This window comes from Aplidium turbinatum, chromosome 1 (assembly GCF_918807975.1).
Source record: "Aplidium turbinatum chromosome 1, kaAplTurb1.1, whole genome shotgun sequence".
Taxonomy (NCBI): Eukaryota; Metazoa; Chordata; class Ascidiacea; order Aplousobranchia; family Polyclinidae; genus Aplidium; species Aplidium turbinatum.
The window spans coordinates 43,654,523-43,726,611 of record NC_137472.1 but is presented as its reverse complement, the minus strand read 5'-3'; the positions used below and the strand labels follow the sequence as shown (position 1 = coordinate 43,726,611).

Here is a 72,089-nt window from a genome sequence, read left to right as displayed (position 1 = left end):
TTAAAATAAAGTTCAACCAACCTCATGTTTAAAAAGAATATATATTTCGCTACAAGTAATGAGCATCTTCAGTTCTGCAAACAAACATACAAATTACTGCAATGAATGCGGCATAAAGGGAAACTATGCTGTAAGCCTCTATAATCAAAATTAAAATGATGAGCAAAATTACTTCAACATTTACACATTAAGAAAATTTTTTTTAAGTCATAATTATTTCCAAGTCATAATTATTTCAGGGGTGTAAAACGTTTTGAAACTTGCTTCAAATTGATTCCAATACAAAAAATTTCCACCAAAACAAACTTTTATCACTTCGGTTAGCGCGTCACTTCTGGAACGAAGAAGCTTCAAGATCAAGCGGCGCTGGTGTGACTCTCGGGGTGTGCGCTGCCAGGGTTAGGTCTCGGTGTCTCAGATGACATTCACTTTAGTTGTATGCTTTTTGTTTTCCTAACACCTTTCACAATCTTACAATATTTTTGACGTTGTCTAGTTCAATCAAAAAACTTTTCCTCGAACTAAACAATTTCCAGGTTTCTAAAACTAATTTAGAAAATTTTGACAGTGGTTGAGTAGGTTACTGAGTGGAAATTATATCAAATCACTAAATTTGAACCTGCAAAAAATGAACCTTGAACATGTGAACAAATGCTCGAACTTGAACCGTGACTTGCAATCACTTTCGAAATTTAAACATAATTTATTTAGCGTGCAGCAGTTCTCAACACTGATATTGATAATCCCACTGCTGCAGTGGTAGCTTTTTTTCATAAGGTATGCAAAGTATTGGTGGAAAACTATCCTTTATTTTAGGCAGTAACCCAAAAGATGCTTCTTATACTGAAGTTTTTACTATCTTTAATAGGAAAATTTCAAGATCTGTCGATTAGCTTCAAAATCTTGATGTCACTAATTATCTAGGGTGGTTTTAAGCCAGTGTTAGGCTATATTTGTACGTAATGTTGCTTGAAGAAGTCAAAGTTTCGGACATTTTTGTAAAAAAGCTGCATCAGTTTCGAGCGTTTCGTTTTTTCACACAAGTTGTTTTAAGGTTTGATAAAAATGTTTACTTATAACTTGTTTCTAGTGGCTTTTTATCAAAATCACAGACTACTTGGCTCTGGGTCGTGAAATTTGATCTCAAATCTACTTTAACACAATTAAGCATGAGCACTTGAGCAGCCAAAACTAATTGCTGTGTGACAGTTGAGCTTTTAACGACAAGCTAATTTGCTTCATATGAAATTAAATATTTTCTTCTCTAGTTGTCTTGGCAGAATTGTTTTGGGGAAATTAAGAAAAAGAAAATTTTGAAATAGAGTTGCTTCGATCGAACACGTTATCTCTTCTTGTAGCTTGCTTTAATTCAATGGTTTCCATACACTCACGTCTTTAAAGGTTTCATGCAGTGCCAAAGGATCCTGGCACCCCTATTTGTAATCAGATTCTTCTAGGTTAGGTGTTTTCTGATAATATGCATGGAAAAATATTGTGATTTTTAGCTTTAAAACCGACGTGCTCTAGTGATATGCAAATGTAGAAAAAAATTGGACGCATCATAATTCCGGACTTCACTAGCAAAGTTTCGGACCATTGTTTACATGAAGCAAATTTCCAACAAAAAAACACATAATTGAGCCGGCGAATAAACGAAATTTTGTTTTTGCAAAACCGAGGAAGATTAATTATTTTTACGTTTGTTAATTTTTTTGGGGGGTACATGACCAAGAGCGTTGAGAGGATAATCTAGGCCCGGCACCAATGACTTCCACGTGCCTGACATCAAGGCACTTCTAAGAAAAAACGCACTAGGCCTATACCCAAAGACTAAATGATAGTTTCTTTCAGTTCTTGGGCCACTTGGAAAGGTTACGGGGCCCTAAAGTCATCTCTGGCCCGAGTCTAAAGTACCTCTTAGACCTCCCTGTCAACGCCACCGTACATGACTAAGTGCCGATGCTGTATTGTCCACTGCTGTAAGCCAAAACAGATGTCCGCTGGTGTTATCAAGGTCAACTGTCCATTTACGCAGCAGATCAAAGTTAACGTCAGAAAATTAAAGTTTTGTTTGCACGCACGTCTGAACACTTTCAATTGTGAAACAAAGTGAAGGCGTTAGACGTGATGATATAAATTTAGCAAATCGCTATGTGTTCAAACAAGGTGCTAATTTCCTGTGACAACTGGATTTCGTCGTGACCACACGGGTGGGCTTGTTACAACAATGAAGAATATTACAATAATAGTTCATTCAACATTACAAGACCACATGGAAAGAAACACAATTACAAGAACGTTTTTAATATTGAAATATCTTTTACGGTGCGTGGTGCGTTTGATACTTTAAAATTATTTATTTTTAACTTGCGTGATTGATCACTGCATCTGCAAAACCAGACAAAACCAACCACCAGGCTGTCAAGACATGACAAGGCAAATTACGACGCTTAAGAAATTACTTCACGAAAGATTGACCTTGACTTGTAACATTCTGCAAAATAAAAAGTTTCCGATTGTTGAAGTGTTGTCTGCGAATTCCTCCATCCACTAGATACCACTAGATGCGCTCAACGGAGAGCGCTCCACTATGTGCGCTGAACGGAAAGCAGTCCTTGAAATGTGTTGTCAAGCGCACATCCCAAGAGTCAAACCTGCACACAATATCAATACCAGTGGCGCTTTCCTTCAATTCCAAAAACCGGGTTGGTTGGTTTTGAATCTTTATCCTCGGTCTAACAAAGCCTTGATTGGTTATTCCTGGTAGTTTCGCATACTTGGAGATGCTCTTGACGCACGGCCGGTTACCGAGATTGGCAGAGTAAAGTTTTCCGATTGTTGAACTGTTGTTGCCGTGGAATTATTCCATTCACTAGGTGCCGCTGAAAGGAGAGCAGTCCTAAAATGCGTTGTTCAAGCGCACATCCCGAGAGTCGAACTTGAGCCGCGTGATCTTGAGCCGGGCGCGTAACCACTGAGCTAACGGGGCGGAAAAATATTTGGATGTGCTTAATGATGGGACAAAGAAGTAGCTGCATTTGCCTTTTCATTTACTAGAAGTAGCCCAGTCTGAGTTTAAAAGTGGTGGTAAACGGCAAGTCTTTGGACCAAAGTAGGCTACTTTAGTAGCAGACAACAGAGAACACTGCGCGTTGTACTTCGGCAGTATGACATAAGTTTCTTCTACTAGCTATCAAAATAAGCTTATTGCTAATTTAAAAAGTGTTTTCATTATGAAAAAAATGTGACTGAATTTAATTAGCTTTGCTTCTTCTTTTCCTTTTTCTTCTTCTTAGTATGTGCCCAGAGCATATCGCAAGCTCTTGCTCTATCGTTGAACTCAGCCAAATTGTGTGCAGAGCATTTTGCTTTAAGACCAGGGCATTTGAATAGTTGTTGTATCGTTTGCTCCTGTCCGCATTTTCACCTTGTGCTACCTTAGAAATGCTCCCAGTGTTGCATCAACGCTTCATATCTGACAACAGGAGTGTAGTCAGTGGGGGCAAAAGGGGCAATGCTCCTCCCTCCCGCAAACATTTCAAATCAAATTTCACGCTTTGTTTCAGCATCATTTGACAAAGTTTTAGCATTGATTTAGGCTGAACGTATTCTCAGATAGTACTCTCACTACTCTTCTTAGGTGGTTAAAACATCGCCGATACTTCCATAGCTCATCAGCGGGAGGAAGGTTTTCAACGAGTGAGAGCTCGATACTGGTTGATGTCGGTTCGTCTACCAGGTTTTCTTGAAGACTACTTTGCTTTGCTGAAGACTACTTGATGAATTTTTGTCTTCACCCAACAAAATGAACTTTCGAAAGCAATGCTATGCTACGTAGCCTACATCGAAATGAATTTAACTTCTGGTGAAGTTATTCTCATTACATCAAGTCTTCTATTTTGAAAGGAAAAGTATTTTAATAATGTGCCTTTGAGCAATTTTTTTCTTTGACCGCTTTTTTCACAATTAACAGTCTTTTCAGGGCCAAGGCTCGAGAGGCATCGCATTTTAACCGTGTGAGTGCGCTGAAGCGCTATTTTTGTTGCACTGTAGCCTATATGAAATTGAAACGGATGAAACGTTTGTTTGCAAATTTTCTTACTAAAATATTCATGTTTGTGAAGTTATAATTTTGAAAACCAAAAATACTATTATAACAAACAATTGTATAAAACCTTAAACTTTCGATGCTCATACAACTTGTGACATGGGAACTCACTCTGTTGAGTGTTGATGCATTTATACAACGATACATTCGAAGCATCCGAGTTGTCATGTTGCTTCACTGATGTTTCGCGTGCCATATTTTTTTATGATAAAATAATGATAAATAAATAAAATTTATGATAAATAAAATTTTCTTATGATATAGCCACTGATATAATGTCGGAACTATATTTTTTGATTTCAAAATTATACAATTTTGAACAAATTGAATTTTTCGAAATTGCTTTGAACAATTTCAAGATTTTATTTCACAACGACTGTACGCGCATGTTGTTGACTTGTAGGCTAATGAAGTTGATTCCTGGTGAACATCGAACTGCACTGCCGTGTATATAACACTTCACTGTACCTCCAGAAAGTGACAGCACGCTTGGTTAAGAAATGCTCCGTTAAAGGTTAAAGCATAAGTCTACGCAGAAATTTCAATAAGAAATCTCGATTTAAACTTATTTAGAGTTTTTGAAAGTTATGTTCAATTTCGGTTATGAGCAACCGATTTGTAAGATTCTTCCCGATTAGTTAGGCTATAGTTGATTGCTATAAACGTTGAGAAAATAATTATCGGCAACTTAACCAATATGTCATTTTTTCAAAGCAGATAGTTTTTTGTTGATACGATATTCGCTTAAGAAGCTTCACGATTCAGTCCCTCTCCCCCCACTATATCTCGAATGCAACATTTCTGCGTTTGGCTTCGACCAGTTCATGTAGATTACGAACATAAGTTGAGACCGGATCTTTTCTAAGATTTATTTTAACTCTATGGTTAAAAGGTTCCACCTTCCATCAGAGATCCCTGCCTTCCATTCATAGAGTGATTTAGTAATTGATCTACAGTGACGTGTCCACTAAAAAGATCCACGATCCACTCCTCAGATTGTTGTTAGTCCTGTATTAACAAGATCTTGCGAAACGTTTCTAGAGCAAATAGGATGCAACTTCGAAAAGTCTTGTGTGTGCGCTTCTTCAAAAAGTTTGACCTATTTTCAATTCTTTGAAGTTGACCGCGACTTTGAAATAATTCGCCCTCAACCGGCATGTTGAAATAACAGTAAACTGTGTTTTTATCGAGGTCGTGTTATCGAAGTACAAAACTGGAGGGTCTGTCTTGTTAACTTGTCTTTTTTGTTTTGAACAACACATCCCATCTTAGTTGTCTTGATTCTTAACTCACGCACAAGAGAAGTCAAGTAGCTGTCCTGACCAGAGACAGACATTTTTGAAGAATTTTTGTTTTCTGAGATATTTTGGTTCGCATTTTGAATCAGATGCCTGGTGAGCAGTCACATTCAATTTTAAAATTATGCTTTTGTCAGTGAGGAAGCAGCAAATTTACGTTAAGTTTAGCTATTCGACGCAATGCAGTAAATCAAAACTCACATCAGGGGCTCTATCCACTTTCAGAATTCGGGGGGGGGGGGGTGATTTTTAGACAGTGAGCTAAAATCGTCTTAGTTATTCCAAACCACTCTAATAAGTGGGGGAGGTGATCACCCCCTCACCCCCCCCCCCCCCCTTGGATACAGCCCATGCCTCACATACAGCAATGAATGTTATATCTATTACGCGATTGTCCAAAGCTCAATATCAAATTCAAACTGGTTTCGACTAATTATGCTTCTATACCCTTTCTTTCTTTGGGATATATTCTGGCGCAGCGACCTTTGCTGCTAGTGATTAACCCCCTTTCCGAAAAACAACGACATGTGACAGGCGCGGATTTATTGGGGGGCCAGGGGGCTTGGGCTTGGGAAATTATTTATAGATCAGACTCCATTATTTTCTTTCATACAGCTTCAAATACATTTTAGTAGCATCATTTGGTGGAGTTGACTCAGCTGAAACCAACGCTGAACCAAATGACGTCAGTTGAAACAAGAAACCTTGAATGGCTGTTTTATAGTTTTTAGTCTTTGTTATAATTTCAATCAATTACCGTATATGCCTGCAAACATACAAATATCCAATTGGTCATGGACACTGCATACAGGGTTTTAAACCAGATTTTAAGTTTACTTTGCATGCTTAGCAATTTTTATTCAAGCAAAATTAATTTTTTAAACATTCACAATTGATGAAAATAGCTGTTTTTGATGTTTGTTTTAGTGGTTCTACACCGGGGGTCCGCGAAGCGATTTTAGGGGGTGCGTGAAAGTTTCCGAGTTTGCAGCATGATTGATAAATTACAAAATTTAAAAATTGGTTGGTTGTGCTTTATTTGTGTATTAGGCTACCGTGATTTTCAAACTGTAGCCTACTTCCCAACGAACTTGTGCGATGTCCTTTGAAAGTTCAAAGGTTTGGTTTCTTAATTAAAAAAATATCATATAAATGAATTAATTTTTTAATAAGGCTTTGTTCAACTTAATTCTTTTGAGACAGCAGTCTATATTGATCAATGCTTAACTTAGAAACGCAAACGTTGGTCAGCAGTCTATCACCACTCACAGTTTTGCAATGACAAAGATTATAACAAATTAATATTGATTAGAAATGAAAAAAGGGAGAAAATGTTTGTAGGGCTAACGGTCGCAAAATTCTGTTGATTTTTGATAAAAATTTATTGAAAAACAACAAATCAACATATTGATTACTGATTTTTGGTGCTGCAAGCCAACATAAAGCTCATAAATAAATAATATAACTTCGTCAATGTCATCAGTCGTCATAAATGCGTTGCAAGTTCAGCAAATTTTTCTAAGTGTCGCTTCGAAACTTATGAAACATTTGATTCCATTATAGAAGAAGCGATATACGGTACCAAAATTTCAGATAAAAACTTTTTAAGGGTCCGCGACTGCTTCGAAGGTACCAAACGGGTCCGCCAAAACAAAAAGGTTGAGAGCCACTGGACTCTAGTTTATAGCATATCGTATATGTCGTAGTATCTTTGTTCATATCTGTTTTATCTTTTTCTTTCTTTTTAATTGATTTTTAATTAAATTTATTTAATTGATTTTTAATTTTTTTTAATTGAGAACATTATGAGAATGACCTGCTTCGCACGCGCTGCGCGTTAATGTCAAATCGGGTCATTCTCATAATGTTCTCACCCAGCAAGTTAGTTTTGTCACCCATTTTTAAGATCACAGTCTACGTCCAACACTTTCTGGTGATAATCTCATAGTTTTAGACCCATATTGCTTCAGCTTTTTAGAAGAGTGACTGCATTAGACGAAGGTTTGCTTGAAAGAATGTACAGCACAACGATATCAAGGCTACCCTTAGAAATCCCATCGAACACTGAACGAGCGGAATACATGCTTGAGTGAAAACATAATTTTTAAAACTTTATTCAACACTGTATCTTTCGACTTAGCAATGTAATCAATTGCGTTTCTGTAAATTGAATGCAAATTAAATAACTCCGATGAAGACTAAGAAAATCTTAGAAAGCTTAATCCTGGAAATTTTGCTCCCTACTAATAGAAGCGTTGAATCTCTTGTCACTTAGTTAGATTGGAAAAGTGAAGTTTCAACTCGTCTGTGACATATCTCATCCACAGAGTGTCGCTGAATGGGAGAGCTATCCTTGACGTGTATTGCTCAGAGGCACATCTCGAGAGTTAAACCATGGACTTCTAAATAGTAGCATCTGGACTGGACACTCAGTGGGCAACATGAGGCCAAACAGTTGGTACAACAGTTGGCCAACAGGGGGCCAACAGCCAAGTAACTAACCCTGTTGGCCCACTGTTGGCCAACTGTTGTACCAACTGTTTGGCCTCATGTTGACCACTGAGTGTCCAGTCCAGATGCTACTATTTAGAAGTCCATGGTTAAACCAACGCCGGTTCTTCCTTCAAAAAGTCGGAATTTTGTTCAACTGAGCTATCGGACCGAATAAAACCTTTGGAAATTGCACCCCCTTACCTTCTACGTTGGTTGCCGCCCGAACGCTTTGACATGAAGTAGCTTTTGCTGTAAACTTGATAATTTTTTTGTCGAGTCCAAATTTAACTTTTGTTATTTTCATTATTTTTTTCTAATTCGAGTTTGGATTTTTTTTATCAAATTTCAATTTCATTTTCAAGGTCAAGTTTTCAGTGCCGAAAGTCCTAGACTAGAGTAGTTTCATTTGTTAAAAACAAAGCCCTTTACACTCAGAAACGTTTTTTCTTTGTTCCTTTAACCTCCATTAGTTACTGTATTTCAAATGGGAACTTTTGTGGCAAATATATGTGTGCAAAGCGTTATTTTTTTAATACAAAATCGTTGATTAAAAACTTGTCATGCTTGAAGTGCATAAAACATACCAGGGCACAAAACTTCACTCCAGATAAGTCATGCACTTGGAAACTACGGCGTAGCTAGTTGAAACAACATAGGCTACTATCTTAAACAAATACACGAGATTAGTAAAATGAAATTTAAAAAAAATCAAAGCCGCGTAATGTCTTCCATTCACAAGCAGAACAGCAATGTCTCACAACGATTAGCCTGGTAAATCATTACCTCTATTCGTATGAGAATAGACAACGGCGTACGCGATTTCGCGTGTATTCAGGTAGCCTACAATCAAGCAATTCGCCATATAATTGAGGTTCGAAAACTCGTACTAAAAGTTCATGTCGAATTGCGAATCGGTTTCTTTGCACAATGGCACAACGTTCAATGTATTTTTAAACGCGAATAATTTCGTCATCGATTTCGCTTTAACAAGATTGTAAGTTCCAAAACCTACACGGAAAACGGAAATGTTCTGTCTGCTGTTCACTGTAGTGTCCATGCCTTTGGTTGAGATGTCTGTTGGAAAGCGAGACTGACCAAGCGAAAAAAGGCGCCGATTGAGCAGCGAAGTGACACACTCAGCGAAGATGAGAGAATTAAAACACTGGACTCGACTAACGTTCATGTGAGGCAGCACACATGTTCCACATATATATGTGTTTGCGTTGTGGCTTGTTCTAGTTCTGTGTTGTAACTTTTGTATTCTCGACTTCTAATCTTCGCAGTTTATAAAGTTTTTAATGCTGGAGGTAGGGCCAGGTGAGTTGATTACTGGAGTCAAGTCTCGGTTTATCTTTTACTTAACCTACAGTGGTTTCTGTTTCAAGTTTGTAGTATTGCCTGAATGAGACTGAGAGCGTGAGAATAAAATAGCTGCGGCCAGTGCATTCTGGGCACACATCACATAAGCAATAAGCATCAACAACGTTTGTTTTAGACTAGTGCAGTAGTTTCTCTTTATGTAATTTTGCTATAATACCTAAAATACACATCGTGTACTTTTGTGAATGAAATACTAAAATAAAATGTAATTTAAACGCTTTTGTTGAGCCAACTTTGGGCTTGTGACCTAGTGGTCTCATTTTTTTTTATAAACCTCTGGGAGACTTACGACAAATTGTGCGTAGCACACTGTCGTACTTATGTGTTTACAGTTGAAGATATTCTATTCCTACTTGCCAAAATCCAAAACTGTTGTAGTATAATCTCGTATGTATTGGCCATGAGAGTCAGAATCTCACAATTAGAAATACAAATCAATGTCTTGACGAAAAATCATTTATAGCTTTTTTATTCATCACTCAGTCACAGTTGAAAGTTAAACGATCAATTATTACTTTACTTTAAATGTGGCGCTATGATTACTGAGCATTTCACCATTTAGAAAGGAGTACTTAGCTTATTAAGTTTGGTGTTCAAGTCAATCATATGTTGAAATTATCTGAAGTGTAATCTTGAGACTTGTTAAGACAAGGACTGCACTTGATAAGCAGCTGAAGACTTCGAGGCCACAAAGCTTTATATTCACCAACAAGAATAAGAATGGAGTGGAAACCAAGTATCTTCTTCGTTATTCTATTGCTACACCATAGTGAAGCATTGGTAAGTTATCGTTTTCTAGTTGGCGCGTGCATATATTTGCAATATTTGATGTTTTATTATTCTACCATACTGTAGATTAGTTCATTTGTTGACGTCTTCGCATCGTAACTTTTTTATATTTGTTTCGGTGCTGGTTTAGGATCGGCCGCCTTGGTTAGTGACGTCACAAAAATCTGTGACGTCATGCAAAAAAACGCAACTACTTTTAGGAAGGGTGTAAAAACGCGGAATAGAAGTAAAAGCGGAATGCCTATTGATTTTTAAATATTTGTAGGCATTATTATTGATCTAGCGCTAACTTAAACTGTTACTATTTTGTACCAATTCTCAGCAATTCATTTTTACAATAAAAATACTTGCTTTATTAACGTAACAACTTTCACGTTTATATGTTATCTACAAAACGAGCAATCGTGGTTCAGTATAAGCCGCCCACAGTTTGCTGTGATCGATGAATACTGCCTCCACCAAATATGCTGTAGCTTTCTCATTTCTGCTCGGATTTTAACAATTTTACTATCGTTGGATGGCATTATGCTTCATCTACCCGAATGGATTAATTGCCAATCTAAAGTAGGCATTATATTTATGTAGCGGGTAACTTAAACTTTACTATATTGTAACAATTCTCAGCAATTCAATTTTTACAATAAAAATACCAAACCAACACAAATTAAAAGAGTATGTCTTGTTTTATTAACCTAACAACTTTCACGTTTATATGTTATCTACAAAACGAGAAATCGTTGTTCAAACGTAACCGCTTGACGAAGCTTTTTTCCAATGCATTTTTCAAGGCGATTCGATCGTGGTTCAGTATAAGCCGCCCACAGTTTGCTGTGATCGATGAATACTGCCTCCACCAAATATGCTGTAGCTTTCTCATTTCTGCTCGGATTCTAACAATTTTACTATCGTTGGATGGCATTATGCTTCATCTACTCGAATGGATTAATTGTTAATCTAAAGTAGGCATTACATTTATGTAGCGCTAACTTAAACTTTACTATTTTGTACCAATTCTCAGCAATTCATTTTTTACAATAAAAATACCAAATCAACAACACAAGTTAAAAGAGTATGTCTTGGATTATTCATATGTTAACTTTCACATTTATATCTAATCCACAAAACGAGAAATCGTTGTTGAAACGTAGCCGCTCGATGAAGCTTTTTTGACAATTTTACTGACGTTGGAAAGCACGATACTGCATCTACCCGAATCAATTGGTTGCATGTCCATTGTCCAAGGCAGTAGCGTATTTAGGGGGGAGAATAAAGGGCGATGGCCTCCCCCTAATGATCAGGTAAAAAAATAAAATACAAATTTTGCAAAAAAAAAAGTTGTAGCGCAATAATTGCTTGGATGATTCATCCTAGCGCCGGGGGCGGGGTATACTTTTTGCAATGTAATTTATCAACAGTTTTTCTTCCTTTTCTTGACAATTGCATGGCACAAATTCACGATAGATTCAATGAGCACTGCTCAGCTTTTAAAGTCAGCACATTTCTGCCTTCATTGATTCTTGAAGATGAGGACTGCACGATCGACGAGATTTTCGACTTCTACCATGGAATGCTGGATGTTGAACCAAGCAATTGCTTTGCAGCTACTATTGAATTGCGAAGATGGAGAGCGAATTGGCTTGCAGTTTCTGTGGATAAACGACCTGCGACTCTTGTGGATGCGTATCAAGCGGCTGAACAACTCGGCACTTATCCGATTATCCATAAATTATTACTTCGAATCTTTGCTACGCTTCCAGTTACAACTGCCTCCAATGAGCGATGTTTCAGTTCAATAAAGTACCTGAAAAATTATTACCGCACGACCATGACCGAGCCACGTTTGGATGGTCTAGCTCAGATGTATTTAAATAAGGATATTGTACTCGACTATGATGCAGTCATTGATATATTTGCCAAGCACAGCCATCGCATTAAAATGTAAATTGTCATTGCGAATCGCAGAGAATGTTCAAAAGGTATTCGAGGTCGGGAGGACTAACTTATTGTTGATGTTCTGAAGTGTTTCATATCTTTTGTTGGTTCATTGATCGGAACAGTAACTTACTTCTGCGGATTCGCTCTTGATTTTGGACCCTCTCTCCCCATATCTGACAGTTTCAGCTAACCCCCTCCCCCCGTTCTGACCCATCATATGACATTTTGATATACCCCACCCCTATTTAAAGGCTCAAACAAGTCTAATTTCAACCCAAGTAGAAAAAATTTAAACCAATTAACTGCCATTTTCATCAAGTTTGAGCTTTCTGTGTAGTACCGTTGACTACCCCGTGTGTACTACCCCCAGACCCCCTTTGGACTCCAGCCGCCGATTCAGCCGCTGCGCGGCTGACTGACTGTAGATGAAGCCTAATGCCATCCAACGATAGTAAAATTGTTAGAATCCGAGCAGAAATGAGAAAGCTACAGCATATTTGGTGGAGGCAGTATTCATCGATCACAGCAAACTGTGGGCGGCTTATACTGAACCACGATCGAATCGCCTTGAAAAATGCATTGGAAAAACGCTTCGTCGAGCGGTTACGTTTGAACAACGATTTCTCGTTTTGTGGATAACATATAAACGTGAAAGTTGTTACGTTAATAAAACAAGACATACTCTTTTAATTTGTGTTGGTTTGGTATTTTTATTGTAAAAATTGAATTGCTGAGAATTGGTACAAAATAGTAAAGTTTAAGTTAGCGCTAGATCAATATAATGCCTACTTAAAACTTGCAACTAATGAATTCGGATAGATGCAGTATCGTGCATTTCAACGATGGTAAAATTTCTCAAATCCGAGCAGAAATGAGAAAGCTACAGCACATTTGGTGGAGGCAGTATTCATCGATCACAGCAAACTGTGGGCGGCTTGTAATGAACACTGGAAACTGATCGCTTTGTGTTTGCAATGTTTTGGTAAAAAGCTTCGTCGAGCGGTTACGTTTGAACAACGATTGCTCGTTTTGTGGATTAGATATAAATGTGAAAGTTAACATTTGAATAAACCAAGACATACTCTTTTTAATTTGTGTTAGTTTGGTATTTTTATTGTAATAAATGAATTGCTGAGAATTTGGTACAAAATAGTAAAGTTTAAGTTAGCGCTACATAAATGTAATGCCTACTTTAGATTGGTAATTAATCCATTCAAGTAGATGAAGCATAATGCCATCCAACGATAGTAAAATTGTTAAAATCCGAGCAGAAATGAGAAAGCTACAGCATATTTGGTGGAGGCAGTATTCATCGATCACAGCAAACTGTGGGCGGCTTATACTGAACCACGATCGAATCGCCTTGAAAAATGCATTGGAAAAAAGCTTCGTCGAGCGGTTACGTTTGAACAACGATTTCTCGTTTTGTAGATAACATATAAACGTGAAAGTTGTTAGGTTAATAAACCAAGACATACTCTTTTAATTTGTGTTGGTTTGGTATTTTTATTGTAAAAATTGAATTGCTGAGAATTGGTACAAAATAGTAAAGTTTAAGTTAGCGCTACATAAATATAATGCCTACTTTAGATTGGCAATTAATCTATTCGGGTAGATGAAGCATAATGCCATCCAACGATAGTAAAATTGTTAAAATCCGAGCAGAAATGAGAAAGCTACAGCACATTTGGTGAAGGCAGTATTCACCGATCGCATCAAACTGTGGGCGGCTTGTAATGAACACTCGAAACTGATCGCTTTGTGTTTGCATTGTTTTGGTAAAAAGCTTCGTCGAGCGGTTACGTTTGAACAACGATTGCTCGTTTTGTGGATTAGATATAAATGTGAAAGTTAACATATGAATAAAGCAAGACATACTCTTTTAATTTGTGTTAGTTTGGTATTTTTATTGTAAAAAATGAATTGCTGAGAATTGGTACAAAATAGTAAAGTTTAAACCATCAGTTATTGGCTCCAGTGTTTATTTGTGAATTAGGATTAACTGATTCGTATAGATGAAGCATAATGCCATCCAACGATAGTAAAATTGTTAAAATCCGAGCAGAAATGAGAAAGCTACAGCATATTTGGTGGAGGCACTATTCACCGATCACATCAAACTGTGGGCGGCTTATACTGGACCACGATCGAATCGCCTTGAAAAATGCATTGGAAAAAAGCTTCTTCGAGTGGTTACGTTTGAACAACGATTGCTCGTTTTGTGGATTAGATATAAATGTGAAAGTTAACATATGAATAAACCAAGACATACTCTTTTAATTTGTGTTGGTTTGGTGTTTTTATTGTAAAAAATGAATTGCTGAGAATTGGTACAAAATAGTAAAGTTTAAGTTAGCGCTAGATCAATATAATGCCTACTTTCAACTTGCAACTGATGAATTCGGATAGATGCAGTATCGTGCTTTCCAACGATGGTAAAATTTCTCAAATCCGAGCAGAAATGAGAAAGCTACAGCACATTTGGTGAAGGCAGTATTCATCGATCACAGCAAACTGTGGGCGGCTTGTAATGAATACTGGAAACTGATCGCTTTGTGTTTGCATTGTTTTGGTAAAAAGCTTCGTCGAGCGGTTACGTTTGAACAACGATTGCTCGTTTTGTGGATTAGATATAAATGTGAAAGTTAACATTTGACTAAAGCAAGACATACTCTTTTAATTTGTGTTGGTTTGGTATTTTTATTGTAAAAAATGAATTGCTGAGAATTGGTACAAAATAGTAAAGTTTAAGTTAGCGCTACATAAATGTAATGCCTACTTTAGATTGGCAATTAATCCATTCGAGTAGATGAAGCATAATGCCATCCAACAACAGTCAAATTGTTAGAATCCGAGCAGAAATGAGAAAGCTACAGCATATTTGGTGGAGGCAGTATTCATCGATCACAGCAAACTGTGGGCGGCTTATACTGAACCATGATCGAATCGCCTTGAAAAATGCATTGGAAAAACGCTTCGTTGAGCGGTTACGTTTGAACAACGATTTCTCGTTTTGTAGATAACATATAAACGTGAAAGTTGTTAGGTTAATAAAACAAGACATACTCTTTTAATTTGTGTTGGTTTGGTATTTTTATTGTAAAAATTGAATTGCTGAGAATTGTTACAATATAGTAAAGTTTAAGTTAGCGCTACATAAATATAGTGCCTACTTTAGATTGGCAATTAATCCATTTGGGTAGATGAAGCATAATGCCATCCAACGATAGTAAAATTGTTAAAATCCGAGCAGAAATGAGAAAGCTACAGCATATTTGGTGGAGGCAGTATTCATCGATCACAACAAACTGTGGGCGGCTTATACTGAACCACGATTGCTCGTTTTGTAGATAACATATAAACGTGAAAGTTGTTACGTTAATAAAGCAAGTATTTTTATTGTAAAAATGAATTGCTGAGAATTGGTACAAAATAGTAACAGTTTAAGTTAGCGCTAGATCAATAATAATGCCTACAAATATTTAAAAATCAATAGGCATTCCGCTTTTACTTCTATTCCGCGTTTTTGCACCCTTCCTAAAAGTAGTTGCGTTTTTTTGCATGACGTCACAGATTTTTGTGACGTCACTAACCAAGGCGGCCGATCCTAAACCAGCACCTTTGTTTCTTGTTACAACATTGCTTCTTATCTTTCAATCTTCGAACACTTCGGAAAATTATTATGTGAAACTCAAAATATAATGACATCAGTCAAGTTAGGCAGATGCCTAGCGCAGAAGTCACTTGAATGTACGCACGTGTTCTGTAACATATCGTGGCATGATGAGTTAGTCTCGGTACATCACTTGTATCTAGTCTAGGTCCCATGGGGAAACTTTTGCCCTTTTTGATACCTCATTCTGCCATCTTCGTCATTTCGGCTTAATCGGTGGTTGTTTTTGGTTTCTGCGGAATTGGTCGTCGATAAAACATCATATGATATTGGTCAGATGCAACTTCATTTAGGATAAAATTGTTTTTTCAACGTGAATGTAACAAGAGCTTTATAATTGCTGATAGCCACTTTGGCTGTTATCAAATCAGCCAACATTTCAAACCACAAAGATGTCACAATTCTCCATTTATTCCTATCTATGCCTATTCCATATGCAAAGATAACTCTTACGATATGGCAGCCAACAATCCGTTTTTCCAGGCAACCAAACTTTGACATTTTTTATCGCTTGCGCTCAGGCGACGTTGAAATAATGTGGAGAGATCAACTGTTGTTTTCTGTGAATGCATGTGCCTCTTCTGTTCTTTTGGCAGTTAGACCTCAGAATGACTTGTCATGAACATTAAAGAATTTGATTTGTGATTTTAAAATCAAAGCTATCAAAATGACTTACTTTTTGTTGTCGCTCAACAAATCTCTGTTCCAATCTCGGCGTTTGCAGGATGTGAGCTCCTTGCAGGCTAGGTGCAGCTAGTTTTGAAATTATACATGCAACAAGTCTGCAATCAAAGGAACTGAAATTCCAAGTAAACTCTGACAACCCAAGACACAGACGTGACAGGCAGCCTTTTCACACAATGATACAAAGATACTGAAAGACCTGTCTGAACTTACAACTTTCATTTCAACAAACCTCTGTCTCATGCAGATAGTCTGTGAACGTGGTATTGGGAGTTGGGTGTTGGCAAGACGCATTGAAAGCTATTTGAAAAGCTTGGGATTTGAAAGCAAGACGTGATGAAACACCTATGTTAAGTGTTAACATGTAACGATTGTCGATGTTTTCGTTTTTTTCTCCCAGTGTAATACTTCTTGCAAAACACTATTGTCATTGTGTTTTAGAGTTAATACTTCTCTCAGTACCCAGGTGTGTAGTGGGTCGTAGTTTGTAAAATAACCTTTGCTGACCAAAATGTCAAGACTTGGTGCCCTTTACCAGAAACAATTAAACTAGAAAAACAATGTGTTTGATGTGTGATGCGAATAAATGATGATAATAATATCTGAAGGTTTCTACCGTGTGACCATCAAATTATTGTAAGCGTGATCATGCACGGTATTGGAGTATTAGCGATAGGCTATCTATAGTATTGTAGATTATTGCTAAGTTTAACGCGCTATGTTTAGAGCTTTATGCAGATATTTGAAATATTGTTTAATGTTTATATCCAACGTTTTAACTGTGATGTTAATTTTAGAATTAGACAATGCAGTAAAGTTGCCATTTCTACCCTGCGACCCTTCCAAAGACAACTTTAAGGTTCGCTGGATTTGTTTTGAAATGAGTGTCGTATCGAAACTTTACAGCTGCAACTGAGGCTTTTCGCATTGTCAACATGACTGCACCATTCAAATCTAGCAAGTGCATGTTCTGTAATTTTGCATTACTTGGACGTTTTCTAACTTTCATTAGGCAACTTCTGGCTTCGCAGAACTTCTAAAAATCAAGAAGTCAGCAAGTTTCTCAGTGATCAACACATCTGTCCAATATGAAATTCTTTCAAAAGGTGCTGAAATTTTATGCAGATGGAAGTGTAAAGCAGATGAATTGCATACACTTCAATAGACACCAGACTATGCAGGTTGATAAAATTGCAGCCATTGAATATAGAGTGCTTCAATCCAAATTTTGTGACCCGGAAAAAAATGGTTTATTCCTTTTCAGGTCTGCAGGATTTGACTCGAATGTCTAGTTGGTTTTAGAATTCATTTTCTTGTGAAAAAAATTCCAGTCAAAAGTTTCTGCATCTGCTTCATACTTTTATGTCCAACCATGCACACGTGACCTCTAACGCACTTCCATTTATCTCATCGTGTCTACACTAACAGGTGAAACCAATCATCTGATCGTAAACGCTAAATTGCAGCAGAAACCGTCGATTAGAGTTGATTTGTTTTGTCAAGTGGCGGATAAATGCCGTGTCCTTGCCAAGGATGGGTTCACAATTTTAACTACTTTTTAAAAAGTCGGAAATCAAAGCAGTTTCCGCCTTTATTCCTCTCCGTATTTTATTTAATTTATTATTTCCGCCTCGATTAACTTTTGACACTGCAACGAAATGGGATAAATTTTATAATTTATGTTACTGAATAGCATGCTTTCACGATCTTTTTCAAACCACGCTCACAAAGGGTGCGTTTCCGAAAGTGTCTTACACGAGTAAGATGCTGCACAACGTACCTTGCCTGAAAAATCAGTCCTTTTATTAATTTATTGTCTGAAGATGTCGAATCAATGTAACAGACTTTGTTGCCAAGGAATTGCCTTCCAGAGCAGCTACGTTAAATAGCTGTTGAATGAGAAGTAAGGTTTCTTTTCTTCAAGAAACGAATGAATTGGTTAAACCAATGATCAACAAACATATTAAATCAATCCATTTGTAAAAGTAGAATTCCGTCTTATCAGCCGTAGAATTCCAGATTGAACATTGGGTGAAGAAATGAACACGCGCCATCGTAACTGTGACTTAATCGAAGTGGAATAGCCAGGTGTTTTAATTTTTTCCATTTACCCTTGATATGAGGAACTGCAACTGAACCAGACTTTGACTGAAGCTTTGCGAAATATTGAACTAAACATCTGCATAATTGAAAGAGGCACCATTAGACATAACCGAATCGGGTTTTCATAAAATGCTGTGGTGTCGCATCACAATGCAGCAAAAGGTCTTATTCTCACCAGCAAAGGTAACTTCACTAGACGTTGAAGCAATGTAAAAAGGATAACTTTTGCTTGGTACATACGAATGTCGTTAATCATTCAACCTCCAAAAGAGAGAACAAAAGAGGGGAATGCTGACATGGAAGAACACTGCTTTATCTCTAAAACCAACTTGGTGTCTGACATTTCCAATTACTCATGTTGTGGTTCATTTTCTTTTACGTTGTTTCAACATACGCTGCTTGTGCGTCATGACCGAAATTACGTAATTAATCACAAAACGTCTGCGGAACAAGAGGAAAGATATCACAAGACAACAAGCTTGTCCATTCACAATTTTGCTACGCTTGGTCGAAAGACAATCTTTCTGGTGGTATTCGCTTTGGCGGAACACATTGAGTAACCGCAAAGCATCCTCGTAACACAAAAAGCCTTTAAGTAGTTTGTATACAAAAAAAATCGCGTTATCAAAGTTTAAACCGACTTGTGGTTAATAGACTTTTCAATCGATCAGTTCCATGATATTCTGAGGCAGTCATGGGAAAGAAAAATGAACAGAAAGCTGATTACTTTGTTCCAGTGTGGGCTCTAAATCTTTGTCACTGATTATAAAAGTATTTTGAGAAAACAACAAAGAGAAACGAAATCTAACAATGCGTACAAGAATATTTTGGCCTGATTAGAATTGAAGGCTTTAGCTTTTGCTTTCAAATCGCTTTCTAACGAGGAACGGAGTAACCAATCTTGACAATTTCCTGCTAGATATCTTCTTGTGCAGAAACTTATTGTATCCTTGCTTGTATTGAGATTACTTGTCTCGGATTTGCCGATTTCGTTCCATTCATATTTAAATTACTCAACCACTCTAGGACTTCTACGTCTGCAATACTGCTTTCAGGAATCTTCTTTATAGGTCCCTGCTTTCAACAGAAAGTTCAGAAAGTTAGCATTCACCATCAAAGGAAAAAGAACTTCTTTGGATGTTCAGCAATGATTTTTATCCATTTCTAAACCAAACAATCTTGACAAACATCTACAGTTTTTGCCACTGCTTAGCATTCCAATATATTCAACATAAAATGAAACACAAAAATTGAACCGTCTAGGCAACTCTAAGTCTAGTAATTAGAGTTTAGTAGTTGATTTTAATATCCGTCATCATTCGCGATTGCTTTGAAGTGAACACGATCAGTGACGACAACATGTTACTCCTTTTCCTGACCACCCAGATGAAACATTTTATTACAGTTTTCACTTCACATCAACTCATCATCATTAACATTTTATAATCGTGTACAATTGAATGATGTTTATATCTAAAACTATAAGCTTTTGTTCAACGCATTCACGGATGTGGTCTTTCATTACCGTGTTATTAAAATATAGTTGATAAGGAAATTGAATAGATTTTCAGACTCATGTTCAATTAAATTAATACTGAGGCGTATTATAAAGTATGATGTTTTGCTTTATGATCTTTCAAACAAGGATGTAATTACAAGTCAGTTCAAGTTTATCAGGTAGCTCACGTGGCAATTTCCTTGCTCGTTATTAGCCTTATCGCCATGAAGCTTTCCTGTTTTTCCGTTTCCTGTGGATTGTTATAAAGCAAATAAATACATTGAATATGTTTAACAAAACTTATCTTTAAACCCGAACGGATTTGCTATCGGTTTACAACCAAACACGCTTCTCAAGAGGCAGAAATATCAAAGCTCATAATCTTCGCAACTATAAATATTTTTATACATACCATCGTTTCCAAAAACTTTCTGATCCACCCAGTGCTTATTCACATTTTCAGATGACCTTTCAAATTAGGTATCAAGCTAAATTGGAAAGTTCGTTAAACAGCTTGCTACTGTCAAAACAAGCCTAACCAACTAAAGGATATTTTTTTAGTTTACTAGGTCTTGAGTATTCAAAGTGCTAGTTTATCGCGATAACTTCTCTGCAGAACTGATTTCACAGTAGCTCACAACGTGTTCCATATCTCTCATACAACGGCGGTCGAAGTAGCTCTTTATTTTTTACTTTATCAAACCTTCATCGATGTAATCTAACGGTGACATGAAGCACTTCTTTATTTTGATAACCTTGACGACAACATATAGTCATTGGGATATCCTGACTAAACTTCCATATCAACCAAGAAAACCTGCACGAGTTTTTGCTTAGCTTTAAAGATTATTCAAGTGTGTGCGGTGTAATCCTAGGGCTGTACACTGTACAGTCGGGCGAAAAATATACGACTACACCGACTCCTCGGTTTATAACTGGCTAACTCAGACTCCGGACACGCCAAAATCTCTGACTCCACAACTTTGACTTCACAGCCTTGACAGGGCTGTGGTCAGGCGAAAAATATACGACCCCAACTCCTGGGTTTATAACTGGCCGACTGACTCCGGACACGCCAAAATTCCACGACTCCATAGCCCTGAGCAATCCACGTTGTCCAAGCATTGCTGTTACGGACCATTGGATCCAAGCAATCGTTTTCCTACTGGTCAACTCAAGATATGATTTTGCTTCATGAACGCGTCCGATTTCCCTCTTGTTTATGTGGACTTCTAAATTTATAGTGATTGAAACGTCGGAAGTGGACTTTTGTATTTAACTGATAACATCGCTATTCGGGGCAATGCAATGCAGGGCATATGGAATAAAGCCGTCGCAAACTGACAGACTAATTTGAAGGATTCGACAGCTTGTGATTCGATAGTCAGAGTTGGATAACGAAAGTTGAATACTGTATATAAATTGCGTGTTGGGTGTCAAATGATATGAACGTTTAGGTTCTGCAATGAAAAGCAAGTTATTTAATTCGTAACTGACTACTTGCTGCATGAATAAAGACAATCGTTCCTTGATCTCTTTAGTTCAGGCATGGTTTAAGGATAGAAATTTTTTTGAAATTGCTTGAAGAGGTTAATGACGGCAAAAGGATCAATTTTCAAGAAAGAGCACTTCAACTTGTCTTGTTCGTCGTGTTCTTTTGTAGTTGCAGACTTTTAAAAGCAATCATGTTTGTCTATTTTGCTTTAAGTTGTATCAAGTTGCTGTTAGCACAATGTGTAGCACTATAGCACAACGTGCATTCCGCTCCAATTCAGGTTGTCTTGTTTGTACGTACACACTACAACACAGGCATCCTTTACGACACTGTAAAAACTTCCTCGGCGTCTGAAAATCGAGATCAAAAAGTCTGACTCAGTTTGTTTAAAGCTGTAATGACGCGCCAATTTGAAAACAAACTTTTTACAAGCTTGAAATGCAATCTTCTTTTTTGAGCAAAGTTCAAACAACCCGAACTCAAATGTTTCTGCAACAACATTCCAAAACGTCACCATAGAATTAAACACAATGTAAGCATCCGGCAATTGCAGTTGCATAGAGATCTCTGTGCAGTCAGATTTTTTTAATAAATCCCATCATAAGTTGTGATAATTACTTTGGTGGTTTGAGATAGATGACACAGCGTTCAACACGTCATTATTCTTCTGTTTAACTACATTGTTCAGATGGCTTTGAGTGGCGTGAAACGTTATTTCAAATCAATGCGTTCAATCCCAAGGTAGATTGACTCAGACCACGCCAATGACGTCTTTGCTATTCATTATGGACCATGCAGAAGACATAGACATGCGGAAAACTCATACAAGCAATTTTTTGATATTGAAAGTGCTGAAGTGAAGAAAACGTTTACCTAATTTGTCGATGGTTTCTCGTTGATTGAACTGTTGAACTGAGCCCTCGTGCTTTGATTTTGCACCTGACGCATATGGCACCATGATGTCATTCAATAATCAATTTGTTGGATACCAACTTCACACAGTATTTCAATTTCATGCTCAGTTGCCACATTTTAGATAGTCTTTCTGTTACATGATGAAATGTTAGTTGACAAATTGTTTTTGATAATTTTCTAGAGTTTCAGCATCAAAACATACATGTAAATACAACGTACCAAGCAAACGGTATCTTTTAATTATGTTATCAAAGTTGAGCTGTTCAACAAACACGACATCTTGATAAAAATGCAGAATTTGTTGATTACATCACTGTTTGGAAATGTATAAATCAACAAAAATAAGGTAAAAACGTAAGTTGAAATATTGCGTGGTACCTGGACTGGTTTAGTGGTCAAAATGATTTTGTAATTGTTCTTTCCAAATGCAGTTTGGAACATATTGTCTACGCAGGGACCCAGAAAGCAAACTAGTCCATCTGTACGTTGATTCAACATTTTAAAAAAGAACTGATTTGCTGGCCGGGGACTGGCCTGCGTCTACGGCTACACGAATTTTCCTTACGTAAATACGCCAATTCAAACGCGTAGTATGCAAACACTGCCCTTCCTCAATCGAGAGATTTTTTATTTAACTGTGAATTCTTTAAATAGCTTGCTATCATCTGTTCTATATCGCGTTTGTTGTCCAAGTTTTATTGCCTTGTTTAGTGGCGAGTATGTTGACCATTTCCTTCAACCGCGCTACTGTTCTTTTTTGAATGAGTAGAAAATACGTTCAAAAACCTTCAATTTGCGCGGAGGTTTGCTGCAGGATGCCAAGAGTCAGACGGGCTTTTCCACCGGCAAAGCAATTGGCGAGGAAATTCATCTTCTTCATCTCAACACTCAGTAATGTGAGAATGAATCTGTTTTCCCCAAAGCAATATTGAAGCAAACTACCCTCGCAGAATCGGCCACCCGGCGTAAACAAAATCAACTTTATCAGACGACCTTCACTACTCTTCGTTGTTGAAACTATTGCTAGATTGGCTTGAATTAATGTGCCTCACAATCAAACATTGGACAATCTTACGATGTAGGGTTTTTTAGGATGTACAGCGCGATATTATTTGTAGCAACAACAATTTAGTTGTTTTTTCGTAGCAGCATAAAATTGTAAACGTATTTGAAACAATGACCTACCCTCAAATTGACATTTTTAACAAGTGATTTTTTGGTTGCTTGCTTGCCTCTCGCAAGATAATTGTAACAAGTGACAGCTTCATCAAATGGGAGTGCCAGCGTCACTTCAAGTGGATAATTGTAGCAAGTGCTGTTGACAAGTCACTGCGTTTTTGTACTCAAATGAATGTAGCCAAAGTTTAGTAGTTTAGAATGTGCACATTTGAGAGTCACCTTCGAAGCTAAATGTCACGAAACATAAAAATTGCATCAGCGATACAGAAGAAGTAAGCTTAATGACCGTAACGACTTTCACTGGGCCTTTGTTTTACACTGTTCGTAAAGTGAAACCGTATAAAAAAATAATGGATTCTGTTATTAGCCTGCTGTACTTCGAAAGAGTGTATCAGTAAATACTACATACATAAATACATTTACATGGCGTTGTAATCGTTGCTTACATCTCGCTGTCAAATGTTTAGTTTCAAACTGCAACAAATTTTGTGTCATTTTGCACTCGAAACAGAAGCGATCTAGCTAGGCCTACATGTAACTCTTGAAATGCAGAAAGTAAGCTACAATGAAGGATAGGCCTTGAGTTCGTAGCGTTGCGCTAAGATTTGTGATATATTAAGTCTTCGAAGTGTTTAAGACAAAGATATTTAGAAAAGAAACTGAAAATTTGTTTTTCCGTGATTTCAAATTCAATTTTTAATGACAAAAGCCTATCAAGTCCAGTTATTTAAGCTACAAGTGTTGGGAATTCTGTGCATCAGTAATGTCTTGCAGCAGAAAGATCGTAAGCAAAATCGATGTTTCTGCCTCATGTTTTAATCTACTACTTTTTCGTCCATTATTACTGAAAGCAACATATGCTTAACGCAGCATATTCACACGTTGGAAAGCTGTCACTATTTAGGTCATGCGAGTTTGTGCAAAACGCATATTACTTAAATAAAAGAGTTGTTTTGGATACATACGATCAGTGACTTCAATGCTTTCCTATTTCAAACACACTTTTTGTGCAAAACTAGAATGCAGCCAAATGCTGTAGCTGCCTTTTATGAACAGATTAGTGGTAGTCATAATGCATTTCTACTCTGATTAACTGCCATCACTAGGTTTGAGTCCTTTCAAAATTTATGTGCCAATAGTTTATTTTACCCCATGTTTTATTTTTTAGGACAGAGCTGTCATCCGACAACGTCTAGTACTTCATCGCATATCTCAATCAGCAAGAAACATAGATCCTTTTTATTCTGAAGAAGCAGTTAAAAGAAGGTTTAGAAGACAAGTGCCTGATTTTCCGTCTGATGACGAAGATTTTGACGGAAGTGGAGAGTCTTTTCCAGATGCAAGAATTGATGTGGGAGTTACACAGAGTCCTCTTGTCCCTGAACCCCCATCTACTTCACCAACAGATTGGGGTATGTGTTCATTTTTAGACTACAAGTATTACGGGTCTGCTACTATTCGGTGAGTCCGATTCGGTGAGTTCCTAACCTCTAACCCCTAACCCTAACCCTAAACCCCTAACCCTAAAACGGCAATGATAATTAGGCTACGGTACCCGATAATTTAAAAAAAAAATTGAAAAAATCCCCCGTTAAGGGATCGGACTCACCGAATCGGACTCACCGAATCGAACTCACCGAAACGGGCCATTCCGAGTATTACAACCCCAATCGTAAAAGTTTCTTTTTCAAATCGTTTCAACGCTGGCAGACGTTAAAACGATATAAAAGTATTTTGCTAGCTGGATCATTCTAATGTTGCTTTGTTGCTTCTTGAGCATTGAATGACTGATAACATACTGCGCTGTTAAGCCAAACTGTGAAATATCCTGAGTATTTCACGAATGAGGAGTCAAATTTAACTCATGAACTTTAGTGTTGTGTGCTGTAACAACAACAGTGCTTACCCTGAGTCGCTGTGTGGGTGGCGATATTACAAATTTTTGGTCTGAAGTTGCACCTTGAAAATGTGGACTATCAGATCACATCGCCAATATACAGTGTGACTGTGTGATGTGAAATTTTCATGAGTACTTTACACTGTTATTTTAACGTGACGATAAGTTGCATTTAGTTGGAAAAGTGGACCTTACCGATCTATTCAATATCCTTTCATTGTTTGCGTTAGTGTTTAGTTCTCGAAAGAAAAGCCTTTCGTAAAGAATCACACAAATATGGCTTTGAAGTTTATATACGTATATAAATTGTTTCCAAAGACGCTGATGCGAAAAACTTCACAGCTAAACTACAATATGTTTTGATGTTTTTGCGCCCAGGTGTGTGAACTCAGAGATTTTTATTAAACCAAGCACCAACATATATCTTCCTGGCTGTGTTGAATGTTGCTACATAAAATGAACACATAAAACTGTCACGGACTATTAAACTAATTATGTTATTCGTGAATTTATCAACTGAACTTTATCACATTGTTTTACAAAGATACAATTTTGCTTCTGCATGCATTCTATATCTCTTCATAAGCAGCAAATAGGCAATGATTGCCAATCTGTTTCAAAGCAGACGACGCAGACACCAGCCGAGAAAAGCTGGCGTGTTTACATTTTTTCAACATCTAGCGACGTTGAAGCGATGTGAAGAAGGAATATTTTCTGTCGTAGTTGTGCGGTTTTGCAGCTGATGTGTTGATTGAAGTCCTTGAACCGTCTGCATAGTAGACAACGTTTATTGGTTCAGTATATTGGAGACAGAGGTCTAGAACCAAGTCATGGCTAGAACAAATTTAACCAAAAGTGGACGAGCTCTGTAAAATGTACCTTGACCCGAACGAAGACTGTGCATGCGCTTGCTGTTCTATTAATCCATCACTACCGTGCAAAACTGGTATGGTTGTACTGATAGCAGCTTAAACAAAAATTTTGAAATTTTTTCTAAATTCATCCCAATGACAAATGCTGTCGTTTCATGATCATAGAACATATGTATTGACTTATCATTTGTGTTTTGCTTTTTTTAATTACTCTGACACCTAATAATTAAATAATTACTTAAGCAAACATAAAATTTAATGCTTGAGAGTGTGATCATCAAAAAGAAGTACTGCTTTTCGGCAGTCGAGACATGTTTTCGGAAAAGTCTTGATGGCCAGTATGGAAGATTTCCTCTCTTCTTCTCAAAAAGAACTACTTTGTATTTTCGAATAACGTTTTGTAATGGCATGATTTAGTATGGAAATTTATCGCCAGACGTGGAAGCGATGTAATAGACATTTTGTCAAGCTAATCTTTTCACACCAGATAGACATAACAATAAACTAAGCCTACAGCTATGAAAACACTAAGCGTAAGTTCACGATTGGGTACCATTCTGTTATATTTTGACTTTCACTAAGCTAAGATTTGTGGAAGAAGTTATACTAGATATAGAAATCATAAGCTATGCTGCAACGGTAATCGGTAAAAATCCGCCTTGATAAATATTACCCTGGTCAATGTCTTGCTAAAAAAATTATTGGATGGATATTTACCGACATTCTGCTGCAACAAACTGCAGCACCTTTATATAGCAAAGTATTGAAAAACATCTAATGCGTTTGATTGGTAAGCAATGAAATACACCCCATTGCTTCAAACATATATATTTTTCATTGATGACATGGATGTAAAAAGTTCATGACATTTTGTTTTGCAGTGTTGTTTATCAAACCGAGGTCTAAGGTTATCTTGAGATTGATGTGAACAAAACACACCACTATTTCCCGTAGTGATGTTGAAGCTATTACTCGTGTGCCGTGGCTTTAACGCTATTGCTTGCACAGTGAGTTTTGTTCTGTATCACTCAAAGAGATATCCCGCCCACATTGTCTACTGACTAGTTTTTGTGTCCGTTTTTCGTCTCGATATGTCGAAAATGATGTGCTTTGTTGTTTGGGCACTTGGCAGCGAAATGGTACAGACAACTCAGACGAGACATACCGTAAACGTAGTAATACTTCATGAATGAGCAATTACTGCTTACAACAGCTCTTTTCAACTTTAGTTAAGACGTAACGTTTTATACGGGATTCGGATCTGTCAACAGCTGTGTTGCCAAATTTTTCTGTGAAAAGCTAATCTTCTAAGGACCATCTTTGCTGCCATGTGGTTTTGTCGTTTTTCTGCAAACGATTACGCTCTTAGATTACGTCGTCTACATGTGCACTGACGTTAGAGTGACGCACAAAAAATACCATGCTGCTGCCACCGTTTGAGGAATTATTTGGCTGTGAAAATTTGCCCGCAGTTTGCGGGCCTCAAACGCTAATCACATTATTTGTAGTTGAAATAGACTTTACTGTACCTGGTGTTTGCACTATGTGGTTTGGTGATGGCTCCACTAGCAAACGATATTCTACCACTTATAACCGAACGACTGCATGAAAGATGCCGCACAAATTAATTGAACAATAAAAGGTTTGATGAAAAAAAAAAAAAAGGTTTGATTTTATAGTACGTAAAGAAAAACAATCGCTTCAATCCAGAGCAACCAAATCAAAACAAGTATAATTTTTAAAGGCATGGGAACAGGACGCAAGACCAGTTTAATTTCCGCATCATCTCCCTCCGTACAATTTTACGGGAGGTTTTAGCGTCGGTTCACCAAAGAAATATATTATGTACAGATCGTTTCGTAAAGTGGTTGATCATCTACTGTTTACCGAGATGAAGAGTTTCATGTTCTTTTCAACAACTGGAGTGATTAATGCACAATTGTAGACTGCAAACTCTTCACCAGGCAGACCTGCGTATTTGCAATTAACTACGTCTTGCGTATGCGTGACCTTTGTGGTAGCTAAAGTTAGTTGATATGGAAGCTGCATCATGTGACGTGATAGACGTTCAGTCGGGTGATTAGTCATTTGTTGATTATCACTGTTACCTAATGCACTTCGGTTTCCTTCGCATATAATAAAAGTACATAGGCTAAACATATTGCTTTTCACTACAATGATGCTAATTGATCTACTGTATCTTGCAAGTATTTGCAGGATAGGTGAAAAGATCAAGATAGATGTTGTTGTCTAGTGCCGACAATTGTTGTCACCATTCTAGCTTCAAAATCAGTTATTGACAATGAAATTAAAGTCTCCCAATCCCCGAGACAGTTTCAATTTCATCACATCACACCTATGACATAGATTGGATGCTTTGGAAAGTGATAACGCTGGTTCGAACCTTATCGTGTCTATAGTTTTTCTATAATTCATAAAAGGGGTTGTAGCCGTTATGCTTACATGAAATCTGGTCATGTGACTCGGCTTCTATTCAGTAGTTGTCCTTGTTTGTCGAACAATTGGATACATAGTATCAGCCACCGCTTTTACATCTGCGCAGCTGCACGTCTAACTTGTAATTTTGTTACTTTGGCGAGTGATAACGAAGTAACAAGTGGATTTTGGCGTCCTTCGTGGTCGACTGACAATTATATCTGAAATGCTTCCATTTCTTCTTTTTCTAGTCCGTCCAAAACGACAATCGTTTTATGTTGCAAACCGCCTTTAGTTCCACAAAATAAATAATAATTTGTTGTAAAAACAGCACTATGAAAACCCCACCTCCCCAGCCCACTAAGCGAAAAAGAACAATCATGAAGGAAATGCAATTACTGGTGTATTGCCACTACTTCGAAAACTTTAAAAGATGCATTGCCGATCTTAAGAACAACTAATTTTATATCATTCAAGACCTACATGCTTGACTACGTTAGGTTGTAATCATCGTATTTTTTAATTTCAGTTTGGTACAGAACAAAGATAAACTTTTTGGATTCCATTGAGTATTACGAAGACTTAGCGGATTACAACACTGATGCCTTTGCAGACTTATCCAATGAAATAATGGTTGATGTGAGTTTAGATTTTTTTTTCGAGTAGGCTTTATTAATTGTTGTGTCCCAACTAGCAACGTTTTTACATTGATTAAACATCTGCAGATATTGAAGCAATGCAAAAACGGGATTTTTTTTCTGGCTGGTAAGTGAGATGTTGTAGTACACAAAGGTCTCAGTGGTGTTTTAATGCTGATTTACTCATAAAATATTGCTGGAGAAAAATGACCGCAATGCTCAAGCGCCCATCTTGTCCATTTAGAATTTAGATACTGACATCATTGCAATGCACACTGCACAGGTTTTTCATAGAAAAATTACGCTTCTAAGTTCGAGCCAGCCACAATCCTTTTTTAACAAAGTTCTTTTTTTCTTCGTGTAAAAATCTCAAATTTATTCAAAACATTATTTCTCAAAAGTGTTTCTCCCGTGGCGGCTTTTCCAGACAATGATTTTGTGAGTAGCGTTTCCGCAATTGGCACTTATTTATGACACTTGATATGTTACGCTTTGCAGGTTGAAGCGTACTTGCAAACACAGTTGGATGGTTATCACGAAGCTACTCCCCTAATGTTCAGGTAGCGTGTGCTAGAAATTAAATTTTATCAAAGTACCACAATTTAAAAAAAAAACTTTGCACATACGACGAGTTTAACTTCTGTAAAGTTGCTTATTTTGCAACAATTACAAATCTTGTGCATCGAAGCTTCGTCGCTAAAATTAGCGAACGTATATGCTCGCTGTGCTGACGAGTGCTCTGCCGATAACCAAGTACTGGACTCTTGTTCATGCCCCACTTTCAATCCGATTATTGAATTACAAAATCTGCTTACTGTAACATCTTTGCTTGATTGGTTTGCAAGCAATACGTGACGCTGACATTTGTGGTATTTAACTCAAGAGGAAACGTTTGCAATTTCTACGATAAGTGTTTGACCAATCTTATCTTGATTTATCTGTGTTGTGGTTACATATCTGTATGATTTACGTTTTCGTATTTATGTTGCAAGCGGTAGAAAGGAATGCATTTGTAGTTAATGCTCATAGATTTGAACAGCATTACATTAAGATTTAGAACCAATTGCAGAGTTTTGACAAGTGGCCTTTTTCTATGGAATCACTTTTCGTGTTGTCAAAATTTGATCCGTAATGCGATATTAAGTTTATTAAATCACTTGCTTCACGTTTTGTGTACTTCAAAGTGGAATATAAGTTTAATCTTTTATTTGATGAAAAACAGCCAAGACAAGTGATACTTCGTTGAAGGACATTGAATGTGTCTGGTAAGTTTGATAAGCCGATCAGCAATGTTGGCAGTTTTCCCATCAAAACTGCACCTGTGTGAGATGTTGCAATGATCGGAGTGCAACTGTAGCACATGCTTGAACAACAAACCAATTTTGTTATGTTTTTGCACCAATCAGCAAGCTGGAAGATGACGTGATGGTTTTGATTGACGTGGGATTGTGTATGTCGCATTCTGTCAACGACGTTACAGATGCGCTGACGTCATTGGTTACTGGAGGTCATATTGGTCGGTTTCGGGTCAGTGACGACGGATTTTCCATTCGCCAGATTGGCATCGACACGGAAAGACAGGAGTGCTGTAAGTTCGACTGTTTGAAACATTGTTTATGGAGATATATACTCCCATCTTTGTTTTGATATAACGACTGATTTCGCATTTCGTGCAGCATAGATTAGCTTCTCAGCAGACCACACCTGGCCAAACGACTAAAATTCAGGAAATGAAATGTAATTTTCTGTTTTTAGCACCTGGTCCTACGTTGCCGCCCATAGGCGTTCCACCACCCACTGAAAGTGAATCTCCTTCCTCAGACACTACAACAGTGCTTTCCCCACCTGGTCTCGATGATCTTGGGTTTGTTCTACCTGTACTCTTGTTGTGTCTCGCGTCTTGTTTCCTGCCTTAGCCATTTTTGCTGTATATCTGGCTGGCGTAATTCTTCGTAGTAGGTTACGATAATTTCGTCAAGTTTAACAATGCCTTCAGACAGCATAATCCGTCATTTTTTCACTGATTCAACGTCTGCAGACGTTCAATCAACGTAAAATGACGTATTTTTCTGTCTGGGCGGTTACCATTCTTATGACGTTCAGGTTTGGTTCAAGCACACCGACACCTCGATATCCACCACGCCCAACCCAGGTCCCAGCTTGTCGCTTTGATCAAGCCACGTGCAAGAACCGACAATGCATCGACAGAAGTTACGTGTGCGACGGCACTGTGGACTGCCTGGATGGTAGCGACGAGCCGGATTCTTGCGCAGGTACTCACATGGATATATTTACAAGATTGTTTTCTATGAAATACAAACCAAATCATTCAATCTGTAATAACACTTGGGATTGTTTTTGACAAAATCAAACTTGAGATTGCTTTACTTAAACGGTTTAGTTTAACTCGGAATGTTGCAAGCCCATTTTTACTATGTCAAGCCTAAGAAAATTTGTCATGGTTTTGCACATGTACTTGTAGTTGTATCAGATGGTGTTTAGTGTTTGCTATTCATTCACACGCAAGCGATAAATTATAATAGAGAACAGAACTTAGCTCGTGTCACATGAAAAACAGAAAGTTCTACCTTTGTCTACTGTATTTTGGTTTGTTTTTCTCGAATCTAACCGTTGCGAACTTTGATTTCGAAATGATGTAGTTTTTTTATGTTTCCAAATAACTTTATTGCTGTATAACAAACCCTTGAAGAATTGCAATGTACGAAGAAATTTGCATGGTACCACCTAACCAAGGGAAGTCATTAGTGTAGAAGTTCTCACACGCAGAACGCAATTTACTCATAACGTGCAATTCGCTTATTTCTGATTTGTTTGAAACAGTTTCTGCAAACCAGTGCGACCCCACAGAATTCTTGTGTGTTGGAACCGGAGTTTGCGCCCAGAAAATCTGGCGTTGTGATGGTGATGATGATTGTGGAAACGGATATGACGAGTCGAATTGCCGTGAGTTTTTCGATAACTTTCACCCTGACGAACAATCTTTTTTTTTAAAGTGTGTTCCTGTATAAGGGTTTCGTTACATCGCTGGCTACCTAAACCACATAAAGTAGCCTAAATGCCGACGAGCTCTGCCTACTGCAACAACCTTTACCTTCAACCACGAGTGCTTTTCTATTGTTTGATCTATATAGGCTTAACTACAGAAGCGACAAAAACAGTAACAGCTTCATTCCATTGCTGTTGTAGCCCGATTGGAGAAGGATAACATTATTCATCCGTTTTCAAGCCGGTTTCGAATTCACCGGCGATGTGTAAATAATAATTACTGGGCAAGTCATTAATCACAGTAAAACCAAGCCGACACCAATATGACTTATTGCTTTGCGAGCAGTCACTAAGAGCAATAAGCCTTTGATTAACAGCAAGCCTGTCAAGTTATTTGTGTAAATTTGTCTTTTGCTTTTATGTCTTGATTACAATCAGTTGAAATCTAATTGACTCTATTCTTTGGTTTGGTTTTATCATAAAACCGTTTCGCATTTCCAGAAAGATCTTTGTCAATAATCAAGCAGCCAATACGCAGATACTTTTTACGTTGATTCAACGACTGCAGTCGTTGCTGGCTTGGAATAATAGCTTATCAGTCACTAAACGCAGCTAAACTCGTTCGCTCTCAACTTTGCAACTGTCTATTGATATAATTTGCTTTCTGATCCGTGCAATAATGGCTTCCTGCAAAATGGGCCAAGTTTTCATTCGGTTTTCTCCTGCAGCAACGGCATCTCCGGAGTCAAGGTGTGAAGCTATACAGTTTGAATGTCGCAACCAGGTTTGCATACCGAGCAGCTACCAATGCGATGGTGAGAATGATTGCAACGACGGCAGTGACGAAGAAGATTGTAGTGAGTTGATCATTTTTTTTATCTGCTGTTTCAAAACGTGAGACAACATCTTTCAAATGCTTGGCATCTTCATTTAAGCTACTGGGGCAGAAGGTCATTATAGCTTCTTATGCGTTGTAGGTTTCTTATGAATACATGACATTACACGTGTCTGTTATGATTACTCTTAACTTGTAGCTCACTCTAAAATTGCGAAGTTCTCAAGTTTGTCTTCAAACTTAAAGCATCGTTTTTCCTGACTTTGACATGTCATTTGCTACTCCATATGAAAGTATTTTTACTTTTCCAGGTGCTCCGATTGTGATCACTCCCCCACAACACCTAGTGAATGCCGTGGAAGGAGAAACAGTCACCCTGGAATGTGAGGCCGTCGGTGTTCCAAGCCCCATCATATCATGGAGGGTAAACTGGGCAAATGTTCCACCACCTCCACGAGTTACCATGACAACAAAAGATGGGAAAGGGACATTAACGATACGGTAAGCAAACTAATGTTAGGTATGACAGCTGTGAGTCAAAACAAAGCAAATATTTTTGTAAACAAAACAAACTACCTCTTCTTTTAGTAAAATCAAACCATCTGACCAAGGAGCGTACACTTGTGAGGCCATGAATCCAAATGGGTCTATATTGGGCACTCCGGATGCTGTTGTCACTGTGGAGGAAAATCCCAAGCCTACTGTTGAGCCTACGTTTCCTGTAGAACCAGTAGCACCTACTGGGGGTGAGTCCTCACATTACTAGTGGAACAAGTGTTATCGTGTTTCATATATCTTACGTTTGGTTAGTTAGTATGTTATGTTAGTATATTTAGAAACGTTATGTTAGTATGTTTAGAAAAACATTTGTTGATTTCAAGTGATATACTGTATATATTTTTGCATAGATAGCATGGTAATTAACTGTTGTTTGTTCTAGGTGATGCTGGTTTTTGTCCCCCCGGGGAATTCAACACATCGCCAGACTACCCAGACGAATGCAAGCCATGCTACTGTTTTGGAGTCACTGACCAATGCTCATCCAGTAAACTTCAATTTTCTAAGGTACTGTAGTTAGTTTTGTTTGAGCAAGTTGTGCTTGTAAAGTTTGTACAGATTCTTGCAAGTTCATTCACATGTTTTTAAGATCTAGTTGAACATAAAAGAATTGTTTTACTACCATTGTCTCTTTGATTAGCTTCTTTTTCTAAGCTACTTGTAATAACATTTTAATGGCTCATACATTATGTGGTAATTTTACAGGTGGGAATAGAATTCACCGAACCTGATGACAAGCAAGGAGTAACATTGCAACCTGAAGATGTGGATGGGGATCCTGAAAGATCGAAACCGATCACCGAAAACCAAATTGATGTCAATCCACCTGCTCGGGAACTACAGCTTATTGATTTATCCAAAAGATTTTTAGCTGCGGCACATTACTGGAGCTTGCCAGCGCAGTTTTTGGGAGCGAAGGTTGGGACATTGTTAAAAAGTTGTGTTTTCAAAGCGTTACGTAGAAATTACGTGTAAAGTGCAGTTCAGCTCTTTTGACATGACAGCAACCTGTTGTTAGTAACTTGGCACCGGTTACGTGGAACGCACTGCTTGAGGTACCGAGACCCTTAAGACTTATTTGGTGAATTTTAATGGACAAGACATACATTGTTAAGTTCATAGGTTCAAATCTTCGAAACAAGATTTTCCTGTGTTTGTATAATTTGCTACGCAATCTCGTGGCAGCTACGATTGCTCACGTGTATTGTAGATAGATGCCACCAAATGCAGCGTATTTTTCTTTTTTTTTAACAGATAAACAGCTACGGTGGCACTTTGACGTTTTCCTTCAGTTACAACACTTCGTATCATATCCCGAGTACCCCGACAAATCACAGTGACGTCATTCTCGAGGGAAACGGAAAAAAGTTACATTACAAAAGTCAAGAACCTCACCCGGAGGCGGCGATCAAGCACAAGACTGAAGTTGTTCTTGAAGAAGTTGGTTTCCTTGTTAAATGTCTGAGTGTGCATTATTAATTTTTACATTTAATCAACGTAAATTATCTAGTCTACTCTTTTAGTAAAATTGATGCTTGCTGCATTGATTCAAAGTCTGCAGACGCTGATTCAATGTAAAAAGCACCAATTTAGCCAGCTGGGTTTGCCGAGGTAACAACATGTTGTCCCGAACATCCTTCAACATTTATCTTATTAGCATCGGTCTTGTGGACAACGAGTTCAAGTTATGTTTGTACAGTTGATAGAGATCTTGTTTGATTCTCAGCACTGCAGCGAAAAATCGAATTTCTTTCTTTGGCGCAGGAACAATTCAAAACTGCCGACGGCAAGCCCGTGTCTAGAGAGGAAATGTTGAACGTGTTAGGAAAGCTAGACCGAATCCTATTGAGAACTGTCTATGATAAATCTATGCTCAGCACAGGGTATGATATCATCATAGATTTTTTACTGTTGATTCATGATTGTTTGTGGTTGTCTTGTTGTGCTGAGTGTCCATGCAAATCTCGAGTCTGCCACTGTTTTAGAACGACCATGAGTCTACTTTGCCCTTTGAGGGTTCCCTCAAATAGATTTGATGCTGTTCTAATCTATATGTTTGTAAACGTTGCTCCAACCATGAATAGACTACCCAACTTAGCCTGACCTGCACGACAAATTAACATCGATAAAAGCTGAAAACAGAATTTGTTTTTGTTTGCAAAGTTTCAATTTTAGAAATAGAGTGCAGGCCTGAATGGTGGACTAGGTCGATTTTTTATGAAGTATCATCAACAGCTAGCAAAATTCGTTATTTTTACATGATTTTACAATGTAAAAATGACAATTTTTTTTGACTGGACATCAATGCTGTATGCAATGCGGAACACGTTCAAGTCAGAAAGAAATACGTCTGATTTAACGTCTGAAGACGTTGAATCAGTATAAAAAAAACGAATTTTTTACTGGGGTAAACACTGCTTTCTCAGAATTGGTGACGTGAAGCTGTTAGTTGCCGACCAAATTCCACCTCGTGAAGGCGAGAGCGACACCCAGGAAGCCGGCGTGATAGCGTATGCCGTTGAAGAATGCGTCTGCCCGGAAGGATATGAAGGACTTTCTTGCGAGGTGTGATGAGTTGTTCATAATTATCGTCTTATGTTTGCTCGAGAGTATCCTAATGGTTGTTTCGTCTTTGACCATTACTTTTTTCTATTACCCATCCGACACCAGTCTAAAATGTTGCAACCAGTTACATTTTTCAGTTGTCACTTGGCAGAACGCCAACTCAAAAGATTTCAGATGTACACATTTCAATTTTTTATTTAGTCTGTAGCGTAAAAGGATATTATTTCTACTGAAGTTTTGATTTCTGTTTTATGCAGCTTGAAACAAAACTTGTCCAACAACAATTTTTACACAACCATCTATTGCTCCGTTCCAGAATTGTTCACCTGGGTTTGATCGGGTTCTGTCTGGCCCCATGGTCGGTAGATGCCTATCAGGGCAGCAAGGGGGATCAACTGCAGGGATAGTATGTGAAGTCGGCTACACCGGAAAGGATTGCTTGGATTGCGCTGAAGGGTTCACACCGTACGAGGGAGGATGTACGCGCTATCCTGACACTGATTGCAACGTTGCAGGAAGCATAGGAATTAATTTGGGACACGTTTGTGATTGCAAGGTCGGTATTTACATAAAGCAATAGCAACTCTTTCACATATTATGAACCATTCAGTTTGTAGGTGAAGGCTGAGTTTAAATTAATTGATTTTACCCGCGGCCTATCAATTTCATTAAATTTCGTAAGTTAGGATAAAAATGGTTAGAACGCCTGGTCAAGCGAATTAAAACATAAAGAGCCCAAAATGTAGATACGATGCTCATGTTAACAAAAGTTTCAAAAACTAGACTGTTTTCATCTTCAGTGGTACTGGAGCCATCTTTAGTGCTTCAGAATTCAATAACTCAAGATAGTAACTGTATAATTTTCGAAACGTTTGCTGGACATGAGTTTAGTATCCACATGTTAGGCTCTTCATTTATTGATTAGATTCCTCAAATCCTCTTGTTTTCTGTCATATTCACTTCTACTGAAGCCATTACTAGATCAACACTTGGGTCTGCATTTCGTGTGTGCAAATTTGACAAGAATCTTAACTCAAGTAAACTTTGAAAACCTGATTTATATTGTTTGTATCAGCCCGGATGTCAAGGACCGCAGTGCGACGAGTGCAAGCCTGGATACTACTTCTTATCAGAGGAAAATCCAGATGGCTGTTTAGAATGCTTCTGCATGGGGGTGTCGGACACATGCAACAGCACTAAATGGAATATCACCAACGTGAGTGCACCTTAAATAAGTCTATTTTATGACGAATTGTATTTCAATAGGAAAACAAACACTTTAAAAGTTAAAGTTTTAACAATGAGGTAGGTGGTTACTCTTTACAATTTGTTCCATTTGTTATACTCTATTTCTGTTTTGCAGATTGAACCTAGATTTCAAAGCGTCACTGAGTTCGCGATTGTCGACGCTAACTCTCGCGAAACCTTCCGCGACGATCTGCGTTTCGAAGAATCCTTGGATGGAGGGAATCAACCGGAAGTGACGGCGTATTTAAGCGATCGACCTGACGACATTCGTTATTGGATGCTTCCTGAGACCTTCACTGGAAACAAGGTAGCTCCTGAAGCTTGTATCGACAACAGACAATAGGCAATGGACAAGTGTTTCAGACTTCTAGGCCAAGTTTGTGACTAATCCACCAGTCTGGTGATTTCAGTTCCAACAAAAACTAGATGTGTACTACAAAACGTGTTTTGTGCTGCATTTCTGTGGATGCGAGCTACCTACAGTCGACATTTTGGACATATAACAAAGCTATTTAGTGAAGTAGAAACAGTCATTTACTTCTCAATTTAAAAAAATTGCTTCAAGAACTACTGTATGTTTTTATCCAGCTTGCTTCGTACGGTGGGAAGCTTGATTATACAATCAGGTTCTCGGAGACTTCTGGAGGAAGAGCCGTTTCAACACCATCCAATGTCATCATTTCTGGCAATGATATTGTGTTGGAGCATGTCAGTGAAATCGTACCCGAACCTTTTGTTGATACACGATTTGTCATTGAGCTGATAGAAGTGAGTTAAAAAATGTGAAACGCTGATTTAGCAAAATGTGAAGTCGCGTATTCTTTGACACTTCCTGTTCTGTCAGTTTAAAGTATATTTTTGCAACCTTGGGAGAAGTTGTGCTGAGGTAGAAGGTAAAATTAATCTGTTGTGCCATTTGTTAAAGAAACTTTGTGGTGTGCTGGCTTTTAATCTGATGATTATCTATTATTTAAATACTCTTCAAGTAAATTGAGCTTTTACTATTTTTATTTACTACCAAACTGTGATAGCAAGACACAAAGACACACAGATTCGTATTTTTTGATTTTGCCATCTTTTCCTAACAGAATCACTGGCGCACGAGCAGAGGAACACCAGCATCTAGGGAAGAGCTGATGCTTGTACTGAGCAACATAGAACACCTTCTTATTAGATCTTCCTATTCTACCCTCATGGGATCTACAACGTAATGACCTTTCATTTTAGTTAATGTGGAGTTTGTTATTAAAGTTATGAACTGCCTTATAGTCAATAACTTCAAAGTCAAGTTCGTATAAAACAACAAAATCGTGTGTTTGTTGCAAATCGAGTTTATCAAACCTTTGAAAATAATAGGCTACGTACTATTTATTTGAATTTTAATAATTAAATGCTATTTAAGCGCCATTAAGATTGGGTTTTCTTATCGTGCAGCATCAAGAAATTGTACCTGGACAGTGCTGCACCTCGACGGACTGGAGGAACTGCAGCCTACAAAGTTGAAGAGTGTTCTTGCCCCCCAGGCTATGCCGGTCTCTCATGTGAAGTGTGTGACCTATAAAGTGATTTTGTCTAATGTCGATTGTATGTTTTTTCTTTTAATTTCAGGTATTCCATTATTGTGAAATATTTGTTCTCTAATTGCATAGCAAGAGCGTTTTGTAAAATTTTGCCTGGCAGTTGCGTTTGCTTGTCCTGTAATTGTTTGAACAACTGACACACGCCTGATCACAAAGGTTAACAGGGTGACAATTTCCCTTGCAAGAGGCGTGGCAAGAAACCGATTGCATCGACTAGTTTTTGCACTTGAGAGTTGCGTTTAGTGTTTTTCTGATTTGTAATTACGTAAAGTTAAAACATTGTTACTTGTTCTTGATAAATTTTGTAACAAAGGCTTGCAAAACCATGTGTTCATCTATAGAGCTGTCTGGGCTAACTTTCCATTCTTTCTTGGTTTGCCTCTTTCAAAACTGGAAACTTTTATAAAGGTTTAACGTTGAACTGCAATCAAACATGAACACATATCGTTTACAGACTTGTACTTCTGGTTACTACCGTGTGGAAAGCGGCGAATTTCTTGGTATCTGTAAGCCTTGCAATTGCAATGGACACAGCAGTGATTGTGACAGGAATGGAATATGCAGGGTAATTTTTAATAAATAAATGAAAAGTAAACTACTGGATTATCCTAATTGTAAAGATCAAGGGGGTTTTGTTGAATCAGTTTGAGCAATTTTTCAAGGAATATGGCGTCATGACGGAAAGATGTAGTGGCTCACTCTTACTTGCTTTGACTGCATAATCTGGGTGGTAGCAGGGTAAATGATCGGACAACTTACTGCTCACACGACGACGACTGTTTATTTCAAAGCAATTTATTTGGTATTTGTTCTTTGCAACAACTATCAAAGTTTCACTAATATCTAGTGAAGCATTTTTTATACATAACCGTATTACCAACATTACCTATTATTGCTATGATGTACATGCACATTTACGTTTGTTTTTAAACTAAATCAACGACTCAAACAGGTAGAAATGAAATGATTTGATTTTTTTAAAGGATTGTCGTCATGACACTGCGGGTGACCATTGCGAGGTGTGCGAAGATGGTTTCTATGGAAACGCCAGAGTGGGACAAGTCAATGACTGCCAACGTTGCCCGTGTCCGACCTTGGACGGTAGGTCGGACCAGGGGAGTGTGGCCACGTGTCGGGCTAATGCTATCGGCGACCCTGTATGCGATCGCTGTCCACAGGGTTACGGTGGAGACAGATGCGAAACGTACGTACATGGTCAATTAAAATCTCACTAAGTTGAAAATTTAACATATTCAAGTTTAAAGTAAATTGCGTTCTTCTGGTGAGTACTTACTAGGTGACCTCCTGATGTTAAAGATGATAACTAGCTTTTTGTATTTCTACCTTGATAAAGTCAGTCGTGCTGACTGACGAAACGTCGGAAATACAATAAGCTAGTTATCATCTTTAACATCAGGAGGTAACCTAGTAAATAGTCACCAGAAGAACGCAATTTACTTTAATTATCAAATGCCTGGTGAACATTCTCTCTCTGTTTTTATATTCAAGTTTATTCCTGAAGAGGACATCTTGTGATCTCGAAAACGTTCAATATTTAATTTGTTGCGTTGGTTTGTGTTTCTGTAAATGTGATAAGCTTGAATATGTTAAACTTGATCACGTTGCTCGGCTTCGTATGCCTATGGTTCAACAAGACAAACTCTCTACCGAAGCTCTAACTTGAAAATGTGACGTAAAACATATAATTATACAGTACAACATACGTCGTACGTTTATAGTCATTTTGTTCTTCTGTGTTTTGCAATTCGGCAAGTGGCAAGTAATTGGTATTGTCTTATCCATAATTGCTGAATATCGCTAAATGATAGTTGTTTGTTAATTTGTCATGTTGTTTTTACATAATATAATTATTTTTTTTCTTCTCATTCTAACCCGGTTTAGGTGCGCTCCCGGTTACACTGGTGACCCCCTTGTGCCAGATTCACCTTGTCGTAGCACAGACACAACTTGCCAGTGCGACCCCGTTGGCTCGTTGCCTGGGGGGTGCAATGATTTTGGAGAATGTACTTGCAAGGTAGAAAGAAGTTCGTGTTTCGAGCAAATAAAACACGTACACGCACTTTGTTTGTGAGAATATTTACCGTATTGTTAAGTAGCCTAGCCCTAGGCTACCTTGAACTAGCAATCTTAGCATTGCCAGTTTTTTAAATTTCTCTGTATCCACGTTGGTTGCTACATTTTTCTGACAATGTTCATCCTCGGTGCTAACAAAACTTCACAAATTTGCATTTTATATTTTGGAACTGCTATCTTCTTCTCTTGAAATGGCGATAAAATACATTTGAGTGGCCATAGTTTGAAGCAATAATCTTAAACAACTTTCACCCTTGTTTGTGAATCTGTACGAAAGTAAACAAATACAATGTTTGCTTCAACAGCCAAGCACGACGGGAAGGAGATGTGATCAGTGTAAGCCAGGATTCTTCTATCTCAGCATTGAAAATGAAGCCGGTGGATGCCTGCCTTGCTTTTGTATGGGCGTGGCAAGACAATGCACATCGTCGACTTACAAACGAAACGAGGTGATCGCTTTGTGGTTGTCTTGATACAGTTTATTTTTAAGAAAACCCCGTTTTTACAAGAATTGATTCGATGCAAGAAAGACTGTTTCATATTTTGAAGTTGCGTTTATCTTTACAAAATTTCTGCAGCGATTTATAGCCGGCTTGGTTAAAGCTAAACTATAGAGAAGAGATCTAATGATTTTATGTAAATACACATGGATTACAAAGTACATAATCGTGTATTAACACATTTGTCACGCTGAAGTTATAAATATCTTTATCAGTTTCTATTCTTTGTAACAATTTCTTGCGTTACGCATTTTAATATTTTCCTTGCGTCACCTCCAGCCTTTACTTTCTTCAGGTGACCTCTGACTTTGCCAGTGATTACGGCGGCTACGTTCTGACGCAACGAGAACGTCGCACTCAGATATCAAATGGATTTGATCTGCTCAACCAGGGACGGACGTTATCATATCCAAGAGCTGACACGCTTCCTAGAAGTGGAGGAGCTTATTATTGGCAAGCACCTGAAGAATACATAGGCAACAAGGTAACTGCGGTGTGCACATCTAAGGTTCATGCATTTTGAGAGGTGGTGTGAACCACAGTGGTCAGCCGACGACAGCCTATCCTTCGAAAAGTATATTCAGGATATTCACACCGTATTGTCGCAATTCACATTCAATTAGTAATGTCACACAATTTCAATTAATGTCGCATTCAATTAATACAACGTATAATGTGTGGATGACAGGTTGCTTCCCTTACCCAATACCCACCCACCTTGCAAAGTACCATTGTGCTACAGCACATGCAAAACAAAACAACACTCAATAGTTTCTGCTTTCAAAAAAGTTGGTAGGATTTCATTTGTATTTAGAAGTCCGCAGGATCACCTCTTACTAGAAGCACGTATTCATTGCGGCAACCTTCACGGTATTTATAACATGAGTGAAGAACTCACGACAGCAATAACAAATCGTATTCACTAATTTCTAATAATGCGTTTATAGACGGACATTTTTATTGTTTTCACTCAATAAGGACGTCGTAGAAAGTGTATTGCTTGATCAAGCAAGAAAATTTAACATTAATATTTAACTGCTTCTCTTATTTCTATCTGCTCTCTTTAACTGCCTCCTCTTATTTCTCTTTTGGGTTTCTTGCAGATCGTATCTTACGGAGGAAAGCTTCGATACAAAACGTCATACACAAATTACGTAACTTCCGTTCCTACCAGCGATCCTGACGTTATTCTGACAGGGAATGACATTACCATCATGACGGTTGTTTCCGGCAGAAACTCTCTTGTCCGTCCCAACGTTGTCATGGACAGATCGATAGTTTTCAGAGAGGTAACTTACATCTTCTCATCGCAGGATTTTGCTTTGTTGATGAAACGGTTAGAAATTCTTTTGTGCTTAAAGTATGCTGACAGCTTGGGCTTGCGAGTAGAATTTTGAAATCGCCATTGGTAATTTTGTTGTTGATGGAACTGTTACGCCTGTATATGATCGAAATGGTGTGAAAAAAGATTTTATCGCTTATCTGTTGCATGAAGCGCAGTACCGTATTAACTTTAAGTTTTTAATTAATCGACCTACGTCATGCCCTTCGGCTGTCTCATTTCTTCCAATAAAACCGCTACTTTAATGATACCTGTTTGACCTTAAATGATCTCGTACCCATACGTCTGCCGATGTTGTTTCAATGTGACAAATAGTTCATTTTCTATCTGGGTACGAACCACTTTAGTGCTCAATGCTCTTGAAGATGACAAGAATCGGTTATTTGTGTAACCTTGCTGAACTTGAACTGTTGTTACAGAATCGCTGGCACCGAGCGGACGGACAGCCTGCCACCCGTCAAGACTTGCTTATGGTTCTTGCCGATGTCGAAGCCATTTTGATACGAGCCACCTACTCACCCACCATGCTGCGCACCAGCATATCGGATGTTGCCATGGAAACGGCCAGCGAAAGTGTCTTGATGTCAGAACCGGCATACGAAGTTGAACAATGCGAATGTCCAAACGGATACGAGGGCTTGTCATGTGAGGTAGGTCAATTTACAAACACATTTTAAGCAACATTACTTTTTTGCACCACGTAGCCTTCTTGGTTGCCAGTGCTGAGCCGATTGCGTACCATACCAGGGGAACAACTATGCCCTTTCGTTGGGTTTCAGTTTACTGTCAGTACGCGTACAAAGCACCATTTGTCGTGGTTAGTTTGTTATTTGTTGGTCACATCTTTGGACTGTAGGCCTGATCATTGAACCAAACAAGGTAACTGAAATGCTGCTTATTTCCTATCTTGTTTTGAAAAGTTTATACTTTTTTCGTCCACGCAGGATTGTGCCGCAGGGTTTACGAGGTCTGGAAGTGGAATCTACCTTGGAGTTTGTCATCTTTGCCAATGCAATGGACACGCTGATCTCTGTGACTCGGAGTCTGGAATTTGCATTGTATGTATTGTGTCAGTTGACTGAACCAACCTTTGACATTGCGATGATTTTTCACAGAGAACTCTCTGTTTTGCGAAGATATCGTGAACATCTTAGTCCAAAAAAATTCAACGTCTAATTTGAATCCAACAGAACTGTCGTGACAACACTATGGGAGATCGCTGTGAAGTGTGTGCGCCTGGCTACTTCGGGGACGCAACCCGAGGTAATCCGAATGACTGTCGTCCATGTACTTGCCCGGGCACAGGAGCCAACAGGTGAAGGACGATATTTTTTTTCTTATCTAACCACCACCTTTGCAACTTGACATAAGCGACAATGATTCATATATGCGCTGTTGAGGCTTGCACTGAGGTTATTTGTGTCATAAGCTCCCAGCAGATGCTGCCACGTCCTTTTCTCAAAAACCAATTCGCTGTTGGAGTTGCCATGAAACTGGAACAGACAACTTTGATGTTTCTGAAGTTTTAGCCAGCTTAAACGGCTAAGGTCTTTTAGCGACAGACTCCTTTTCAATTTTTGTGTTATATTTACGATGTCACCACATAATTACCCGACTTATTCACGCTGCGTTATGCAAGGAAGAATCCAATCAGTACCGTTTTTAAAGTCATCGGTATAATTCCACTTGGTATAGAACTCAGATCTACCACTGAGCTGGTTCTACTGAACAAAGAACGATTCTATAATGAAGGTGCGTTGCTCACAAGAAGAAGTAACAAATAACAGCTGAAGGGTAAAGCACAGAAAAGGCGTACAAGGGAATAATTATCTAATTAAGTCAACATCACAAAACGCTAGAACAAAGTAAAAACAAAGCAAAATATGATTACTGGACTGATGTTTTAGTTTTTCGGATTCTTGCCGTTTGGATCCGTCCACCGACTCTCTCATGTGTACTTCATGCAAAGAGGGCTACACCGGGCAGCGATGTGAAACTTGTGCTCCTGGTTATGAGGGGTATCCTTCAGCTGGAGGTTTATGCAAAAGAAGAGGTGCGTAATGTCGTTTCTTTACCAGTCTTTCAAGACTACCCCAGCTCACAAAATCTGTGTTGACTTCAGACGTTAAATCAATCTGAGGATAACATATTTTGCCAGCTGGGACCAGCCTGCATGTAAGATAATCAGCTTGCGTGTCTTAGTAAATATCATGAAATATTCTTCGTTTGCTCATGTTTACCTATCCAACAGACACAAGGCCAGAACCAGGTCGTTCGCCAGAAGTGGACGTATCTCCAAAGAGCGTAAACGCAAAAGAAGGCGCCAGCATAGTAATTCGGTGAGTTGTCGAAATGCTGACTATTGTTCAATGTTCATTGCAGTCACCGCACTTTTCAGCAAAAAAGGCAGACTAAAGATGAAGCAAATGTTTGCGTGTAGTATCGAGTATAAATGCAGTATGTGAAGTCAACACAATCTTTTGTCGTATCAAAATAAATGCACAAAGTTAATGCTTCTGATTTGCCTACTTCGTTCTCAGAGGTTTTGCAAACTTTGTGATATTACAGTAGTTTGGCTGCGGTAACACATTGCCGCGACAAAGTAAAAACACAATTTATTATATTCGCGGTACCTTCTAACTAAAGATAAGGACATTCGTACCTCGAAGGTCTAGGCCCTAGGGGAATTGGGTCACAAGGAAATGCGACACCATGCATGAGAAAAAATCACGCCGAACAATAGCTTTTTTGTCGCCTGGTGGATTCGTTTTTTTTAACGCATCTTTTTAGCTTACGACTGGCATCTACTTCTACACTGTCTTGCTTCGTCAGATTTCTTATTTTTGAATTTTATGCGTTTCTTTGTCAATAGCTGCCATGTCAATTCCCCAAGCCGTGTTGCTGTGATATGGCGTCTTGGTGGTTCCAATGCTGGTCCTTTGCCACGAGGGGTTGTGGTGAGCAGTTCAAAACGAACTTTACGATTCCCAGCCTTCACTGCCGCGCAAGCTGGAACCTATCAGTGCTCGGCAAGAAACCAGTTTGGCTTTGACAGTGACTCAGCAGTCATCACACTTGCAAGTAAGATTTTATTGACTAGTTTCTGACAAGTCATGATAATATGTGCAACGCATTATCTTTCTCTATGTCCAAAACGTAAAACTTAGACTTAAAATCCCACATAATACTCTTCCTATTTAAGTAAAATGTCTTTAACGCAGGAGAAAATCCGATGATCAAGGTGAGAGTTGAAGAGCCAAGTCAGGTTCGGGTCCGAGTTGGTTCTGAAGTTTCTTTTGTATGCACGGCCACTAGCAAGGTAGATGTTGTGGGTTTTCGTTGCACTGTACCTGTTTTGTTGTTGCCAAAGCCAAAAGCGATCGTAGTCAATGCTGACGAAGTATTTGGTTTGAGTAGGTTATGACCGGAGAAACTTTAACAAGAAATTGAACTAACAAAAACATTTCAAAACATAGAAAAAGTGTAGGCAAATCAAACAATGTATTGCCTATAGAGGTACACAGAAGTGCAATGCAACTAGTAGCTATAGGCTACGTGTTTGTTGCATCAAAGGTCTGCTTTTAAGAAATATATTTAATTTATTGGAAGAAATTTAACAACCACTGGAATCTAAACAGCAAGATCCATAAACAGCCACTGTGGTAATTTATTGTTATTAGCTCATCGAAAGTCTATATCGAAATAGCATTTGCTTGCATGCAATTGAGTCAATTTCATTTTTTCAACAGATGCCAGCTTTTATTGTTTCATGGACGAAACAGAATGACATGCTGCCATTGTCAAGGGTAACAGATTTCGACGGAATCCTACATATAACGAATGTACAACCAACAGACTCTGGAACGTACATATGTACAGGATCAAATATGTACAGTACGGATCAAGAAACCGCGACCTTGCTGGTCGTGGAAGGTTAGCGCTTACTGGTTTGTTCTGGTTTGCACTTACCTGTTCCACTTTTATTGTTTTTTGCCGTGCATAGACTTATCCGTCATCAGTCAGCATAGCTGACTCTCTGTAGTGAATAATATTGCATAATATTCAACAGAATACCGATTTCCGAATTTTTCCTCCATGTTTTTTAAGTAAGTTGACATCAAAGTTACAATTTACGCCAAGTCCTGTTTTAATGCTACCCACACAACGTCATAAATCATTTAATTTTGAATTAACGAAATATTAAGGACGCGAATTGTGTATTTCCACTTTGCAATTTGGTTCTTTATACGGTATGCCACTTTTAGTATGCTGCCTTGTGTACTCAATTGCATGCAGTACTAACTTCAATGCCAGCTATTTATGTGTATTGTTGCCTTGATTTTATCGTTCAGTTTAACTAATCCTTTCTGTTTTGCTCATGTAACTAAATGAATCCTTTTTTCATTATTTTAACGTCTACAAACGGTATATCAACTTAGGACTGATTTAGTTGGCTTGGATTTACTCTTGAGTCTTGTCTATGTTTTCATCGGTCAAGGAAAGCGGTCAAGAGGAGCTCAAAGATTCACATTTTTGCACAATTTTCAACCACAAATCAAAAACCTTTACTAAAATTTGGCAAGACGCACGAGATCGATCAAACTGGAACATCATTGTACATCGAGGGCTGTATCAGCCATGATACCTACAGAGAGAGATGTTTTCATCAATAACACTAAATGAGACGTTTGTGTAACGTTGCACAAATCTGACTGTTTAGTTGCAAACAACCAGACAAACATGTTTTAATAATGACTGCGCTTTGAATCTTTTAAGTTTTTTTTCACATTTTTTTGAGCATGAATCGTTAAACCAATTGAAACTAAAGTCTCTTACATAAACTTTTCCATTTTCAAACAATGCAATGGCAGAGATGATCAACAGTTATTGATTTTTGGTTGCAATGTCTTTGAGATTACTCTCTAGTCGGGTAGTTGTGCAATGTGCATGGTTTCCAAAGCATGTTCTTTCTTGATGTCACAATCATCACAACTACTTCTTTGGAATGCTGACTAATGGTTGAGTGAAGCTGCGAGAATGTGTCAGTGCTGCAGTACAGTGGTTGACATCTCAACAGTCTTCTAACAACTTGCATGCTGCATTGTGCACTCAAATGGTTAATCAACTAAGTTTGATAATAGCCGCCTTTGCTATGAGTTAAAGGTTAAAGGGAATGTAGATTTGTTCAATGTGCAGACTCAGCTTATTGTTAAGATCAGTGTAGAGCAGGGGTTCCCAACCTTTTTTACACCGTGGCTCCCTTTGAAAAATTTGAAAAATCAATGGCTCCCCTATTTTTTCAACCTTTTGAAAAAATTAAGAAACGTTATTTTAATTAAAAAACGTGTTTATACCTTGCAACTGTTTACAACTTTACATAGAAATCTTATAGTATTATTTTTGAAACAACCGGGAATTAAACACCATTTCATGAAAATTTGGGCAAAAATGTACTAGTATTTTTATTAAATTTTAATTTATTTCTTTTGTTATATAGTGTTGGAGATGATAAATTAAAAAAATTATTATTTTTCAAATTTTTCCATGGCCCCCCTTGAAAAAGGCTCATGGCCCACAGGTTGGGAACCCCTGGTGTAGAGCATTTTGAATCGATTTTTACAACAGATACTTTGAATAACAACCGCAGTGGAATGAAAAGTTTTGTTTATATGAAGTGATGCTTTAACAAAATAGTGAATGACTCTTTCCAAGTTGTTATGGTAGCATTCCATTCCATAACAGGAAGAGCACTGAGAAATAAGTTGTTAATTACGTTTTAACAAAGCAAAGAAGAACTTTTATGACAATGATGCAAACATCGGATTTATTTGTATTAGCTCGTGTTCATTGAGGTTGATTTGACATGAAGAAACTCTTGCAATAGCCTACTTCCTTACCAAATGCCAATGAGTTGGTGAGATTTGATCCAAGGACGTGATTGAGATCTGCCATCTTGATTGTTTATGAGCAACCTGAAAAGAGTCTTCTGTTGATCTTCGCTTGCAAGACAATAGCAAAATAACGAACACACAGTTGATCCATCTCGCATGATCTTGCTGAAACTTTGTACTGTAGTGACAGTCTGAGCAAGAAAATTGAATTGTTTTATAAGATGACTTTTAAGCTCATCTGGTGCCTGATGTACGGACATGACTTTTCGTCATAAAAGAGCAAGGCTTTGTATTCTGGTTTCTGCAAGTACAATTATCGTTTTTTAGCTTTCACAAATATGAGTTTTAAGCTGGACAAGAGTTTGGATGAAACAACCACACATTTCAAAAGTACTTGTTTTTATAAACTCAGTGTTCACTAATAACTGCGTTTAAAACTTAAAAAAAACAACAGCTATTATTGGATTCTTGGATTTAATTTTAGTCTGGTGTGTGCAGCTCTTGTGATGTTTAAACACGAGAAAGCATTAGCGGCTGTCAATGCACTAACCATGTAAGCAGCATATCGGCTTAAAAATCTTTGTGGCTTTAGTGATTTTAATATTATTTGGTTAGAATGAATAAATGCTTCGATTCATCAACGTTAGTGCTGCAAATATCGTTAAAAGATTTTTCCTGGCAAGACTTGTTAAGGTTATCTTGTAAAAAGAAATGTACTAATGAAAGCGCTACTGCAGGTGTAGCTTAACATATTGCATTAACAAAAGACATGGACTTCTAAATAGTAGCATCTGGACTGGAAACTCAGTGGGCAACATGAGGCCAAACAGTTGGTACAACAGTTGGCCAACAGTGGGCCAACAGCCAAGTAACTAACCCTGTTGGCCAACTGTTTGGCCTCATGTTGCCCACTGAGTTTCCAGTCCAGATGCTATTATTTAGAAGTCCATGACAAAAGGGCAACCATTTGTCTGTAATCGCAGTGGTAATCAATTCAAATCATATCGCTCTTGCAGCAAAAGCCAAGCCGTTGTACGCCGCATTACTTGCCTGTGGCAGCATTTAACACTTGTTGGAGTGTTATTTGAAGTAATGTATTTGCCTTTTGCTGATTCTATTCATCCTGACCAACGACTGGCAACTAACTTCAAAATATTGTCAAGTGACACGATTTTTACATGTTAACTTTCGCAATGAATGACTAGCAGGCTTTTGTGTACATTTGATTCTTCATGCAATTTCTTTTTGCTGCATCTTTGCTGTAATTGTGCTGCCATCACCCCTCATCCGGAGATGTAAAATTGTAAATTTTTTGTCGACAAACAGAATCTTCTCTGGAGAAAAAAAGCATTTTTGTTTTAGTTTTTATAAATCACTGCATTTAATTAAAGTAAGTTAGTTGATTAGAAAATTTGTGAAGCATCAAACATCGAACTTCCTTTTCGTGGCGTAGCCTAATATAGCCTACTTTCGGGCTAACAAATTTTTTTCTGTGACTATCGGATTAGCAAATCAGTCGTTTTTTACATGGATTTGCGTTGAATCTAGGTAAAAAACGATTGATTTGCTGTCTGGTAAGATGCTCTGTAGGCTACAGTTTAGCGGGTGATTAATTCGGTTCCAACGTTGGGTCCGATTTTTAATCGGTTTGTATCAAAGAGGATAGTATTGAATACGTTGCTAAAGGGCCTCTTTGTGCTTGTATTTTGCGCCAAAAATACGTCATTTGTTGAAAAAGTGTGACAATTGAACCTGCTTTTTCCCATTGACGAAAATTTGAAGTTAGGTCACTGAATAAAAAAATATTTTGTATAAGTCAAGTGACAAAAGTCGATTATTGCATTTGCATCATCGTGTTACATTGTGCATTACTGTTCACATTTCTGTGAAACGTTTGTTTGAACGTTGATTGTCATTTGTCTTTGCTGTGTCGATAACAAAATAAACCTTACCAGTGACTATAAAAGCTTGCCAGAGTTCAATTTTGAGGTTCGAATGTGTCATCCATTCAGGAAGTTAATGTGCAGAAAAAAGCAAACCTAATTTGAAATCGAAACTTGAAGAGTTGGTTTTACAATGAAATAGGACAGTTTTTTCTCTTAGCAGTTTGTGTTCTGGTGGGTAAGTGAATCATCTTATTGCATTTGTAGTGTAGCTCGTGTGATTGCATGCATGCACTGGTTTTTAACTTCTTGTAATCAGTCCATTAAAATCGTATTTGAAAACTTATCTTTGTATGAAAGGTAGTTCATCCTTCTGGTGTGTGTAATTACACACACACAAGTTTTATTTTAAAAGATAATAATCAACTTGTCTGACTCTTTCCAAATGCTGAATTAGAAAATATTCGTCCAAGTAAGTGCAGTGTAACAACAATCGAATAAAAACAAACAAAAATTGTTGCAGTTCACTATAAATCTGGCAACATAAAAATACTTTGTAACTCACTTCGCGAAGATCACAAGTGGATAAATTATGAAGAATATAATGTTTTCAAATTTCAAGAAATGTGAAAATTGCAAACCGATACGAATAACGTCGCCTTTGACATTCAGCTGGTGGTGCTCACACGCACCGGAATGACGACATGCACTCACATTTAATGTTCCACTCAGTCTTTTTAAATCCCTTAATCCTACAGCCTTGTTTCAATAAACGACTCGCTCTCTTACCTAGAGATAACCCCCTAAGATAGAGAAAGGATAACCCCCGGAAAAAAATTATTTGTTTTACTTGATCAGATGTTTAACATCCAGGTAATGAAGCTATGAGGCCGACAGCTGAAGTGAACCCAAAAAATCAAAGTGTGTCAACCGGGGAGGATGCCATGTTCTACTGCGTGACGCGCGGGGAGCCGACACCAAGGATTGAGTGGCGACGAGGTAAGGAAGCTTATTTTTTGCACGAAGCTGTATGTTTTAAAGGAAACAAGTGCAAAATGCGTTACTTTTTGTGTAAATTCTCAAGAAAATACAATAATAGTGAAATGAATGTGTCAAATGTTTAAAAACATTTTTAAGCTGTGGATACTTTATTGTATTGTGCATTGCCTGTGTACTTTCTAACATTGAAATAGCGTCGTATACTGTAAACGATCGGATTTTTATGAAAACGTTTTTTGTTTTTGTTTTTTCAGGTGACGGTCGGGCTATGTCCAATAATGTGCACACGGTAGGGAATATGCTGATGATCCCTTCTGCATCGATGGATGACAGATCTCTCTATTTCTGCCGAGCCACAAACTTACACGGGGTGGCTGAAGCTACTGGAGCTTTGGAGGTCGAAGGTAGAAATTGCTGTGAAAAAAATTGTCAATCTAAACCTGAAACCGAAACAGAGTTATTTGACGTTTCGATTCCTCACTGCACCCGCGAGGATGCTTTAAACTGGTAGTGGTGGAATGGATTGTCTTCTATGACTAACGTTGTCAGTGAACTGGATCCTTTTTGTATTTTCTGCCTAAAACATTACTCGACATGCTCGACAATTTGAAAACTTATAAAAAATGCTCTTTCCCAGTAACAAAGCTACCAAGGCAAAAATCAGATCTGGTTTTGAGATTGCTGTACTGAAATAATAAAAGATTGCAGCTGCTTCCCATTGCATTTCGTGTTTGTGTTTTATGGTAAACTGCGTTATGTCAAACTATTTCTGACATGCAGAAAGAGGAGTACCTGCAACTATTCGAGTTCTCACGCCGGAAGTGACGTTGACTGTCGGTGATCATGCGGAACTGGGTTGTTCGGCTACGGGTGATCCCACACCGGAGATCACGTGGTCTAAGCGAGGCCGAGACCTGGCATCTAATGTGAGTTAACAGAAGCATCTTGTTGTAAATCGAAGAAAAAGAATTGGGAACATAGTGTATTGATTTATTCATTTACGATGAAATTTTGATGAGTTTCACTTTTCAATTTACTTTTTCTTGCTGTATTGAACAGGCGGTTGCTTCCGGTGGTACGCTGCGCTTGACAAATGTGACGTCAGCAAACCAGGGGATTTACCAATGCACGGCAGACAACCTGTTCGGCCACGACAGTGGCTTCATTCGCGTTACAATCCACCAAAGAGGTACATGATTGCACAAAAATATTGGGAAAACTTTTCAACAAATAATATTTTAAAAATTTATTGAAATTGTTGTCATGAAATCTTTTACAGACCAGAGTAGAGGATTAAACGGTTTCATGTCTTTGACTGCATTTTTGAAACAAACTGTTTTTTTTTTTTTTTAATTCTATAACTACTACAACTTTGTAGGCTGCTTACTTTGCAGACCTTTGTACCTTGTACTACTTTGTATAACACGGCACCGTTCCGGCGTGCGTAGGCTATGTATGTAGGCTCAAAACTATAGACCGTAGTTTTTTGACTTTGCTCATTTTGTTTTCACACCTTTACTTTATTCAGGCAACCACCAAGGCAAACCAATATGTCGAACAGAGCCCAAAGAAGTGACAACGTACGTCGGTACAAACAGCACGATCACCTGCGTGGTGGGTGGTGACCCAGTGCCTAGCGTCACGTGGGAGACAGATGACGGATCACAATTGGACGATAACATCGAGGTTGGTAGATCCCCACAGCAAATCAGTGTTTTTTTCAAAAAAAGGGCTGATTTGCTGTCTGGGATAGAATCGTTTACGTTTCAATGCAGGTGTTTCGCTTTTTTAATTGTTATGAATGTAGTTTTAAGTTCTCTTTTTTAGCATGCATCTCACATTTTAATTGTAAACTGAAATTGACGTTATTACGCTTGTAATATGACTTAAATGTAAAAATTTTTTTGTCGAAGTCAAGTTTGTACTTGTGCTTGTCAGAGCTTTGCATTGAGGAAAGAGAGATATTTTCATCAATCAATTACATCATGATTTTCTTCACAAGATACATCCAGGCCCTCTCAAAGGGAGTGAAACCGACCTTTGCTAGCGCCTAGGTGATACTGTAGACTCGACTTTCTGCATTAGGCAAATTTGATTTTGTTTTCAACATTTATGTTTTAATATTCAGGTTGTCGGTGAAAAGATGTTTATTTACAAAGTTCGACAAAGCAACGCTGGGAAATACGTTTGCGTCGCCACCAATCGACACGGTGTCTCCAGAAGCAAGATGACGGTACATGTTGTGAAGAAGGACTTGCCAAAGGTATTTTAAATTCGGAAATATTGAGTGGCTCTAGGTCACACGCGATTTGATATATTATGATATTCCAAAAATGATTCAATAACAGGACGCATAACTCTGAAAATTAAACATGTATTAGTCAGTTACTTTTCATACCAAATTGTTTGTTAGTGATGTTATAATATCAAAAGCTTTAATCAGTATAAAAACTTTCAAACGAAAATTTGAATGAAATTATGTCAAATCTTTTATAAATAGAACATTTGTTCAATCTTCATAATTTGAGATGCTCATGGACTTGATCATGATGATTATCGTTTCACGTCCACCTTTCTATTGCTCAAACACGTAACTTTCCCAACCTCATCAGGTTGTCATCACCCCAAGTCGACGACTAAAGGTGAAAGCCGGCCAGGCCGCATCGTTCACTTGTCTCGCTCCTGACCAGATTGATGCCGACATTACATGGCTTCGCTCCGAGCAGAAACTCTTCACTGGTATGTTTCTTTTGAATAAGTTCCAGACGTTTGGAATCGTCTACTTAACGTAAAAACATGGCCTTTTTTGCATTCAAATATTTCCTCATAACACATAGACTTGGTGAGTAAAAATGCAAAATGAAAGATAATCAGTTCAGCCTGAGTCTACTTTTTGTTTCACATTTCATGATGCTTCTGAAGAAATCTCAATTAATTAACTTGAAAAAATTGTTTTCGAAAATTTAAATTGTTTTCCTTTTGACCTTTGAACGCTTTCCAGGGAACACGTTTTTGAGCAATGGGAACAGCAAGTTGAACTTTCAAAATATTTCGACCAAGGAATCAGGAAGTTACATGTGCGTGGCCAGCAATGTTGTTGGCCACCGGGAAGCTGGCGTTTATATTTACGTTATTCGTAAGTTAATTGATAGTCTACTTTTGAATACGTTTGCGGAAAAAAAGTGTCGTAGGCCTACAAGCTTATAAGCTTAGAAAGGTTTTGCTAAATGTTTTGCTTTGTTATTACATTACAGTAAAGTGCAACATTTAGGTGTTGTTTTGAAACAAACATCATCTCTTTCATGAGCGTTATAACTTTTTTACCGTAATAATATTGAACTTACTCATATTTGTGGAAATATTGTTAGAATTTTTCTTCTTCAGAACCGCCAATAATAACTGTCAAGCCTGCTAAGTTCATCGATATGACTGAAGGTGATTCCATTGACTTGGTGTGCAAAGTAGTGGGCGATCCGCCCCCATCTGTCGTGTGGCTCAATGTCACTGGAAGAGGTGGGTTGGCTTCGTAATACTTCTTGGTTTTGTAACAGATTTGATTGAATCGTATCATTTCGCTCGAGTTATCGCGGTAAGAATGTGCCTTTCACCGACACAGTTATTTTTATCTGCTAAGGTTCACCCAAAATGCTGACAAACTACAGACTCCGAAGTAACTTCTACTCGATCAGACGGGTTAGCTTGGCTGACGCTGGTGAATATTCCTGTCGGGCAACAAATGAAGGCGGACATAGTCAGGAGAAAGTAGTCTTGATGGGTATGATTTGTTGGCTAGGATCTCACCAAACCTGTTGTACTGTATATTCACAGCTTGTCATTTCAGTTTCTTCTTTCTCTGGAGTAGGCCTAAGTGAAAGTAGTGAAAATCAGCTCATATCTCTTAAATGCTTTGAAACTTTAAAATGGAAAGCTTGTGGTCCCTGTCTGTTCATTTAGGCGTTAATATGTTCATTGTTGTTACTAATTTTAGATTTAAAGTCGGCTTATTTTTTCTGCAACGTCATTGCTTGCAAAATTTCATACAAACCTCCACTTTCACTCTTGATGCAGTGCACAAGCGAGTGATTCGTCAAGCTCCAGTAGTCAGTATAGAGTCGTCCACGGCAACATTAACAGCTGGAGAACCGGTTAGTCTGCGTTGCGGTGCCTCTGGATACCCCCCACCTTCAATTTCTTGGTCTAAAGTGGAAGGAGAACTGCCCGAAGGTCTGTTTAAGTTTGAATGGGTCGAATACGTAGTTCATTTATTATTACCATGCGTTTTGCTTTTCTTCTACAGGTGTCCCTTTCAATACCGTTACACCACTTTTTTATATTAATTACAGTATATTTGTTTTCACACAAACATGCATTTTTATACTGTTTTTCTAATTTATTTGTATTTGTTCAGGGAGCAGCCAAAGTGACGGAATATTGTACATTCCTGAAACTACTGACGCTGACGACGGCAAGTATGTTTGCTCTGCTAGAAACAGCCTTGGACAAGATGCAAAAACAGTTGACATAAAAGTTTTAGGTTGGTCATTTACTGTTTGATGCATTTTTTTTTTGTGTGAAAGCAAGTAGGCTATCGTACCTTTTTTTAATTGCGTACCAACTAGGTAAAACCTTCTCGTATGTTTTTCTCGTAAAACAGCTTTAATGGAAAGTATAGTTTCAAACTTCTTGTTAAGAATAGAAGTGTCACTTCTCTTCAATTCGAATGCTAAGAACATTTTGGTTTGACTACTGTGCTGATGCTGAAAAATTAAGGTTAACCTGAATGTTTAAATCTCTAAAATGTGTATTATTTTAGTTCCTCCTCTTCTGGAAATTCGTCCGAACTCCAGACTTCTCCTGGTTCCTGGAGAAACTAGCGACATATCGTGCGTGGCCGTGAGAGGCAGCGGACCTGTAGCTTACTCTTGGTCAAAGGTATCGCCTCTTTTAGTGTTAAGTTTTGCCTTTATCAAGGTTACTGGAGAATGGAGATGCTAAAAGCATCTTGTTCAATCGTGAAGTTTTGTTGAATAAGATTTTGGCAACAATTATTTGTTGTATGTTTTAATATGCAACCACTCTTCTTAATTCAACAATATTTTGATATTGCCTGACTCGCTGCTCAATTTTGTGCGTTAATTCAGCACATAACAGAGCAGATTTTACTGGGTAATTCCAGATGAAACACGCTAAAAAACTTAAAAGGAAAATTCAATTGTATCAATACCACTGTTTGCTTGTAGTCCGGTTCACCGTCGCCGCTGATATCCGGCAGTAAGCTGACGATTGTTGAGTTCGATCCTGCCCGTGACGTGGGAACCTATACTTGCAGCGCCACAAATCAGGCCGGGACTTCAACATCAAGGCTTGATATTGAAGAGGCCGGTAAGAAAATTTCAAAGTCAATTCAGCATCAACTGTTGCCGTATAGACATGCTTTGTAAACAAAGGTAACGCTAATTCGTTTATCATTTTTTGTGACCAAACGTTCCATTCAACAACACAGCTTGTTTGAAGTAATGTTTTTTTTGTCTCAAGTGCATGACTTGACACAGATACACCTCATCGGTCATCTTCGCACCCATTCAAGCCAATCACATATCAAAACCTGATTCTGATTCGTTGGCCATCTTCGGAAACGAAAGGAGAACATCATCATGACGTGGCATTTGTAATAAAATGTATCTTTGATTCAGGACCACCAGTGACAAATGCGACACCTCGAACCCTGACCACGGTGGTGGGACAAACAGCTGAGTTTCACTGCGCAGTTGTGGTCAATGGCGATGCGAATAATGTCAAACCTCGATGGGAAAGAGCTGACGGACGAGCTGTGGACTCTGAGAGGGTATGATTGCCGTTTACATCATCCGCGTTTTGATAACAGACGACAACTGAAGCTTACAACCTTTCAAACACGCAACTTACAAACGACCAAAGTATGGCACTTTAGTTTCGGTTGTTCATGGTCAAGAAGCACGTTGTTGTCGAAAATTGTTTTTAGACGTCATGCCAAATTGTGTTTTACAGTAAGCTATGTTACGATTCCATTTCAGTTTGCAACAACAAATGGACAACTTCGCATAAGCGACATCCGACTTTCCGATGCAACCACTTACGAATGCTCGGCTTCTAACGCAGCGGGTTCATCCTCTGATTCCGTTACACTTTTGGTACAAGGTGGGCAGTTCTTAAAAGATTCATGGCAAAAATAATGTTGTTTTCTGCTTCACCTATAACTCTACTGGAAGGTATATGAGTCTTGCAGAGGTCTTGCAACATGCTAATGCATTACCTGTACAATACAGAACGTTGTAATAAAAACATGCTCGATATTGATTTGTACAGTATGTTACAAGCATGGTCTGGTACCTTCAGTCACTGCGTTGTATAATTTCAGCGATACCTGAAGTTGAAATTGATCTCAAAGATGGTCGCACTATTCTGAGAGAAGGTGAAGCTATGTCGCTGACATGCAACGCTACCGGTACTCCTACGCCAGTTGTTAAAATGTTCAAGGTAGAGTGATAAAACTAAATTTTCTTGCTATTTAATTTTTACTAAATTGTCATTGCTTTGATGTGAAGAATAATAAAAATGGTATGGTTTATTACCGCCCTCCTCCATCCCCTGATAAGGGTTTAGCTGCCGTATTTTTTCCAACTTTGTACGAGTATATTTACGATTTGACCACATTACGAACCTTAACTCATCCTCAATGCCTTACGTACAAAAACACACAAGTGATGCTGTTTTTAAACAGTCTGTAGGGTATGGTCAAGATCAAATCATCATTACTAATCCTCTGTAGGACGGTCAAGAAATCGAATTAAACTCGAAAGGAGAATATGCCATCGAAAAGCTGACCTCATCGGACACAGGTGTATACTCTTGCGCTGCTTCAAACAGTGCTGGAAGCAGTTTAGATGAAAAATCTGTGGTTGTTTATGGTAAGTGTGTACTGTGTAGTTGTGCCAGTGTGCTGCTTTGTTTATTTATTTTATCTCTCTATTATTGTTCACGTCGATATATCATGATCAGATATAACTGTTTTATTTTCAAACTGTTGCAGCTGTTTTGTCTCTACAGAAATTCCCAGTGTTCGAATTGAAGAATCTGAAATGATGTTCCAGTCTGGGGGCAGTCTCTTACTTAACTGCATAGCAGGGGGAACACCAGAACCCAATATCACATGGACAAAACTGGTAAAGCTACCTAAGATTTTGAGAAGTAATACATGATCTCTCAGCTATCGACAATTTGCATTGTTTGGTTCAATAAGGCGCCATGACTGTTATCCTTGTTATCTTGTTACTGAAACACTGTTATGTTATTGAAAAGTCAATGCTGGAATATGGTACAATGAAATCTATTTTACAGGATCTTTTATTAGTGCAATCTCTATAATCTACATAGACTCTAGTAGAGTCTAGACTCTAGAGCGATCTCTTCATAGATGAACTTAGGAATTTGTTTTTGAAATAATTTCTTTAGTAATAGTAAAAACAAACAAACTTTCTAGAACGGAACAGTGATAGGATCTACCGTTAGTGAAGGACAACTTCGATTGGAATCCACGAGTGTCAGCGACTCCGGTGTGTACGTATGCACGGCTGCTAATCCAGCAGGAACAAACAGCACCAGCGTTCACGCCTATGTTCATGGTGAGTGTTTATGTCTTCATTCACTGACGCAGTATGCGAAAAGATTGAGGAAAAATCCCAGCATTTTGCAAAGTAATGTCATAGTAAAAAATTAGAAAAATAATTTGATGTCCCTAGTCACTGATGATGCATTGTTGCATGCCATTTTTCCTAATCAAAAGTTCTTATCATGCATTATTTTATATCATATATTGTTTGTTCTTTTACAGCTTTGATTCCATATTTCACCCAGACACCTTTGTCATACATAGCTGTTGCTATACCCGAAAACAAGTTCTATACAATGTTCAATATCACAGTCTCATTTCGACCGAATGTTTTGAGCGGATTACTGTTCTTCAGCGACAGCACTAACAAGGACTTTATCAGTCTTTCCTTGTCCCAAGGCATTGTAAGCTTAGCCGTTTTGAAATGTTGTGGTTTTTTACTATTTATTATAACTACGCTACATAGCACATGTTAAATATTGTTTCTACAAAATAATTAGGACAAACAGCTTTAAGGTTAATTCAGACATAAATACAGCGCAACCTACAGCTTATATGCAGTTTTATGGTATTAAAGTGGTAGGTAGATATGCAAATTAGTTAAACATTTTTGAATAAGTAACCTACAGCAAATAAAAAGAATGCTTAAAAAAACTTTGTGTAGAATTTTTAGAGATATTGTTAGTTACTGTACAGTATATAAAAGTCATCTGTTGTTGGATGTATAATTTCGTAGGCTATACGGTAGTTGTGACAGCTTACCGATTGATGCTTTGTTTCAAACAAAATAATTCCTTATCATTAGGTTGAATTTCGATACGACGTCGGTTCTGGACCGGTAACGATAAGCAGCCGAACGATGGTAACGAAAGGACAATGGAACACTGTTGTTGTGTCTCGAATGGAGAGAAAGGGGGAATTGTTGCTAAACAATGACGAAGTTGTAAAGGGGAGATCCCCCGGGGAATTCCGTGGATTAGAGTTGTCAAGCGATCTCTATGTCGGCGGCGTGCCAGCGCTGGTAACGCTTCCTCAGCCATTGCAACATCTTGGACCAGACTCTGGGTTTTATGGTAATTATGTTGCTGTGAAAGTTGCAAAGTTGTTTTTATTGTTTGGTTACTTAACCTTAGGCTTATTTGATAATTTTACTTGTGTAAACAAAACCTTTTTCTTGTCAAATCTATTAAATGGGAAACGAAAACAAAGAAGTCTTGTCCAAACATTCAGGCGAAGAATAGAATCGTCAGCTGAATACAATGCACCTGGAAGAGCTGATAACAAAATCAGCGAGACTTTTTATGTATAAAAGTTACTCCAACTTTTATGAACAAACACCTATTCTGTTAAATCGGTAGTTGATTTCGCAGGTTGTATTAGTCAACTAAAGATCGGCTCCCAAACGATCGACATCGGTTCCTCTGACCAAGTGACTGAGAAGTTTGAAGTCGTTCGGTGCAAAACTTGTGGATCCGATGATGAAAGATCTCCATGTGAAAATCAATCGACTTGCGTTGAGTCACATGACGCTGTGTCTGGTCACGTGTGTCATTGTGACGTAGGATACATCGGAGATAGTTGTCAGTTCAAGGAAGACGAAATTTGTTCGGCAGGTTTGTAAGCTATCTGATAGATGAAATGTAACATTTTTGTAACATCTGGACGTAACTTAACCAAACTGATATGTTTTAGAGGATTCGATAGTTTTCTACTTTAATTTTGAACGCCTCATTTTATAACGACAGAAACATGTGGTTCCCACGGTACTTGCCATGTTGACCTGGATCGTCAACTCGGCTACAAGTGCGAATGTGACGTCGGCTACGTTGGCCCGCTGTGCCAGAACATTCTTACCACCACGACCATCGCCACCATGCCACCACCTGTTACCAACAGCATTCTTTCCAACCTCTTTGCCCACGGAGGCGGTGAGCTGATCCACCCAGCAAGCATGATGGCAAGGAAGGATGATAGTTTAGAACTTCCAGTTCACCTGTTGGCAGCAGAAGCAACAAAAGCCCCTCTTTCACCTGCAACACCAGATTCAACTGAAGCCTCTTCTGGAAACAGAATATCGGGCCCGATCTCTTTCACTCAAGTGCGTTATGTTGCATTTTTATTGTTTATGAAGGGGCAAGGATATGAAATGTCGCAAGGGTTTATATTATTTTTAGTATTAGTTTATATTATATTAAGGTTTACACATAAGCCAGAGCTGACACTTTGTGTTGAAACCGAATTTATATCAAATCAAAGCAATCAAACCTGCATGAAGAGTAATCAACAATCAACGGGAATGCTTGTCACTGTGCGGCACAAAAATGATTGTAAATCACGCTTTTAATCAGAAAATTCAGTTTACAGAAAATAACCATTTTTAATTGCTGTGTAACTTCGAGAAAATCAAGAGCGTTCCGGAAAGGGCAATGTACAGTATGTCAACCTTAGTCCTGAGAGTACGGTGGCTTATGTAAAAGTATTGCCAGATGATCTGTAAACTTCCAGAAAAATATAGTTTTTTTTATCAAGCAGCTCAAAAATAATCCAATGCCTTCCAATTAAACCTAACTCGAAATTTTCCAAAAAAAACTGTAAAATTTAATAAATACAGTGATCTCTTGTCAGCTCATCGACTAGCGGTAAGCCTCTTTACGAAGTAATGACCTTATTATAGTAACAGTGTTGATATATTTAGGCTAACTCGCCCTCTGGAAAGTGCCAGTTGAAAAGAAATTACAAATTAACACTCATTGCACGAAGCCTTTGCCGATTACAGTAATGATAACCTTAAGTAAATTCATGGTTTTGTGCAATAGTAAAATTTGTATTTTTTTCAGGCTATCCCTAATTCCTGCTTAAATTTCCAACCACCGTTACATTGATGAGTTTATCAATTAAATTTCAGGATTCGTTTATGATGAAGCGAACTGTCCGAGCATCCCAGCTTCGCCGCACAGACATCACGATCAGGATCCGTCGTCGCTCCCACGCTGATGGTCTGCTCCTCTTCAGTGGAGGAACATCTCGTCGGTCACCGTTCCTCTCATTATCGATGAGGAACAATGCTCTTGAGTTCAGATTCAACACTGGACGCGGTTAGTGAAAGTTAATGTTATGTTTATTCATCTTGCAATAAGTTAAGTCTAAAGTAGCTTTGCGATTGATTTTAATTTTTGAATAATTTTTTCTTTGTGTCGAGCTTGTGGCACCATTTGAAGACAAAAGACAGCGGAGGTTGCTGCAATATTTTATCGCTTGGAATGATGCGTTTTAATAATATGCATCAGATATCACCATCCTTCGTGCACCAACTTCTGCTCTTGGTGTCGGGTCTTGGCACACGATTCGCGCGATCCGAAGACGAGGAAGAGGAAAGTTGGAGGTGGATGGAAAGAATGTTGCTAGAGCTAGATCATCTGGACCGGAGGAGCTCCGTCTAGATGAGCCGCTGTACATTGGAGGAGTAAAATTTTGGGAACATATTCCGGATAAAACAAATGTCCGCGATGGATTTGATGGATGTGTAGAGTCGGTTAGAAGCGTAGATTCCTTACTGTTTATTTTCAAGCAACCATATTTAAATTTACGCCTTGCACTTTCTTTGTTAAATGGTCCCAATAATGTTGCTAAAACGTTTATGAAAAACAGTTTTAAATTTAAAAAGTCGAAGTTTTCATGCTTTCTGTGCCCACACAATGAAGATAAACTAATACAAAAGAATTATTCTTACGTGAGTCAGTTCAAGTTTTTTGGCGTAGAATTAATTATGCACTTCGATCTGCTGCTGTGGGTTTGACACCTGTCAAAATATACTTTTGTTCACTATTTAACAGAAATACATTTGCAGTTGAGTATTGATCGCATGGACGTCCCATTTGACGACTCATTTGTAAAGAAAAACATAGGGATATGCAAAGTACGTTCCAAAGCTGCCACCAGACCTAAAGGTGAGTGACATAGAACTTCGTGTTTTTAAAAGAAGTTGAATAGCGATAGATTTCCAGTAACATCAGAATCTGTTATCTTTCACACAGACGCAACTCTGCGCACGGTTTCAGAACCCCGGTACTCTGCCAAGTTCACTGGTTCGTCATATACTTCCTTCGATGCCAGCGTATTCCCACACGATGAAGCAGCTGAGCAAATAAGTCTTCGTTTTCGTACCACCGAACCATATGGCTTGATTCTTTTTCACGGAGAGGTAAACTTTCAAATTGCGTACTTCACAATGTAGATGCTTGATGCTGCCAGTTCGTTGTGGTAAAAGTGAATTGCACTAGTTTTCGGAACACTGTTCCCTAGTAATGTGCTATTTGTCATAGCACATCCCCAGGGAACTGTGTTCAGAAAGGTAGTGCAAACCGCTACTACCGCAGAGAACTAAAACAGGTCGTTAATGTCTACATTGTAAAGTAAGCAACGATCATGCTGCTAAAAGCGAAACTCCATCTATTTCAAATTGTGCATGTCACTTTTAAAAAAGCTTTGATGAACGAATTATTGTGGGCTTGCGAGAAAGCGAAAACAGGTTCCTTCAACAGCGTTTGTACAAAAAAAAATACTCCAAATGCCTCTTAACTAGAAAAAGAAAGAAAAAAAAAAAACTAAAGCTAATAATATGAAGTTTTACAAATAATTGTAGTTTGAGAATGACATGCCGCTTAGCGCATGCTGGAATAATATTTTAATGTATTTTGTAGGCTTCGTGTTATTTTTCTGCTTCTATGATGCTAAAAAGTATCTACTGGCTTGTAATGGTTTAGTTGATGCTTGACTTTAAGCTATTGATTCCGGTTTTTTGTTGTTTGGTTGTGAATTTTGTTGTTTGGTTGTGAATTTTGTTCAATATTTGGCTTTTGTTTTACCGTAGCTGTATACCTTTTTCTTTAAACAAGGTCGCTGCCAGTAGCATTTAATCTAATTAAATTGCAAACCTTTGTTTAATCTTATCTTGGTCAAGATTATTAAAATTTGGTTTCACACAGGATCTTGTGACTGAATTGAATGCGGCATCTCGGTCACGCCACAAGAGACGTCCTTCCGACAGGCGTCGATCCCGAAGCAAAGATTTCATTTCCATGGGTGTCCAAGGATCCTATCTTGTCTACAGATTCGACTTGGGAGGAGGTCAAGCGAAGGCCACGAGCACATTCCCTGTCTCGGACGGCGTGTGGCACACTATCACTATCGTCAGGCGGGGCTCTCTCGCCCTCATGTGGTTGGACGACATGCCAATACCTGTGGCCACGCAGTCACGTGGTTTGCATAGCACTGTCAACGCTCCGGGGCGGCTTTACTTAGGTACGTTTTAGATTAGTTGCCCAACATATATTATTTTATTGTTTACACAAATAAGCATATATGCACCGAATGGTACAGAACATTTGGTTCTCTGCATACAAGTTCACCATTAGTCCATTACGGTACCACTGTATTAGGTGAAATTGATTGCAGCAATTTTTTTCATAGTCTCTTTTAATTAGTACACTGACAATGGTTTATTATTCAAACGTCAATGAGAAAAATATAGCTGTTATTAAAACTACGTTGAAGCAACGTTTGAACAGTTCGAAATAGGTTATTGCTCAATTTGACAAGTTGTTATTTACAGGCGGTGCACCTGATGTTATATTTGCGACAGCTGGACGATATACCGCTGGCTTCAACGGTTGCTTGAAGGATGTTCGGTTAACCGCGATATCCACTGCTCGTGCAAGCGAGTTGGGAGCAAGTTATTTAGACGATTCAAGTTCGGCCGCTCTAGATTTCAGTCGCTCGGGTACCTTAGAAAGAATTAATGTGCGGACGTGCATGTCTTTGTCCGAAGCTAATGTCAACTAAGATAAACCTTCACCACAGTCTTTGCGTTGATTTAAGTGAAATAGGAGAAGATAACAACAAATGGTACTTGAAAGACTCAATTCTGACATGTTGATGTTGACCCAAGATTATTTGAACGTGCCTATTTTGAACGTGATGTCTAAACCACAATTTTGCCTTGCTGTCTGTCTCATGTGCTCATGTGGTTTTTGTTGTCACTGTAACGTTTTTGTTTTTCATACGTTGCTAATTTTCGTAAATATATGATGTGTGGGGATAACTATCATCGGTTTTGAATATCAACTACTACACAATAAGCAGGCCAATCAACGTTTTCACATTAAGGTTTACACTCCGTAAAAGGGATTATGTGTGATATGAAAAGTTGATAGCTTCGGTAAGAGACAATTTGTGTCAAAATGTTTTGTATTCAATGTAGTTGAAAACTTGTGAAAATTATATTCTCAAATTCAGCTAGGACTACTTATTAATGCGCCTAATTTTTCAAGCGAGCCTATTAAAGGAAACTGCAGTTCACATTTTTTAGCCCAGTGCCATCCTATGTCATAACCTGCATGTCAGTATTAAACTTGTTAACGTTTATTGATGCAGCATACGTTTTCGTATCTCAGTTGCTTTTTATAAAGTTGTTTTGTGTCGTATTTTCCATCGAACAAACAAATAAGTCAAGAACAGAAACTCTTTGCTCAGTCGCTTGACTTTCTGTAGATTGATTCGTAGAGATTGTCCGATGGAATATCATGTTGAAAAAGCAGCATGTTCCAAGTCAGAACAGTTGTTTAATTATCTGAAATTCAAATATTATTTTCTATATAATTGCGTCAGCATAGTCGGTATCTTGCCTCTGTGTAGAGTTGTATGTAGGCTACAGAAATTTCAGTACCTGTTTTTTGTGTATTGACGTTGCAAGGATTTTTTTTTATCTTGTTTCAACATCATTCAAGACTGATTTCAATGTAAATGTAACTGAATTTTAGCCAACTGGGAGAACCAAGCTGATCTCGAGTTTTTTGATGCCAAACAATTATAGTGAATTTCCTGATATGAATCGTGCAACTGTTTATGAATTCTAAAACCGCTGTCGATTGTTTTATGTTATTCCTGAAGCAATTAAAACGTTTGTAATGTGTTTTTATCACAAGAAATGATTTGGTGAATTCTTTAAGCTTACAAATAATGGTTCAAAACTGTAGGTATCCTACTAAGTAGGCCATGATACATATTGATACAAACGTCCCAGCCAGAAGCGTTAACAGGGGGTGCTTTTAGAACCGGGCCTTGAATGACTACAGTAACTTTTTTGAGGGGATGGGAAACTGGAAAAAACCACCGCGTATTTTTTGGATACAGTGCGTTTTTTTTAAAGTGTCTTGATTTGGGGCCCGAGGATCGCATTGCTACCGAGCCCAAATTATCCTTTCAACGACCCTGGCTACAATCCACCTAATGCTCGCACAGCACGCACTCTGTTTTTAGTCGGAGTAGTGGAGTTACAATGCAGAAAGAAAACTTGCTTTGATGAAATTCCGTGACTGAAACGATGAATTTGTAGATAACGTGTGGCATTTTAATTTCAGCCTTTAAACAGAATTTGTGTGAGTCAATGAAAATTTATTAAATAACCTGGGTTCATGCCCACCGACAGCAACGAATGGCAGTGTGCCGTAATACGCTTAGACTTTATAGTGCAAAATCGGCTTCCTTACCTTCACCTGGAGATATAGTGAGTTATAAGGATATAGCTGGCTATAGTCAAGTTACTCACGATTTACTGATGTATGGGAAGGGATCTGGTTGCGTGCCATGTTTACAACAATGCACCAGCAAAAGCGGGTTGTAGCCTACGCCGCTCACCTCCAGCCAGGGCGTAATACAGTAAATTGGGTAGGCGTTGCCTACTTGTTAAAAGAAAAGCGACATACGTTTGTTGGTACCTGAGTAGTGAGTAAGAAACTTATTTTCTCACACAGGATGCCGAGTGGGCTATAAATGGAATCACCATGACCAGTGAAACACCGGACGCGTGTTTGTAATCTGCAGCAGATGAACTTTAATAACCAATCAGAAGGCAACGGTTGTCTCTAACAAAAGAAGTGTTTTGCATGCAAACTCACAGGCGTGGGCTATCTAAAAATACGTAACAGCTTCTTCAAATCCTCTGGCCCCCAAAATCACCACCGGTCTAAATGTAGCCTACTCACGTATCAACCCTACTGTGTGCGGCCTGTTGTAGCAAGTGTTAAATAACTAAAAGTGGATTGCTGTTGGGACCGGATAAACTTCATTACTTTGTTGTTAGTTGGGACAAATTTTTTAGAACCCTAACCTGTGAGTACGTGTGACGTCGTCTTGTCGTTGAACAGTGAAGAAATCAAGAAAGAGAAATTTTCGATTGTGAACGATGTTATATATTCGCACAGAGTGTTAACTGAGCGCATATTATGAAACTCTTGTGTTGCCGGTGAAGTACCGTACGCTAATGTGCCACAAAGCGGGTTGAGACATCGCCTGGGCTTTTACCCGACGTCGATGTCAGGTGGAATGTGCATTCTCTGCATTGGTCGGCATATCAGGACTCGCACAATCGCGTATTCGGGTCTTTCATTGTCCGCTCTCCATGTTTTGACTAGATTTAGGAAAATTACACTCAGCGAGAAACATTTTAGGATCTTGTGGGACATCTACATTTCTTGCAATTAACAGATTTCTCCCCAAGACAATTAGTTGAGGTCAACTGCCAGCGATATCAATTAGAATGGATGTTTCGCGTCACTTAACGTCAAATCTCCGTTTTAAATAGTGCATGATACAATTACGAAGGTTTTTTTTCATCGGTCATGACTTTCAACAGTTCAGCGAACTAGTCGATGATTAATGAGTCCCACACGAGTGACGTAATCACGAAAAATTACTAAGCAATGGAAATTAGGTTCATGTTGGGTAGGAGTTTAATGCGAACACTACTTTGCGTTTCAATCAAACGTTCATTTTGCCAATGAAAAACAAATACGTCAAGCACCATTTTGTAGTTAGGCCCAGCCAGCAAGACGCACTCTTTGTACATCGATTTAACGTCTAAAGACGTTGAACAAATGTCAAAAAGAACGGATTTTACTAGATGGAGAGCAATACGAAACAAAAAACGACCACGTTGAAAATTTCAGCTGATTGTTACGCAACTCAATAAAAACTTCCCGTTTCCGGCCCAAAACGTCACATATGATTAAACAATAAAATTAATGAGAAATTCATTCAAATATTAAAAGTGCCTGGACACACAAAAATCTCTCAATCACGTTTCACAGCTGGGTTGAGATTTCAGAAAATTTGCAAAAAATAAACCAGAAATAAACGTTAAAAGACTGTACGCAGATCTGTAGATATAGAAGTATGGCATGGTGATCTGAAAATTATTAAGCTGGTACTAACTATGTCTGTTTATTGTATGAATTAAAACCGAAAAGTCGTCGGTTGTCAATAAACTCAGAATTCCTTTTATTGATTGATTGAATCTTTATCTTCGGACTGAGTAAGCTTCTTCGATAACTTAATCCTGGCAGTTTCACATAATTGTAGAGGCTTTGAACCACTGACGCAGGCCCGGTCAGCAATGTTGATAGAGTGAAGTTTCCGCTTGTTGTACGTGAATTATTCCATCCATTATATGCTGCTGAATGGAGAGCAGTTTTTTGTGGCAACAATTCTGTTCTTGTGTCTGTAGGTAAGTAGACATGCTGCGTGTAAATGATATGGGTCGACTATTCTTTGTTAATCCCGGGGTTAATAATAACAGCATGAAAATCTCGATAATTCAAATTGAATCTTGAAGTCTCAAGTCCCCAACCCAACTTGCAGATGAGGCATGAGGGAGTGAGTAAAGTTTTTGCGAATGAACAAGGGTTTCTATTAAATAAACAAACACAAGGATTAAATAGATTTTAACAATATGGTTCTTTAGTGTTTTCCTGAACTACAAGCAATAGTGCCATGAGGGGGTGATGACCACTAAGCAAGGCGACTCGACCAGTAGATATTGTTCAGGTGTGAACGAAAACAGCTTCCTGGCATGTTATATGTGAAGATCACCACTCCAGCAAAGTCCGTCCTTTTGACATTGATTGAACGTCTGCAGTCGCTAAATCAACGTAAATACTGGATTTTGCTAACTGAGCCCATGCCTAGGTTCGCATAGCCAGCAAGAAAATCAGATCGTTTCATATAGATTCAACGATTACAGACTTTGAAACAACGTAAAAAGACCGATTTTTTGCCTGGTTAAAAATCGGTCAAGTGTTCTTGGTAATTGCAAAAGTTTTCTATGCGGTGGTTTGTACAATGACAAATTGTGTGGTGAGATAGCGATTGCGGTTAAATATTGCACGCAAGACAAAAGTAACATAGCGGCGTCTTTTTAACTGCAATGATAATTTTGAGATGATGAATGGGATGTTACAACAGGTAATAAAGTATTAAGACAGTCACACAATCACAATGACACAATTATAACTGGTGTGAATTCACGTGAAAAATAAACATTCCAGCAATGCGTTCTAGCAAAACTAACCACTTAATATAGGCCCTACTGATATTACAATGCATTTTGTCACACAGCATGCGAATCAATAATATAAAACACATAGTTTGTAACATGAGGCTCTTTGATATCAGCCCAGCCTGGACATCATTCAGGGTGGGATCTTCAGGATCACATGTCGACAAAACAAATTCGCAATCTCGAAACAAACGACCGCTTTTGCAGGCTGGTGGGTGTGTGATACGTGCTGGTGTGAACACAAAGCACACAATTTGACGATTGTGCCGACAGATTGAGAGTGAGTTTCAACCACAAACCATTGAAGTTTTGCCGGATACAGTAGCTTTTTAACTACAGGAACTAGTTTCATATATGGAAACGTGTAATCATTAACAGAGAGATTTTTAAACACAACGTTTGGAATTGAGTTAAAAACTTAAAATACTAAGAATAATCATGAAAGGGAATTAGGGATTACCTAGAGTGGTGCAGACATGGGGCAATTTATTATTTTCAAATGCAATCGATTACACGCACAAAACGCAGTGAGTTGCAATCGAAAGTATTGCCGAAGTGACCGTAAACATTAAAAACCTCCGAATGAATTAAAGAGAAACTACAGCTTACTTATTTAATATAAAACCAAAAATTATCCTACATTCCCATAAAATTGCATTTAAAACATTTTAAATACTACATTAATTAACAAAATTGACTCTTTTTATTTAATGAGACAATCGTTTTTTTTACAGTTTTTATCGTATGCAGCAAGTAAAGAATGCCAGGTTAACACATCAATATAACTAAAATTGATTACAGTATATCATCCCCGTTGTTGGTTCATTTGAACATCGTGTGGTTGCCTAACGAAACCATAAAAAAGTGAATGAACAATAAGACAAGCTGCTTTGTCCTATTGACTTGCAAATCACATTGCGGTCGATTTCGAAGTATGGCAGCAGATACTTTCGAATCAAATCAAGGGCCATGTACAACAGATCCCACCGCATGGTATACACGGTACATACATACAACACATGTACATATATATACTACATAGCGCATACAGTACAATGGTATACTGTACATATATGAAATGATGGCAGACAAAAGTTAAGTAACATTTAAAGAAAATTGCCATTGACAACAAATCTCAAAATCTCATTATTACAAGTAAACGAAGAACCGATAGGAGCAAGGGGTGGAAATGCAGTAACAACTTTGGCAAATCTGTTTTCAAATCATGTATGATTTGCAGTCTTGTTTCAAGTGTGTTTCATTACCTTTTTCTATCTCCAAACAAGTAATGATCAACTTTTCTCGAATTACAAAAAAAATTAAATTAAAGCAACAAAAATAGGAAACTACAACGTAGTTGCCAAAAATAACATACGCATCTCTCACTTGAGATCATTCGATTATAATCGAAACCGCCTCAGACAAAAACTCGTTAGGATAATCGGTTTGTTACATTTCAACAAGATAATTCACAGGATTGCGAAAAATGAATTGACACGTACGAGCGAATAATAATTCATATGCTATTGCATTTCGTGTATTTCACCACAATGGATGAATTATCACCAAGATAGTATAAATGGAGTATCTCGAGCAGCAAATCAGCCGTTGAATCAACGTCTACAGACGTAAAAAAGGACTGATTTGCTCGCTGGATTTGGATGTGATTATGATACGACTTTGCAGTGAATACGGAGTAGGCTAGATGTAAATATATTGACAAATTTTTCCCATGAAATACGAAGTATAATACGTCTTACATATTATGATAGTGAAAACGATCTAACTTTTGGTCGTTCACCAAACCACGATTATGACTTAATTGCGATCCTACCAGTATCAATCACGCACTCTAACAAATGTAACACTGTTATTGGCAATTTTGCACAGTCCAGCATACAAACTATGTATAAGGGAACGAGAATATAGAGTGTCAGTTCAACTACAGTAGTTTACTTATCAAAGTGTCTGTGTGCTCGACAATTTAAGGATTATTCAATATTATTTTAAGCGTTCTCTCTTTGGGTTGTTTGCAAGGTAATTGATTGCAGTGCTATCATTGGTCAAAAGTTTTCCAATTTTTTGTTTCTTGATAATTGAGCATAAACTAGCACGGTAAAACAACAATTATGAAGACTAGAAAGCAACCATGAA

The 72,089-nt window shown here is 38.1% G+C and overlaps 1 protein-coding gene across 1 annotated transcript; it reads left to right on the top strand.

The window, feature by feature from the left end:
- Positions 1-24,313: 24,313 nt before the first annotated feature.
- LOC145766151 (basement membrane-specific heparan sulfate proteoglycan core protein-like) lies at positions 24,314-66,521 on the top strand. Its single transcript, XM_082577809.1, has 66 exons — positions 24,314-24,334; positions 24,719-24,962; positions 29,285-29,394; positions 29,892-29,953; positions 30,800-30,981; positions 31,149-31,257; positions 31,497-31,666; positions 32,235-32,357; positions 33,128-33,256; positions 33,546-33,735; positions 33,823-33,980; positions 34,175-34,299; positions 34,498-34,710; positions 35,047-35,232; positions 35,557-35,675; positions 36,219-36,357; positions 36,674-36,913; positions 37,433-37,573; positions 37,721-37,912; positions 38,194-38,373; positions 38,694-38,812; positions 39,040-39,151; positions 39,640-39,750; positions 40,169-40,389; positions 41,088-41,220; positions 41,585-41,728; positions 42,075-42,263; positions 42,883-43,068; positions 43,541-43,771; positions 44,066-44,179; positions 44,312-44,436; positions 45,029-45,174; positions 45,373-45,460; positions 45,994-46,202; positions 46,343-46,440; positions 46,871-47,054; positions 51,769-51,894; positions 52,149-52,298; positions 52,675-52,820; positions 52,954-53,083; positions 53,423-53,580; positions 54,023-54,157; positions 54,507-54,633; positions 54,896-55,030; positions 55,279-55,407; positions 55,529-55,669; positions 55,963-56,118; positions 56,303-56,428; positions 56,708-56,826; positions 57,135-57,276; positions 57,588-57,739; positions 57,948-58,071; positions 58,292-58,410; positions 58,703-58,841; positions 58,981-59,096; positions 59,414-59,555; positions 59,765-59,946; positions 60,348-60,615; positions 60,913-61,155; positions 61,288-61,640; positions 62,448-62,637; positions 62,830-63,074; positions 63,390-63,489; positions 63,577-63,743; positions 64,528-64,843; positions 65,154-66,521. The coding sequence occupies exons 1-66, from the start codon at positions 24,314-24,316 to the stop codon at positions 65,381-65,383; spliced, it is 10,449 nt and encodes a 3,482-aa protein (XP_082433935.1). The 3' UTR covers positions 65,384-66,521.
- Positions 66,522-72,089: the final 5,568 nt, after the last annotated feature.

What these genes read in the sequence shown, in the direction of transcription:
- LOC145766151 (XM_082577809.1), top strand. Translation starts at nt 24,314, where the DNA reads ATGTCTTGCAGCAGAAAGATC. An exon ending in TATGCACGGCCACTAGCAAG is followed by an intron (nt 46,441 to 46,870) that starts GTAGATGTTGTG and finishes TTTTTTCAACAG; the next exon opens with ATGCCAGCTTTTATTGTTTC. An exon ending in CGTTTATATTTACGTTATTC is followed by an intron (nt 55,031 to 55,278) that starts GTAAGTTAATTG and finishes TTTCTTCTTCAG; the next exon opens with AACCGCCAATAATAACTGTC.